This window comes from Salvia splendens, chromosome 19, assembly GCF_004379255.2.
Source record: "Salvia splendens isolate huo1 chromosome 19, SspV2, whole genome shotgun sequence".
NCBI lineage: Eukaryota > Viridiplantae > Streptophyta > Magnoliopsida > Lamiales > Lamiaceae > Salvia > Salvia splendens.
Window position 1 is genome coordinate 2,670,711 of NC_056050.1, and position 71,035 is coordinate 2,741,745.

Sequence of the window (71,035 nt, forward strand, 5' to 3'; positions counted from 1 at the left end):
TATTTTTCTCAGTATATACTATTGTTGGGGTTTGCTGTGGAGATTTTGCAATTCAAACAAATTAAAGTATATGATCTATTTAGATGATTATTTATACTAAATCTATCGTGCAATATAAAAAAGCTGCATGCTAGAAACATTCACGTAACAGCATATAAAATTCTAAAACATGAATTCAACCGAGACAAATTTATACCTTCAAGATTCTCCAAAGAATCGAGATTGCTCGCTACATCTCCACATGCTGATCATCGTGGTAGAGCTCAAATCAATAAGAAAAATAAGGTGCCATTAGCCAAAGGTAGTTTGCAGCCGACACGATCTCCACGTGACCGTGCTGCTCGAGTAACACCAGTTAAGAGCTCGAAAGGGAAGTCACATGGGAAAGACAGGGGTGTAATGAAACAACTGCGTGAGGCTGACAAGAAGAAGCCTACGGTAATAAAAGACCATGAGAAGATGCAGGATCAAGACTCATGGATAAGGAGGAGGAAACTCGCCCGAGGAGATTCACGCACGAAGACTGCCTATGTTGCTGTCAAGAAGGAGGAGCCTGACCATCATGTGGAAACTCGTCCGCCCTGAAAAGGAATCTATAGGCAAGTTAGATGATTGACCATCACTCAAGATATCAGGATGATTGAGTTACGAAAAAACTTGCATCTTTTAATAAATTAAAGTAGTCCATAATCAATAACGTATATTCAATGTTGAATATATTGATTGAGAAATCATAATCACTGAGACTTTGTCTTTTCTGTAAATAGCAAGAAATACTTATCTCACTGTTAGATGTGTTTAGTGTTATACTATACTAGTGTCGTTTATTTCCTAAGGTACGGAAACATGCGTGATACTGCAACCTTTCACGATAGGTAGCTCAGTCTATCTAGGTTGTGAAATACTCTCTCTGTCTGCAAATAGGAGTCCCGTTTTTTCGCTGTATCCGCAAATAGGAATCCCGGTGTTTTACTAGTATAAATTATTAGAGATCCCACATTCAACTAACTCATCACCTATATTTCATTTAAAACTAATATACATTAGACTCATACTCTACTAACATTTCTGAAAACCCATGTAAAAAATGAGACTCTTGATGGTTGACGGGGAGAATACTATTTAGCTTTTGCAAAGAACTTACTATGTTAGCTCTTGAGAACAACGCTTACAACCAGTCTAGTAAACAAAAAAATTAGACTTATTTGTCTCTTATACTTAGAAGGTAGAAAACAGCATCTTATCTTATATATGTTTAAAAATTTTAAGATTTTTTATTAGAAACATGGATAAAATGGAGAAAGTATAATTGCAAATTAAAGAAATAACTACAAACATAAATCTATAATTGGGTATTATTCAGGTACCCGAAATTCAAAAATCCCTACACCAATTACTTAAATTTGTATCCGAACTAGTAATTTTGAATTCCGAGCACCCAAAATTGACTGGGTATCGAGTCGGGATCAGGTATATTCGAAACCAAGGAACTAAATTTGCAACCCTGCCTATAAAAAAAATGAGATATGTAAATTTCATGAAGAAATTTTGCTTCACCAAAAACAATGAGAAAAATATGTGTAGTTAATGTAATTAATGTTATCATATAGAGTATATCATCTTGTATTAAAGTAGCATAGTACTACTAACTTATTTGAAAACCATATCATCTTTACCAAATCACAATCATTTCTATATTTTTAAATTGAATAAATTTCTTTTACTACTATAATAGAAGTAAAATGATGCGATGAGTATAAAATTGAAAATTAAAATTTTGTGATTTGATAAAAAGATTGTGAAAAGGGAAGAGTAAAACCCCACGAGAAATTTAAGCTTGAGGGATGAAGATGACTTGGAAGAAAAACGTTAATGACACCAAGAACAAGACCAGAAAACGCCCAATTTCTTCTAACCCTAACCTTCCATTTGAAGATGTTAATTCCACCTCCGACGCCAATTCTGCTCCAGAGCCGCTGATTGAAGCCGAATTGCCCGGAAAAGACACCCTACCTGAAAAGAACATCACGGTTAGAGATGAGGAAGCAGAGGAAAGGTGGAATCTTGCTGGAAAATTTGAAGCACAAGGAAATGATCTTGCTGAGGTAAATTCAATTTCCATTATTTTTATTTGGGGCTATTGTGCATAAAGGGTTTTATATGTTTATATAGTCATATACTGCTTTTGTGAAGTCAGAATTGTTGAATTCAGAAATTTTTTATGTGTGAGGATTAATTCATATATATATGTGTATTTCATTGATGCTATTAATGAAAATTCAATTGGTTGATGCATAAAATTGGAATGAGTAATAATAATCTGAGAACTTACTGTAACACATTAGAATTCTGATGATGGCCATTGTGATGTTGCGCTTTCGGAAGGGATCGTCCAGATGCCGGATACCAGTAAATTGGTTTAACGATGGCCTGCTGGACCTTGTAGCGGAAGAATTTGATAAAGACTACATTTGATGTTATGCCTCTTGAACCCTAATTTATCGAATATATATAGCCACATTCCTACTTTATTACGTTTTGCCATCAATACGCGCTTTGTAGTACACGTGTTGTAGTAGCGTTAGTTTTACGCAGAATAAATGATGCGTTTTCTAGAAATTTATGAGTAAGTTCATAGCTGTCACAATAAAATCCCGTGCTTTCTCGTTTGGACTACATTTCCCCTTATGCGATGAGGTTCGCATAGTATGCCAGGATAGCTCTAAAAGGAGTTGGCCTTTTTTACATAAGAAGCGAATTATTTCTCACACCCTTAATGTCATTGAATTAGCCAGTGGCACTAAGAAGATCGGTTAAGAAGTTGGATGTGGTGACTAGTGGAGGGGGCGTCAGCTTATACATGACTAGCTATGACTTGTAAAAAGTTGCCTCCCACTAATAAAAGGGCTTAACGGTTAACGTCACTCGGAACAGCTTTTCTCTCAGGAACGAGAGAAAAGAGTTAATATTGTTGTGACTGAGTTCTCTGGTTTAATTGTTTTTTTCCTTAGGTGTTCTTGGAAAAAGTTTAATGATACTTGAGTGGAATGAGAAATTTTGTGGAAGTCTTAGTTTGTAATTTCTTGAATAGGTTAATTCAGTTAACCATTTCACTGCTTTTTTTTGTGCGATGCTTTGTTCTTTTGTTTCAACCATATTTGCTCTTGCTCCGTCAATTGTATGACTAGAGGAAGAATGCTTTGCAGATTTAGACAAATGTACCGTTGCAGTATATTTTTCGTACATCATGTTGCTTTTTAACATTTCTAGGTGATTATTTGGCTTAGTTGCTCATTGAATTCCATTCTCTCACTTTCCTTTTCTCTAGGAGGGAAAATACCGTGAATCACTTGTAAAGTGGGAAGCTGCGATAACATTGGTGCCCGAGAAAGCTATATTGCACGAACAGAAAGCTCAGGTTCTACTTGAACTTGGAGAAGCATGGAATGCTTTGAAGGCTGCAACTCGTGCGTCCTCTTTCACACCCTTGCACATATACGTCTTGTTTCTTTGTTCCATCATTAACCAGAGTCTATTCCGTCACATAGATATTTGGCATCCTCTTTTGGTAAAATTCACTTAGCATTATAGGATACATCAGTTAAAACCTGTTTCTCCTTTTACTTTCAATCATCTTATACTAAATCCATTTTATGTCTCCTCATTTTAACTCATGCTCTGCCCATGGTTATAGGAGCTATGAAATTGGATCCCGGATGGGCTGAGGTAAAGTTTCTGCTTTATAGATCTACTTTTGTATGTATTTTGCTGTGATCGGTCTCACCAAGACGATAGTGTGTAACAACTTGTGAGAGTCGGACGTCCATGAGTAACTTATTTTTTCAATGATGATTTTGCAAAAATAGGAACAAAATCTCTTGATACTATGTTAGTGATTATAGGGCAATTATTTCCTATTCTAAAATGATTTACTGAAGAGGTCTCGTTCTTGTTTTCCTTTATTCTTGATAGGCGTGGATTACTCTCGGAAGAGCCCAGCTAAATTTTGGAGAGCCTGATCTCGCCATTGAATCGTTTGACAAAGCTTTGGCTATTAAGGTACACTTTAGAAACTTCCTATCACTACCTTAAGTTCTTCATTGTCTTCGTATAATCATGGATCTTGGATTCTTGATGATTTCTGTACTGTTCTTTACATGGAGTTTACTTTGAGATGAGATGGATTGAAAACACATAGGATTGAGTATTTGAAAGATAAGATGATCCATCAAGCTCAAAATTACTAATGATGGGGTTAGTTGTGTGCGTGTGTTGGCCTAGTGGTAGAATGGTTAATATTCGAGGCCAAATATCTCAGGTTCGAGTCTACCGTAATATGCCCTTCAAATTTTTGTTTATTTATCTATAAAAAACAGTGGATTAGCTGAGATTAGGTTTTTTTTTTATCAATCCATCCTATTATTCAAAGTAAAGCCCTCCTTAATGTATTGGATTAGGGTGCTCACATAAGTATCAATCACATTTACAACAAACCAAGTCCTTGATTCTCTTTCTCTTCGCCCAGTGAAGTTTTCTCTGTAAATGCAGCCCGATTCCATGGAGGCAAAAGAGGACAGGCTAGCTGCATCGCATCATGTGCAGAAGAGAAAACAGCTTCATTCAACAGGTTTGAGCTCATCTGAAAATCGTTTCCTCGTTGGAGATGAAGGCTGAAAGCACTCAGCTTCGATGTACATGTAAATGTGTTCAGATTTATGCTGAAAACTACGCCGGACTAAACCGTGTTTGTGTGGCTTGGTTTGGTTTTAATGTTTGGTTATGTTTTCACCAAACAGAAATCATTATAATGAATTCATTTTGGATCTAATCTGGTTGCTTTAGATCTTAGTAATGCCAGTGTTGCATTTTATGTTATTTCAGTTCAGTGATTTTGGTGGAACTGATTTAATTCCCTTTTAATTTATTTTTTTTATGAAAGTGATATAGCCCAATTAACACACTCCACATTAATATATAAAATTTTAATCCAAAGGGGTGTGGTGAATACTTTTCCATCCTTAATAAAATGATTAGGATAGGATGGATGTAACAGTTTTAAATCCTTGGGTCAATTGTGTCATTTTTTGAGGTGCTTACGATATAATATAAGAAATAATATAAAAATATAGTACAGTATGAAACTTTTATTTACATTTACTTTAATATTAATATTGCTAAAAGTTTTTGTGTGAATTAAAATAAATCTAAAGTATATAAAGCTCAAATTGGCTGTTATATACTCCTATCTCTCTAACAAAACACCAAAACCTTCATATATTAACCTTCATATATTATTTTAACATTCACGAAAAATGAAATATTACCTTGGTTTCTTAAAAATAGAATCTATTTCCATATTGGTCTTCCCCTCTTGAGTAATTTTGTATTATAACCCGTGTTATTTTATAAATTTCTATTTTTCAAAGACGGTGGCAGTATAACAAATTGTTACATTGGATGTTTATCAAAGATATGTTTTTCTTAAAACATATTATCACACTCTACTTTGTATTTTAATTTTAAACATTATATTATGAATGTTTTTCTTAGAACATTCATATTTTTTTAAATGAACCCGAATTTGTCTGAATTATTCATTTGATAACAGTATCTTTCAAGTAAAAACAACGGCTGGTTACCATCATTCATTTAAAATATAGTGAGCTACTCAAATTGATTATCCATAATTTAAAGTCAAACACCTATGTCACTATATGAATGATTAAATCCAACTATTGGTACATAATATAACCAACCACTCAAGTTAAAATTCCCATCACATTCATTAGTGATAATGTAATAATAATAATGATTATTATTAATCGACTTAGAGATAAGATTCCCTAATAATAATTTCATTAAAGAAAATCCAAAATTTTGCTTATATACCCTCTCCGATTCCAACAAAAGTCGCTTAATCCTTTCAACCAAAAGCGTCTTTTAATATAATTAGATACCAATATAAAATGCTCTCGAAAAGAAACAAAAAAAAGGTTCTCTTAAATTAACTGAAACACACACACACACACACACACACACACACACACAATGCGGCGGAACAACCAGTGGAGGCGGCGGTCCTCCTTCGATTCCGACGTGGATTTCGACGACGAAGAGGACGAAGATGAGGACGAGGACGAGGACGAGGACGCGTCTTTCTCGGCGGCGGCCCGGCGGCGAGTGAGGATGAAGTGCCTGTCGTGCAAGGAGGACTACGGCAATCGCAGCGCCGGCACTTGCCGCGAGTGCTACGAGGAGGCCGGCGAGACGGAGGAGGAGCTCAAGCGAGAGATCGACGAGCTCAAGTCCAAGGTCAATTTCCTCCGCCTCCTCTGTTCCAGCCCTAACTCCGTTGCTAGGGTCAACACCCCCTGCTTCTCCGACGTCGTTCTGGTCGCCTGCCCCTCGCCGGATTCCTCTGATATCCCCTGCAACTCCCTCTCCATCCCCGCACATCGCGCTGTTTTGGTACACCACAATCTCTCCTACATTTTGCCCTATGATTTCAATTTTCAAATTCAGCAAGTTCTCGTACTTAATCGATTCTACATTAGGTCAATTTCAAAACCTATTTCAGTACTTATTCCGATCAATCCTTCAGGCCACATCAATTAATTCATTAATTTGATAACTGCTTGTTCCTAGTATCATGATTTACTTAATCAATTCTAAATTAGGTTAATTTCAAATCCTATTTTAGTACTTATTCCGATCAATCCGTCATGCTACAGCAATTAATCGTTCATTAATTCGACAACTGCTTATTCCTAGTGTCATGATTTGCTACGCAGACGAGCCGATCGCCGGTTTTTAGGGCAATGCTGGAGAACGAGATGGAGGAGAGCCTGAGCGGGACGATCAAGATGAACGACGTGTCGTACGATGCCCTCCGAGCGTTCGTGAACTATCTCTACACTGCAGAAGCGGGCCTCGACGAGCACATGGCCTGCGATCTCTTGGTGTTGGCTGAGAAATACCAAGTGAAGCATCTCAAGACCTACTGCGAGAGATACCTCATGTCCAGACTCAACTGGGAGAACTCCCTCCCTTACTACGCCTTTGCCCACCAGCACGGCGCCAAGACCTTGCTCGAGGCCGCCCTCTCCCTCATCCTCGACCACATGGACAAGGTCACCAAGCGGGAGGAGTACGCTGAGCTGGTCGACAAGGATCCCCGCGTCGTCGTTGACATCTACGAAGCCTACCTCTCCAAGCAGGTCAACACTGCCGCAACCAAAGATTCAACACCACCCAAGCCCCCTTCATAAGACTGGGGATGATTCTTGATCCATGGCTGTGAGTTGTTGCTCTTTTGATTTCGAATGAATTGCAATAACAATTGGGAAATTTCCTTTTTGTATTTTGGTACCAACAATCTAAGAGTATTTATGTGAGAAAGAGAACATACAATTTAGGTATATATGATATTTATGCATATTCCCTTGCCAAAAAAATTGTGTACTACATCTTACAATCGTTTCTCACGAAGGGCACCCATCCTACTGCCTTTGCAATTTCTTCGAGCTGTGCAATTACATCGGTTGTGTGGCGTATGTAAACGTGCCCACCTGGTCTGAGGATCCGGTCCATCTCCAACATTATGTTGGTTATGTTACATCTAGAGGGAGACAGATACATTAGTGTGCATTACATTGAGAGCTAAAAATTCAACTGTGTGAAAATTTCTTACCTCCTCTGTTCTACAGAGAAGAGGCCTACTGCATTCAGCAAATCGTATGTTCTTGGATACGTGTTGAATGGCTCACACCTGCGGAGACGTTCTACATGAAAATCGTGTATAGAATGCAGTAGATTTATCTAATGTACGTGTGTTTTACGTACCAGTCGTGCATAACGCCTATAAAACCACGGTCGTATATCACAGGCAGTGTGTTGGGGCCGCTTACTGGGACGACGTTCATAACCCAGCTGTTGAACTGGAAATCAACCAAAGCTGCTGCATATCTACATTGAACAACAATGTCATATCAAGTTGAGATAGAACCCTAGTTCTAGAAATTATGAGTGAGAGAGAGAGAGAGAGATGATTACCCTCCATATCCAGCTTTCATGTCCATGACATTCCTCAGATTCATCTGATTGAGGTGGAAAGCGCCAACATATCCTCTTACCATATCATTGCTATATCTTGAATCTGCTTTGTACAATTCCTTCCTAGATTTCTCTGCATCCATTTCTATTGTGAATAGCCTGTCTGGTGGGCTGTGAAGGCGGGCAGGCCAGTCGGTAGTGTTAGTTCCGTACCCATTTTCAGGCAAATGTGTGATGCAAGCCTTCACGTCAGCGTACCTGAGATGCAAAAACATGTCCCTCAATACTACTGATTAATCAAACTAGGAGAGAAATTTGCAGCTAGAAAATACCATATGTTGTCTGGATTGTCGTCTGTGTTGCATAACGATGGCTGTACGTTCGGATCGCGACCGAGATAGCAACTATTGTTTACTGGCTTCTGCCAAATGGCAATATACTCTTCCTTATTGACTAGCTCCCAACAAATGTTGCTAGTGAGATCCTCCATTGCTGTCAAAAGAAAAGATTTTTAATCTTGGAAGGCATAGGAAAATACTTAATGTAAGTGATTGACAAGTTAGAATCAGGAATGTCTACCTCTAGTCTCCATTGCTCACCAAGTTCGTTATCGTATTTGTAAACGGGCTCCGCTTCCCACACGAAGTATCCTCCACCTCTAAGCAGGCGATTCGCCTCAAGAAGCAAAATCCCACCTTAACCAGACCAAAAAATAACATCATATTCTGATAAAGATAAACGCACAACGTCACTTTCACTCTTTTACTAAAATCTCACTCAAAATTTTGTTGAATAACAAACAGCAAAGATAACAGAACCAAAGAGAGAAGCATACCATCCACAGTCCAATTAACTCCACACCTAGAGCAATGAATAAGATCAAATGCTTGGCTAGGGTAAGGCAGCCGGCGCCTTCCGAATGTAGCTATCATGGCAGGTAAGCCTCTCTCTAGGGCAAGTTCGATCTGGTTAGGATGAACATCACTTGTAGCTATTGACAGAGTTGTTACATTCCGTTCGAGTAGGTAGGCACCGAAATTTGCAGGCCCGGAGCTGATATCTAAAGCAACTCGAGTATGACGGCCAAATGCAATCTCAGGAACCATCTACATCACATTCTCCAGAGATCAGTCCAAAGCAAACAGAACCAAAACCTAAAGGGAATAAAGACAGAAGCAAACCTTGGATATCTGATCCAAGTATTTATCCGTGCCACTGATAAATTGAGGCCCGTCTCCTGAAAATACAAGCTTGTCGCCTTTTCTTGATACTGCACCTCCGTTTTCCCTATCCAAGCGCGTGTGAGGCACATTATCGAACCAGACCTGCACCAACATTACATTAGGATCAAATTCTGCTTCTTCCCACCCCATTGCTCACTAGCTACAAATCACTTATCCAACATTTCTTCATTTATTGAACAAGAATCTCACACACTATAGTTCTTACGATTACTTATAAATTCGTTCGATGCTGTGATCCTACTCTAGCAGAAGTTTTTGCCTTCATCTACTCATTCACATTGCACACACACTATCATCACCAATCTACATAAAACTCAAAAACCATCTCTACCATTACACAGTCAAATCCCAGAAACCAATTCAAAGCCAAATCCCCCAAAAATCTGAAACCAACAAAACTGAAAAAATGAAATCAAGAAAGCTGTACCTCATTTCTGCTTTTGGGCCATGGAATGTGAAGCTTGTACTGATTAGGCCTCGGCACCAAACAATCCAATCCTTCCCCTTTCACTGTCAAATTATCCAAAGAAGGAACATAATCACTCAAATTCATTTCACAAATCCTAAATTTCTCAACTTTAACCACTTTCCTCTCCACAATTTCCCTCTCATCACTAGTGTTGGCCATCGCCACTATGCTCTCGATAAGCCCTTCATCGATTTCCCCAACTACGAAATCATCCGTCATGATTCCCAGCTCATTTATGATCCCTGTCCTCTCCAGCAGCGGCCTCACCACAGCCGCCGCCGCCGCAGGCGACGGCGGCGCGGAAGGGGTGGCTGTGGCGCGAGTGGTGTTGAAGAAAGAGAGGTGCTGATTCTGGATTGTGGGAGTGGTGAATGAGGAGAGATATTTGAAGATGAAGAAGAGGGAGAGGGAGAGGAGTGAGAAATATACGATCTTTGAGGTCGTGATCATGGCTTCGAGCGTGTGTGTGTGTGGATTTTGTTGATGCAGAAAAAATGGCGGAATGAGAAAGCGATTGATTAGATTGGGAGAGAGAGAGAGAGAGAGAGAGAGAGAAGAAAGGGTTTTGATATTCTTTGCTGAATTACACGTAGAGGCTGAAAAGTGAAAAGCGATGATACCTAAACCCAAATTGATTTTATTTGTCGGAAACTGCTTTGGAAAGTTTATATCTTTGCAAAAGATGTGATCGAATTTTATTGTTAAATTACTTACCTAATTTTATGACTTTATATGGGTTAAGTTATAAATTCGAATCAGAAGAAGTAAGTACTACTTACTTACTAGGAGCACAAAATATTTGAATTTAAATTACAATTTCATAATTTAAACATTAATTGAATTCACAATAGTTATAAATTATACCACTATACATAAAATGCACACACTGCAACATTTACAAACACATGCATACATGCAAAACCACACTACGTGCGTGTGCTTACAATATATATTATTATGTGTGTAGTGTGTGCACAAAATATTTAAATTCAATTTCATTATCAATTACTTCATATGTCCCTTAAAACTTGTTACGTGTTGACTCGACACGGATTTTAAGAAATATAATTGAAAATGAGTTGAACAAATTAGTAGAACGTAGATTTAATTCTTTTATATTAGTTTTATAATAAAATGTTAATGAGAATGCGAATGAGTTAGTGGAATGTAGAGGAAGGGAGTACTTTATTACTCACTCCCTCCCCCAAATTTTGTCACAGATTGACCGAAAACTGATTTTATGAAATGTGGTGGAAAGTGAATTGAAAAATTGGAAGGATGTGGATCCTACTTTTAAAGTATTAGTTTTATAATAAAATGTGAGTGATAATAAGTTAGTGGAATATGAGGTCCAATACCAAAAATGATAAAACGTGAAATGAGACAAATTTTATGGGACGGATAGAAATAGAAAAATGTGATAAAATTTCAGGAATCATATAGTACTATAATTTAAAAAAAATAATTAGACTGATCATGTACACTCATTATACTATTATTTTAACATGATTGACAGTTGACAATAGTGGAAGACCTTATAAAAGTACTCATTTGTCACAAGCCACACACATGATTTGATAATAATATAATACGAGAATTAAAATGTAAGGAAAAATGGGCAAAATTAACAAAATCATTCAACTATCGATACTTTAATTCTCTCATAAGAAGAATGCAAGAATACTATATATATAATGAATTATGTCGTTGCATTCAATGAAAATGATTGTCAATTTTTTTATAAAAAAAATAGAAATTTCATGCCCCACGAGATTCAGATTGGACTCTTCATTACCAAGAACTAAGATACATATTCATTTCAATTCTTAGACATTGAAGTTCTAAAATAATTTCCATTCTCACAATAATTAAGGATTTGAACTTTGAACCCTTAAACCATAAAATTATACTACAAAGAACAAATGTTACTAAAATTTAATAATTAACTCGATAGCAATCAAGGAAAGGAGTCTTGAAAAAAAAAAGAGCAAAGTTCTAATAAGATTCCAAGGAATCCATGGACATCATTTCCTTAAACTCCTCGAAATCTAGCAATCCATCGGAATTAGTGTCGTAGACGCCAATCATTTGCATACAATCTAGGCCACAACTCTTCTCATCCCATAATCCTAACCTACCTAATGCAATCCGCAGCTCCTCCCCGGAGATGAATCCGTCGTTTAGATCAAAAACCCTAGCTGCACGCCTTCCTAAGATCGGCCTGTGGAAATTCGAGGTCATCCTCCTTAATTTGGTCCCGATTTTCTTCAACAATGACATTGTTCAATGTTTGGTAGAAGAAGAGGAAATCGAAAAAGTTTAGGGCCTTGTCATCGCCCACTAGAATCTCAAGCTCTGCTCGTTTAGCATGCAGGCCGAGCCTAGTGAGGAGGGTCACGAGCTCGTCGATGCTCACTAGGTCGTCCTTGTTCCGGTCTAGCTCGTTGAAGATTTGGTGCAAGTGATATGTGGTGAGGGGATACATATTGTTATAATATAATGTTATGTTTGTGTAGAAAGGAAAAATAGAATTAATTTAGTGTGTGTAAATAAATAGAGGGTATATTTGGATAAGTTGTAATGTGTATGGTAGGGGAGTGTTATATTGCTAACTCAATACTTAATTGCTAACTATAACTAAATAATAGACATTAGATATTCAAATTAAGGGTCTAGGTCATCAACCCTGAAATGTCAATACGATCAACAAAAAACATTAATAAGTATATTAAGGCTAATTTACAACAAATTAGTTGTAACTAACTTTTGAAAAATATCTCATAATTTTAAAATGCATATAACTTTCTCGATTTAAATTATTTTTTCGCACAATATATATCAAATTAAAGATAATTTCATAAGGATTCTGACGAGATCTCACTTGCATATGTTCCGACGTCAAAATTTGAAATTTTTTTTTTAATTTTTTCGTACAGCACAAATGTCAACATAGTATATAAAATATGTCAATATAATACATGTAGAATGTCAATGTAAGCAATGTGTTAACATTATCAAAGCATTGTGTTGATATTCTCAAAGCATTGTGTTGATATTTTCGAAACACTATATTAACATTTTCATCAAAAACCCTAATTTGGTAGTTTTTTTTTATCTTTTTTGATTTAATTAACAAACACGAAAATTACACGTGGCAAATTGTAGATCACAAGTTTTCTAAAATCATATGATCTTAAATTAGTTGTAGTTCGCAATTAAATGATGAGTTGGCAATTAATCACTCCCCATACATATTATATATAGAGAGGTTTCATTAAATAATACTACACGCTTTCGATGTTGTACTAACACGGATTATATTGATTAACACAAATTTTTCATGATTTATTCACAAATGCACGCTTGCATGAATTTCGAGGAAAGAGAGTGGCAAAAACAAACCAAAGTTTGGAAGATTCGGCAATTATCTTTAATTTTTTAGTTTCACCTATGCAGAGGGTGTATATTATAGGTCAAATTATCAGATAATGAAATTTGAACAAATATTAGTTGGTTTTTAATTTTCAAAATCAGTAGAAAAAATTATGAAATTTGAAATTGGTAGTATCAATTATTTATCATGAAATTGTATCTGATATGGTAAACAAGAAATCATACGTGGAAGTTATCATAAATAATGCCATTCATTCAGGTCATTGTCTTTGTATATATATATCCTATATATATATATATATATATATATATATATATATATATATTAATGTTTAATTTATTTATGTTTTTTTGAAGGAAGCACCTCTTACGTGGGTTTATAAATTTTCTTTCAAGAACTTCTGTTGTGAGTGGGTTTGCTTTCCTTTTTTTCCTTTCTTTTTTGGTTGTTGGGGGATGACGTTAATTTCAGTGGAGAAATGACCAAGAAAGGTGATAAATTGGACGGCTGAAAAAGAAAATTATGATACACTTTTTGTAATGCTATCAGATACGCGACTCAATCTTGTTATCACAACGAGATCGATTCCGGAACGAGAAGAACGAATACTTGATATGAAAATGAATAAGCAAAAAAACAATTCTTGGAGAGTCAATGGAAATCTTGTGTTTTATTTGTGTGGAAGATTACAAAACTCTTGGATGAAAAAATTCTCTTTTCTTTTTCCACAGCTCGGCTCTATTTAACTAACACTTATCTAACAACTAGTTCAACCTAACGGCTTTCATTTAAAGCTAACTAACTAGTCGCATCCGACGACGTGCATCAGTTAATAACAACTGTCAACTCCGAACTCGTTTAAGTTCGGCCAACACCGAGCACCAACACCGAGCACTGAGCACCGAGCTCAACACCGAACATTGAGCTCGGTTAATCCCTGAGCACGACTACAAACTCGACCAATCACCGAGCATGATTGCAGTTCGTCAGATCACTGAACAGCATATCGGTCCCTAATCGCCGAACAGTATATTGGTAACCGAACTGAACTGATTGTGCAGTTTTGCCCCAATCCTCATAACAAATCTCCACCTTGGGACATAACTGGACAATCCATAGATTTCATCCATCTTCCACAATCACTCCAGCTGAATCAGATTCACCAAATCCATGCAATACTTCAACTTAAGTCCGGGCAACACCTTTGTTAGCATATCAGCTGCATTGTGCTCAGTAGCTACCTTTTCAATCTTCACTGAGCCCATTTCAACTTCATCCCTCACAAAATGAAGCTTAACATCCACATGCTTGCTCCTCTCATGGAATGTCTGATGTTTTGACAAACATATGGCACTATTTGAATCACATAATACAGTCACAGCTCCTTGATCAACTCCAAAATCCGAGCAGATTCCTTTCAGCCACATGCTCTCCTTTACGGCCTCAGCCATGGAAATATATTCTGCCTCAGTTGTTGAGAGTGCCACCACAGATTGCAAACTCGACTTCCAACTTACAGCAGCTCCATACATGCAGAAAACATAGCCGGATTGGGACTTCCTTGTGTCAATGTTAGTAGCAAAATCAGAATCACAATATCCCAATAGAGGCTGTGCATCAAAATTCTTACTTCCATCAAACAGTATGCCATAATCCTGAGTACCATTCAGATACCTTAGTATCCATTTTAAAGCATGCCAATGCTCCATACCTGGATCTGCCATGTATCTGCTCACAACACTTATGGCTTGGCTGATGTCTGGCCTTGTACACACCATGGTGTACATGATGCTTCCCACTATGTTTGCATATGGGATTTTATCCATCTCTCTTCTCTGACTATCATCTTTAGGGCACTGATTTACACTGAGCTTAAACTGCTGGCTCAGGGGCACACTCACTGGTTTGCTTTTATCCATCTGAAATTTCTTGATCACATTCCTGATGTAATCTTTCTGAGTTAGCCATATCCTTTTCTTGTCTCTATCCCTTATGATCTCCATTCCAAGGATCTTCTTTGCATCTCCAAGATCCTTCATATCAAATTCAGATTTCAGATCACCTTTCACTAACTCCACCTCTTCCTTATGCTCTGCAGAGATCAGCATATCATCTACATACAATAGTAGATATGCCACAGCAACTCCACCTCTTCTCTTGATGAAGACACAATGATCATACAAAGACTTCTCAAAACCGATCTTATGCATGAACTCATTGAACCTGAGATACCACTGTCTTGAACTTTGTTTTAGACCATACAAGCTTCTTTTCAGCAAACACACCTTTCCTTCATTTCCTGGTTGGACAAAACCAGGAGGCTGCTCCATGTAAATTTTCTCTTCGAGCTCTCCATGAAGAAAGGCTGTTTTGACATCGAGTTGCTGCAATTCCCAATTTCTCTGAGCAACAATGGCAAGTAGAATCCTGATGGAGCTATGCTTTACCACAGGGGAGAATATTTCATTATAATCTACTCCCTCCTTTTGTGTAAAGCCTTTGGCCACCAACCTGGCTTTAAATCTGATTTGATTGTTGTTGAAGGCCTCAATTTTCTTCTTAAAAATCCATTTACAACCAACTGTTTTCTGATCAGTTGGCCTCAACACCAAAATCCATGTGTGATTTTTGTACAAGCTATCAATCTCCTCCTGCATGGCTAATAGCCACTGATCCTTCTCCGGACTCCTTATTGCTTCCTTGTAATTTGAAGGCTCATGATAGTCCATCTCCTCAGCTATGGCCAGTGCATAGTGCATCATATCAAAATCCTGAAATCTGGAAGGGAGCTTGATCCTTCTTCTGGTTCTGTCTCTTGCAACCAGTCTCTGTGGAGTCTTGATGTTACTTTCATGTTCAGAGGATCCACCAACACTGGTTTCTTGTGAATTTCTCACAGTATCTGGTGGACTTCTTACAGCATCAGATGAGGATTCCCTCTGACCCTCCACCTCAAACTCAACAGTCTGAACTTGCTTCATGAAGAAAGGCATTTCAGATTCCCTGAAAATAACATCCCTACTGATGACAACCTTCTTATTCCCTTCCTCACAGCACCATAATCTGTAACCTTTAACTCCAACCTGATAGCCTATCATCACACATCTGAGAGCCCTTGGTTCCAGCTTTCCTTGTTTGATGTGAGCATATGCTCTACACCCAAATGGTCTTAATTTTGAATAGTCTCCATAAGATCCATACCATCTACTATCCGGAGTCTGATTTTCAATGGCAGCAGAGGGGCATTTGTTGATTAAAACAACAGCTGTGGAGGCTGCTTCTGCCCAAAATGGTTTTGACATTCCAGATGCTATCAACATGCATCTTACCCTTTCAAGAATGGTTCTATTTATTCTCTCGGCGACCCCATTTTGTTGTGGGTTGTGAGGCACCGTTCTATGCCTTTTAATTCCTTTTCTCTTGCAAAACTCATCAAACTCATGGGACAAAAATTCCAGCCCATTGTCAGTTCTTAGGCATCTCAAAGGCTTCCCCTTTTCTAGCTCAACTGCAGTACACCACTCCTGAAATTTCTTGAAGGTCTCTGACTTTTCTTTCATGATCATTATCCAAACCTTTCTTGAAAAATCATCAACAAATGATAAGAAATACCTGCCTCCTCCAATGCTATTTACTGGTGTAGGGCCCCATATGTCACTGTGAACATATTGGAGAGGTTGTGTTGAGTTATGTTTGCCCACTCCATATGGCAGCTTCTTGTTTTTGCCAAGAATGCATTCTTCACACGATCCAATGGCTCTTTGTATCTCTGAATCAGCCATCTGAATAATGCCTTGCTTTACCAGCTGCATCAGCCCAGTGTCCCCCACATGGCCCAGCCTAGCATGCCAATTGATGGTCTTTTGTGTGTTGTTAGCTGTTCCAGCAACTGCCTCAGCTTTCAGATAATAGAGCACATTGTTTCTGACAGCCTTCATGATCATTTGGCCATCCTTTTTGACAAGCATCTCTCCACCAAAGAGAGTCAATTCATAGCCATTCTTCTCAAGAAGACCCAAGGATATAAGATTCCTTTTAATGGATGGGATGTATCTCACATCAGTGAGAGTTCTGAAAATTCCATTGTCCATCCTCAAACATATGCTCCCAACACCCCTTACATCACACACATGGTCATCTCCCAGCAACACCGAGCCTTCAGATTCCTTTAAATCTTGGAACCAGTCGAGATTGGAGGACATATGGAAACTGCAGCCTGAGTCCATGATCCATAGCCTTGATAATGGGCTATCCTCCACCACATTGAGAGCTCTTGCCTCTTCAATTTCCTCAGTGATAGCTGCTGTACCATCTCCTTTGTGATTTTCAGATTGCTTTTTCTTCCAAGCAAAACAATTTTGCTTGATGTGTCCTGGTTTCTTACACCAGAAGCAGCTTCTAGATTCCTTTTGATCTCCTTCCTTAGATGATCTTGGCTTCCACTTGTCAGATGGGGGTTTCTTGAATTTGAATTGTTTCTTTGAAGTTGCCTTCACATTGAGGCTTTCAGCAGCTTGATCGATTGGCTTGCTGACACATTTCTGCATTGCCTTCAGCTTTAATGCAGAAAATACCTCCTCCAAAGTCACTTTCGAATCCCTTCCAAGAAGTATTGAGTCTTTGAATTGCTCAAAACTCTGAGGCAGAGCATTCAATAACATCAAAGCTTTATCCTCATCTTTCATGGGATCATCCACACCCTCAAGATCATCTATATACTTTCGAAAATCTTCCAGCTGATCCGCCAGATTCTTGGAGTCAGAAAATCTAAAGTTGAACAATCTTTGCTTGAGATGCAACCTATTTGAGATTGACTTCTCCATATATATTTTCTCCAATTTCTCCCACACTCCCGCGGCATCATCCTCTTTCTGAACCTCCCTCAAGACTCTATCGCTGAGGCACAAGACAATCGAGCTATACGCCTTGTATTCCAGTTCTTGACATTTCGCCGCATCCATCCCTTGAATCTCTTTCTTGTCCGTCTTGGATTTCACATAATCCCAGACGCCTTGCTGCATCAGAACAGCTCTCATCTTCAATCTCCACAGGCCGAAATCATTTTCGCCGGTGAATTTCTCAACGTCGAACTTTGCGGTAGACATTGTTGAATTCGTCGTCCTTCTTCGATTCCCACAGACGGCGCCAATTTGTAATGCTATCAGATACGCGACTCAATCTTGTTATCACAACGAGATCGATTCCGGAACGAGAAGAACGAATACTTGATATGAAAATGAATAAGCAAAAAAACAATTCTTGGAGAGTCAATGGAAATCTTGTGTTTTATTTGTGTGGAAGATTACAAAACTCTTGGATGAAAAAAATTCTCTTTTCTTTTTCCACAGCTCGGCTCTATTTAACTAACACTTATCTAACAACTAGTTCAACCTAACGGCTTTCATTTAAAGCTAACTAACTAGTCGCATCCGACGACGTGCATCAGTTAATAACAACTGTCAACTCCGAACTCGTTTAAGTTCGGCCAACACCGAGCACCAACACCGAGCACTGAGCACCGAGCTCAACACCGAACATTGAGCTCGGTTAATCCCTGAGCACGACTACAAACTAGACCAATCACCGAGCATGATTGCAGTTCGTCAGATCACTGAACAGCATATCGGTCCCTAATCGCCGAACAGTATATTGGTAACCGAACTGAACTGATTGTGCAGTTTTGCCCCAATCCTCATAACACTTTTTATGGATGGATATAGTATATACTTTTCTTATATAAATAAAAGAGAAAATATATTAGAATAAAAAGCATTAAACTCAAACGCAATTAGTTATATTTTCTGCACCACACGCCTTCCTCACTTGTTGGGGAACATCTAGGAAATTTCCTCTTACTTGTACATGATAGTAGAAATGTAGAATACTTATATGTAACAAATGAATGTGATACTTTTCAGCCCACCATTTCTTATTATTGCAGCGTCAAAATTATGTCTAGTGAATTATTCTAACGTATTTATGATTTTGAAAATGTACTAAATAAAAGTACATTATTTTCATACAAATCCTAATACACCAAAGAAAATTTTGGAGGTGAATAAGAACAATAAATTTATGATGCCATCTACTATAATCAAATCACATGATAGCTGCCGAATTAATTATATTAGTTCATTTGTTGAGGAATTAATGTGTATAAATAAATAGAATCATGTACATCGAATACTCCGTAAATAGCCGACGATCGGACCCAACACATCTAAAAAATATCGATTTTTTTTTATAAAATGTTGCTATATACTATGAAGTTTTATATATGAGGTCTATAAAAGGACATAAATTAATAATTCGAACCGGCCATATATATGAAAACGTTTAGTGAAGTATTTGAAAATATAAAGAGGCAAACTTTTAACGTATAGCTTATTATTTTTTCAATTTATGTATATTAAAATATCAGGGTCAAACATTAAAGTATTGGCATAGCTACTAGATTTGTCAAAATTCAAAATTGTAACCACTAAGATATAGTTATGAATGGTCCATGTAGGACAACAAATCAACAATCAGGTCAACTCATTACTCCAATCAAACAACATCACACGTAAAAAAACAAAAACATTCGAAATTTATCGCTACACACTCGTATATTTAACAAAATTATTCAATTGGTCGATAATTTCTCTCTGAGATTCATATCCAACTTAATGACGTCACACACTTATGTATATATATATAATTTATATTAGTTCTTTGGTACTATATTAATATCAGTTTGCATTATAAAATATACAGTACATGATATTGAATAAGAAATTGATATTTATGAATCAACAAACTCATATTGAGTCAACAACTGAGATATTTAGTGATGTCAATTGATATAAATGTATTTACGAACTGTATGTAATTTTGTATTCCGACTTTAAGAAAAGTTGTGTCATGATCCATCTCCTAAGAGTTCGTTACGGTAAAAAAAAAAAAACACACCTCACTAGATTTAAGACTCTGGTTCTGCATTCATTCAACCAATAAAAGAGGTACTTCGACATTGAGAAGGGTCAAAATAATTTCTAATAATTAAATCTAGCTAACTCAAATTTTAATGACTAGCTCCGTAGATCAGAGGTTTAAGTTCCCCTTAATGTGTGTAAGCCATTTTCTGTTTCTTAAAAAAAAAAGCAACCAAAAACCATTAAGAATAAATCAAACTATATACATATATAGCCGCATACGTTACACAATGTTTTTTCTTTGGAAGATACTACAAAGTCACGATGAAAATTCCTTCCAAGGAAAAAATCTAAGTAGGAAAAAAAAAAAGCAAAGTTCTAACAAGATTCCAAGGAATCCATGGACATCATTTCCTTAAACTCCTCGAAATCTAGCAATCCATCGGAATTAGTGTCGTAGATGCCAATCATTTGCATACAATCTTGGCCACAACTCTTCTCATCCCATAATCCTAACCTACCTAATGCAATCCGCAGCTCCTCCCTGGAGATGAATCCGTCGTTGTTTAGATCAAAAACCCCGAACGCCTTCCTAAGATCGTCGTCCGGGAATTCAAGGTCATCCTCCTTGATTTGGTCCCGATTTTCTTGAACAATGATTTTGTTCAAGGATTGGTAGAAGAAGAGGAAATTGAAAAAGTCGAGGGCTTTGTCATCGCCCACTAGAAGCTCAAGCTCGGCCTGTTTAGCATGCAGGCCGAGCCTGGTGAGGAGCGACATGAGCTCGTCGATGCTCACTAGGCCGTCCTTGTTCCGGTCTAGCTCGTTGAAGATTTGGTGCAAGTGATATGTGGTGAGAGGATACATATTTTTATGTTTATGTAGAAATTAAGGGGAAAATAGAATTTATTTAGTTCATATAAATAAAGAGAGGGGAATGCTATGTATATATAGAGAGAAGTGGAATGGCCTTTTGAATTCATCAAATAATGACGCGTTTTTTTATGTTGTACAAACGTACGGATGTATATATTGATTAACACAATATTTCCATGATATTCACAAATACACGATTGCAAGAAATTTCGAGGAAAGATAGTGGCAAAAACAAATTGAAGTTAGGAAGATTCGGTAATCGATTTTGTTTGTTTAATCCAAGTAAGAGCATATACTAATATTAGACAAATTATTAGATAAATAATGAAATTTGATTAATGATGGATCCGCGAATTTTTGATGTTAGTAAATGCTGGTAGAGAATAAAGACTACGACACAAAGAATTTACGTGGTTCGATTTACTGAAGTAAATCTACGTCTACGGGAAGAAGGGAGGGCAAGATTGTATTGCTTGATCTGGGATTACAGCTTACAACACAGACTTGCTATATAATTTTATCTCTAGAGAGCTTAACCTTTTTCTATCTGATCTAAGTTCTATTTATACATTGAACTAGGATCGTGGTTTGCAGCCCCACTAACAAGATCGTGGGTGAGCAATAACTGCTCAATAACTGCTTCGTACCACTAAATAGATCGTGGGTATAGTGGAGGTCGTGGAGGCCTTTCATGAGTCCACTAACTCCTAGTTCGGTCGAATGCTGAGACCGAACTGCTGGACTTCACCGATCAGCTCTTGCCGATCTGAGAGGAGAGCTTGACTGGTCGGCTTTTACCGAGCTGTAGGCTGAGTCCGAACTCTTTGGTCGTGCCGAACTCTTTGGTGCCGAACAGATACTCTTTCTTGGGCTCTGGGCTGATGGGCCGTCACTGTTATTGGGCTTGCCATTAGGGTTTAGTTCGTACCCCATCACTACCCCCCCCGAAAAGCGAAGTGAATCACTTCGGCGAGGTGAGTCACTTCGGCATTCTGGATAACGGTAAGGGGGAGGCTGACGTCAGGGGACGTGCCTTGCGCGTGCCTGCATTAAATGCGACAGTAAAATCCGGCCGTTGAATCCTGAAAAGGTGGGATTCGAAACATCGCAACGATTTCGAAATCTTTCCCGAATCTGATAAATATGCTCTTTCTTCCTCATTTGAACACTTTTGCTGTTGCGTCTTCTATACTCTCTCTTTCTCGAGAAATTTTCTTCCGCTTTCAAGAGCTTCTTCAGACTTTCTTCACGTTCAAAAAGTAAGAAAAATGTCTTCTTCTTCTTCTTCGGAGTCGGGTAGCGGTAGGAAAGGCGGTAAGGGGTCTTCTGGCCGGAAAGAGTCCGGGGAGAAGACCGTAGAGTATTTCCATAGTATTTTGAGTAAGGATACTGTGATATCCCTACCCGAAAAATACTTTTTTCCTGGGGGGAAGGCGGTGGTACCTGACGGTGATCATAGGGCTGACTCCCCGCCGGAGGGTTACGCCACCGTGTACGAGGCCAGCTTAGAATGCGGGCTTCGTTTCCCCCTCCCTTCTGCCTTTATAGATTTACTAGATTTTTTTCAGCTTCCTTTAGGCCAGGTGACTCCGAACTCTTGGAGGCACTTGTCGGCCTTCGCTGCCGAACTCCGTAAGTTAGGAAGGGATTTGTCTTTGAAGGCGATCCTTAAATTCTTTCAATTTAAGAGGAAGGGGTCTTGGTTTTACTTGATCCCTGTACAGCCCTTTAGGGCCTTTTGTAAAACGAAGTGGCCGAAGTGGCAAAACCGCTTCTTCTACTATGATAGGACCGCGGCTCCTAGTTTTCCCTGGAGAGGGCCGAAGTCCGTTATCCGTCATCCTCGGCCTGAACCGTTGGACGAGCTCGATGGCGAGCTCAACAAGATTCCCATAGTTAGGAAACAATACACGGAGTCTGAGCTCGTCAAGGGCGACGTCGTGTTCGACATCTCGTCTTCGGACGAAGAGGCCGAGGGTGAGGATTTCTCTTTATCTTTATGCTCTACTGCTTTAACGAAGAAAATCTGACTTTGCTTTCTTGCTTTTTGGCAGTGTACATGCTGAATAAGGCTATCCGAAAGTCCTCCGAGATTGTGGAGCCGGAGAGGCAGAGAGCCCCTCGCTCGGCGTCTGAAGCCGAGAAGAATCCGAAGAGGCAAAAAACCTCTTCTTCGGATCCGAAAGTGCCGGAGTCGTGTTCGGCTAAAGGGAAGGGGAAATTTCATGAGTCCCCAAGAGTGCCGGGGAAAGACCTGGTCATCTCCGAGGTGGTTGCAGACATCCCGGAACACGTCCCTGAGCCTTTTCAATGGCCGACGAATTTTGTGGAGGTAAGCTTTCTGACTTGGCTTCTTTTCCACATTTTTTGATGGCCATTCTGTTGAGTTTTTTCCTTGTTCATCTTCAGAGAGCCAAGCTCGTCTCCGTGGAGCTCTCCAAAGCATCCCACGACTACGAGGAGATGCAGAAGAAGTTGCATCTTGCTCGTAGTCTGGCCGAACAGGCTGAGGCCAAATTTGAGAGGGCCCGAGCTGCTAGGATCTCGGCTCAGGATGAAGCCCGGTCAGCCAAAAACCAGCTCATCATCCTGCAAGAGCAGACGAAGCACCGGGAGGCTCAGAAGGAGGCTGCCGCCGTGGCTGCCCAGGGGGAGGCTCTCCGTGTTTACACGGAGAAACTCTTTTTGAGCAGCCAGTTCTCGGCCTTTGTCGGTAGTCTGGTAAGGCTAATTACCGATAAGGGCGAGCAGGGGGCCGACGTCGTGCTGCCTCTGTACAGCCGAGAGATAGCAGCTCGGCTTCAGAAGCTGCCGCTCCTTGAGGAGCTCGCTTCATCCTCGGTCCTGCTTTCTGCAGACCGAGTCCGGAGTTGTCGAGCTGATCGGGACGAGAACCTGGAGGCTATCTTTGCCTCCGTGGGACCCGTTTCTCCCGCTTCGACTTACAACGGAGAGGGTGAGGCCGAGCCGTTGGAGCTGGAGGCCGAAGTCGAGCGGGCCGGGCATCCGGAGAAGGAAGCTGATCGCTGATCAGGAGGCGGAGGCGAGGCCGGCAGGATGCGAGGCCGAGGCTGAGGTAGCTCAGGAGAAAGAAGCTGAACCAGACTCAGGAGCCGGAGACGAAGCTGGCGGAGTATGATTTCGTCTCCCTTCTCTTAGTCTAGTTTCTTCCTTGTAAAATGGCCTTGAAGCCCTCCTAGTGTAAAAATTTTTCCTTGTGAATGAAAAATTCTCCACACTTGTCTTCGTATAGCTTTTCGTACTCGCCTTTATTCCTGTTGTATTTTACTATCTGCCCGGTACAGCTGCCGAACTAATATAGCTGCTTTGTACTCAAGGAGATGGAGATACTTCACTGGAAACGGCTGTACTCTTCGGCTTTAGACGAAGCTGAGAAAAGAACTATAGCCGATCAGACGAAGAATGACGAGCTTCTGGCTCGTTTAGTGAAGCTGGAGGCCGATAATAAGGACTTAGAGTCCGATAAGAAGGATCTGGAGGCCGAGCTGAATACGACCATTGCTGAGAGGACTGCGTACGAGGATTACATCCGTGTGCGCGGGGGAGTGACCATATCAGATGTTCAGAGTCGAGTTGACGAACTGTGGGAGGAATATCATGTACTCCGGAGGAACAATGCGCTGGAGAGCTCGGCTTGCCAACAAGTTGTGAAATCATTACGGCGCTGGGCTTCTCGGTACGACATCATTCTTTCCCGGCGTCCCTCAATCGAGAGATTCCTTAGGCATTTCCCGCCAACAGATGCTCGCACTCCAGATCAAGCCTCTGGTTCCCTTGTTCAAAATCCTACTCCAAGTCAACAACGAACTCCGGAACAGCCGGAAACGTCAAGACGAGAACGGGCTCAGGAGCAACCGGAATCGTCAAGACAGGGACGGACTGAAATTCGCCGAGGAGTTGTGACTATGAGCGAGCAAGATCAGCAGATGCTTATTGCAGAGACTCTTCATCGCCGAGGGGTTAGAGCTTCTGGGGCTCGCGGAAGAGGTGTTGGGTCGAGGATAGCATCTCGTCGACCTGCTTATTCTTCATCTGCTCGGAACAACCGAACTCGGCTTCCAGAGGATTTTGCAGATAGGTGGCTTAACTTTAGCAACCGAGGACAGTAGAATAGTCCTTTGTAATGGCGTAATGCCTTCTCGTAGGGGAGCTGAATTGTCTGCCGAACGAGATTTAATAAATGAAATTTTTTCCTTTCGCTTTTATCACTGCTTACTTACAGCTCTGCGAAACAATTTCATCGTGCTCGTCATCGGTCTTATGAAGTGAGCTTCTTTGATCGGACTCGTATTTGGACTTTGAAGTAAGCTTCTTTGACCGGACTCGTCTTTGATCTTATGAAGGAAACTTCTTTGACCGGACTTGGTTTGTGTTCTAATTTGGGGATTTTTGTCGCCGGGATCGAACTTTCCCTTGTCCTAATTCGGCGAGTTTTATCGCGTGGATCGGACTTTCCCAGTTAACCGAAGTGGTCTTATGCAGTAAACCTCTTTGACTAGACATGGTCGTCCTCGGTCTTATGAGGTAAACTTCTTTGACCGAACTTGGTCGTCCTAATTCGGCGAGGTTTATCGCGTGGATCGGACTTTCCCTTATTGCAGTTCGTTTCAGACGAAGTGCTTATTTCTTAAGCCGAATTGTGGTCTTGTATCTTCCTGAGAAGCTTGGACTCACCATCGTTGGCTTATTGCAGTTCGTTTCAGACGAAGTGCTTGTTAAGCTGAATTGCGGTCTTGTATCCTCCTTGGAAGCTTGGACTCACAATCGTTGGCTTATTGCAGTTCGTTTCAGACGGACTGCTTGTTAAGCTGAATTGTGGTCTTATATCCTCCTTAGAAGCTTGGACTCACAATAGTCTTTAATAATCGATCTAAAAAGGGGATCAGTCTTTAAAGAACGATATACCTTGGTACCATTTGTAAGAGACGACAAGCACATAGAGACAAAACACATAGAGAAAAAATGAAAAAGATGAAAGAAAAAAAAACTTTAAACTTTTTATAAAACGACAAGTAAAAGGTACAAGTAAAAAACAAACAAATAAAAACATGTACCCCTATGACCGAACTAGACACAAGACAGACTGACCGGACTTTGTCTCTTACAAGTGGAACTTCTTGAGGTTGGAGACGTGCCATGATCGGGGTACTTGTTCTCCTGACATGTGAGTCAATTTATAAGACCCTTTGCCGAGGACTTCTGACACCCGATATGGACCCTCCCATGTGGGTTCAAGTTTGCCCAGCTTTTCTGCTCGGCTTACTTCGTTGTTTCTCAAGACGAGATCTCCCACTTGAAATTGAAGCTTTTTCACCCTTTGGTTATAATACCGGGCTACTTGCTCCTTATACTTGGCTGCTTTTATGCACGCCAATTCTCTTCTTTCTTCGGCGAGATCTAGTTCTGCTCTCAGTCCGTCGTCATTCATTTCTGAGGAGAAATTTAGAGTTCGGGGACTGGGTACGCCGATCTCCACCGGAATTACGGCTTCAGTGCCGTACACCAGACTATACGGAGTTTCACCGTTGGAGGTTTTGGGTGTAGTTCGGTAGGACCATAGGACTTGAGGGAGATTTTCTACCCATTGTCCTTTGGCTTGTTCTAACCGAGCTTTTAACCCTTTCACCAGAATCCGGTTCGTTACTTCCGTTTGTCCGTTTGCTTGGGGATGGGAGACCGAAGTGAACCGCTGTTGAATGTTCAGCTCTTGGCACCAATTCTTGAACGTCTTGTCGGTGAACTGAGTCCCATTATCCGAGATGAGGATGTGGGGTATGCCAAATCGGCACACTATGTTCTTCCAGACGAAGTCCAATGCCTTTGAGCTCGTTATCGTAGCTAATGGTTCAGCCTCCACCCACTTCGTGAAGTAGTCCACGGCAACGATAAGGAATTTCATTTGCCGAGGAGCTTGAGGAAGTGGTCCCACTATGTCTATGCCCCATTGCATGAAAGGCCAAGGGCTTTGCATAGTGTATAGATCGGTCTGCGGCATCCTTGGGACATTTGCATGAATTTGGCACTTCGTACACTTCTTGACGAGCTGCACTGCCTCTTGTACCATGGTTGGCCAATAATATCCCCATCTCAGAACTTTTTTAGCTAAAGCTCTGGCTCCGATGTGGCTACCGCACGATCCTTCATGAACTTCTCTGAGGATGTAGTCCGTCTCTTCTGGTCCTACGCACCGCAATAACGGCTGGAGGTAAGACTTTCTAAAGAGGATTCCTTCATGAAGTTCGTACCGAAGTGCTCGGCACGTGATCTTCCGAGCTTCTCTCTTATCCTCGGGCAATAGTCCTTGATCCAGATACTGCAAGATCGGCGTCATCCAGTTCGGCGAGCTGGATACTGAATGTACCTCGGCTTCATCAATGCTTCGATGCATTAATTCTTCCGCCTTTGAGCTCGGATCTGAGGCCAACTTACTTAAGGTATCTGCTCGGCTATTTTCCGCTCTGGGAATGCGGATTATCCGAAAATAGGAGAAACTTCGGCTGATGCTTTGCGCTTTGTCCAAATACTTCTTCATTCTCTCGTCACGAGCTTCACTTGTACCCCACATGTGATTTACTATGACTTGTGAATCACAATGGACTTTGAGAGATTTGACGAGCAGACTTTGCGCTAACTGGAGTCCGGCCAGGAGGGCTTCGTACTCGGCTTCATTATTAGTAGTGGGGAATAGGAACCGAAGTGAGTAGGTTACCTCGTGTCCGTCGGGAGCGACAAGTAAAATACCAGCTCCACTTCCCATCTTGTTTGAAGCTCCATCTACGAATCCGCTCCAGCAGTCCGGCGGCTCTACTTCGGATTCCAAGGGCTGTGCTAGTTCGGCATTGGCAGAATTCTTCTGTTCGGCTATAACAGGAATTGCTTGATCGAACTTCGCTTCTGCAAGAAAATCTGCCAAGGCTTGTCCCTTGATGGCTTTCCGAGGTAGATATTCAATTGTGTGCTCTCCCAACTCTATAGCCCACTTGGCGATTCTGCCTGATGCTTCTGGTTTGGTCAACACTTGCCGAAGTGGCAGATCAGTTAAGACGCATACCTTGTGAGCATAGAAGTATGGCCGCAGTCTCCTTGCTGCATTTACTAATGCCAGAGCAATCTTTTCCAGAGGTTGATACCTGGTTTCTGGACCTCTTAATGCTCGGCTTGTAAAGTAGATGGGAAGCTGCTTTAGGCCTTCTTCTCGTACAAGCACCGCGCTGATGGTTTGATCCGATGCCGCTAAGTATAAGAATATTACTTCGGCTTCGGTTGGAGCAGAGAGAATAGGAAGCTCGGCTAGATAACTTTTGAGCTCGTCAAAGGCCTTTTTCTGCTCGGCTCCCCACTCGAACTTTGGTGCCTTTTTCAACACCGTGAAGAACGGCAGTTGCTTTTCGGCTGCTTGAGAAAGGAATCGATTCAGTGCGACTAGACATCCGGTTAGCCTTTGCACGTCATGTATGGACTTCGGCATCGCCATGTTTTGAACAACTTGAACTTTTGAGGGGTTTGCCTTGAGTCCGTCCTTTGAAACCCAACAACCCAGAAACTTTCCCGAATCTACCAAAAAGGTACACTTTTGGGGATTAAGTTTGAGGTTGGCTTTCTTGAGCACGTTGAGAGTGGACTTGAGGTTGTGCTCGTACTCCGAAGTGCTTTTGCTTTTGACGACTATATCGTCAACATACACTTCGACCTCCTTTCCAATCAGGTGCCGAAAAAGCTTGTCTACCATCCTTTGATAAGTGGCTCCGGCATTCTTTAAACCGAATGGCATCTTTTTATAAGCGAAAATGCCGAAATCAGTAATGAAGGCCGTTTTTGAAGCGTCAATCTCATCCATTAAAACTTGATGGTATCCTTTGTACAGATCAAGAAAACAAAAAATTTCAAAGCCTATCAAAGCTTCTACTTTTTTATCTATGTTCGGAAGGGGATAGCAATCTTTGGGACAGTGCTTATTTAGATCGGTGAAATCTATGCACATCCGCCATCCTCCTTCCTTTTTCTTGATCATGACAGGATTGGCCACCCACGAAGGATACTTCACTTCGAATAACACATCCGCCTTCAATAATTGACGGACTTCGTCATGGATGACTTGACTTCGTTCTGCCGCAAAGAGTCTTTGCTTCTGTTTTATCGGCCGGACCGAAGGATCAATATTTAACCGATGAGTGATTACCTCGGGGGGCACTCCGGTCATGTCCAACGGAGACCATGCAAAGACGTCTTTATACTCCTTGAGGAGCTGGATGGTTTTTTCCCGAAGTAGAGGCGTTCCCGCGAAGCCGATCTTAACCGTTCTGGATGGATCGTCTTCGTACAGCTGAACTGTCATCGAGTTCGGCTCCGGTATGACTTCGGTCATCGCCTCTGACTCCGGCTGCTGTGATTGCTATGCTTGGTGGTGCCGATCTGACTGCTCGGCACTTCTAAGCGCAATTTGCAGACATTCCTTTGCTCTCTTTTGGTCACCTCGGATGACCGCTATCCCTCCTTTAGTAGGGATCTTGATGGTGAGGTGATAAGTGGAGCAAACGGCCCGAACTGTGTTGAGCCAGTCTCTTCCCAGGATGATGTTGTACGGGGACCGAGCTTTCACCACGAAAAACTCAATCATCGTACTGGAGCTAGTAGGCGCTTTTCCCACCGTGATCGGAAGGCTGATAATACCTTCAGGGCGGGTGTCCTCCTGGGCGAAGCTCTTTAGGGGAAGCGGAGCCGGACTGAGCCGAGCTGGGTCCACTTCTAGTTTGTCAAAGCACTCTTTAAAAAGAATGCTAACCGACGCTCCTGTATCCACAAACACCCTGTGGATCAGTTTGTTTGCCACTCCGGCTTGGATGACAATGGCGTCTTGGTGAGGAGAGATGGTCGGGACGGGATCAGCAGCCGAGAACGTAATCACTTCGTCCTGCTTCAGCCTTTTATGCGTTGGCTCCTCTCGATTGGAGCCTCTGCGCTCTGACTTTAGGGACGACTTGGTCTTCCCGGCAGGGAGCGCGTCAATAGTCTGGATTACTCCATCATATTGCGGCTCGTCATCGTCTTCGGGATCCGGCTGCCTTTTCGGATCCTGAGGAGCGCAGTTCGCACCACTCTGCTTTTTATTCTTCTTTGGCTGCTTGCTTTGGTATTTTTTCAATGTCCCTGCCTTCACAAGAACATCGATACCTGCAGCCAAGTTTCTGCACTCCTCAGTATCGTGACCGTGGTCTTGATGGTAGGAGCAGTAGCTATCCTGTGGTCGGCGCGCGGCTGATTTCGTCATCCGCTTTGGCTTTTCGAATAGGTCAGAGTGCAGTTCGAAAATTTCCGCTCTCGGCTTGTTCAGCGGTACGAACTGAGCGGGCGGCTTCTCGGGATTGAGACGGGGTCCCAATCTGTCTTGCACCGGAGCCCTTTGAATTCTTTCAAATGGAGTCCGGCGAGGATGCCCCTGATCGCTATGATCGGGCTTCCTTCTGTCTCCTCGGGACGATGAGCTGTCTAACGACCGTTTGCGACGGTCTGCCTCATCGGCCCGGGAGTACTGGTCCGCAATGTCCCACATTTCCTGAGCTGTCTGCGGACCGCACTCAACGAGCTTCCTGTAGAGAGCTCCGGGCAGGATTCCATTTTGGAATGCCGAGATGACAAGCAGATCGTTGAGATCGTCTACTTGCAGGCATTCCTTGTGGAATCTTGTCATAAAGTCGCTGATTTTTTCGTCGCGACCTTGACGAATGGAAAGCAGCTGAGCCGAAGTGATTCGGGCTTCCGCTTTCTGAAAGAACCTCCTGTGGAAGGCATCCATTAGATCTCGGTAAGATCTGATGCTGCCCTGGGGGAGGCTATCGAACCACCTTCTCGCGTTCCCGATGAGCAGCTCGGGAAACAGCTTGCACATGTGGACCTCGTTGAGACCCTGGTTCGCCATGTTATATTGATAGCGCCCCAAGAAATCGTGAGGGTCCACGAGCCCGTCGTAAGTCATCGACGGAGTTCGGTAGTTCTGTGGTAGGGGAGTTCGGGTGATGTCGTCCGAGAACGGAGTCTTCAGTGCTCCGTACACGGCGAATCCGATATCTCGTCGGTATGGAGGAGATTGAGTTCTCCTGTGATTCCGGTACCGAGGAGGAACTGGAACATGTTGGGGACGGGGATTCTTTCTCCTGGGAGATGCGACACTACTGCGGTAGTGACTTTCTTGTGCGGAGGGAGAAGGAGAATCCGCCGTTTTCGTCTCCGGCTGCTTTTGGCTTTTTTGCAGGAAGGTTAAGAATTCCTCCTGCTTCGCCGCCAAAAACTGCTTGACAGCCTCATTCAAATCGGGCTGCTGGGAAGACTCAGTGGGACGATTTTTGGAGCGGCTTGTTCCTTCGCCATGAGAACTGGTGGTGGATTTATCCCTAGGCTGTTTTCCAGACCTATGGGATGGATTGGCTTCCTCCTGGTTCTCACGGGCAGGAATACGGGTACTCTGCGATCTGGTATGCATTTTTTGGGTGGAAAAAATGGATCAAAAATTCGCTTTATCACAAATTTTGTTCTCTGTTTCCCACAGACGGCGCCAGTGATGGATCCGCGAATTTTTGATGTTAGTAAATGCTGGTAGAGAATAAAGACTACGACACAAAGAATTTACGTGGTTCGATTTACTGAAGTAAATCTACGTCCACGGGAAGAAGGGAGGGCAAGATTGTATTGCTTGATCTGGGATTACAGCTTACAACACAGACTTGCTATATAATTTTATCTCTAGAGAGCTTAACCTTTTTCTATCTGATCTAAGTTCTATTTATACATTGAACTAGGATCGTGGTTTGCAGCCCCACTAACAAGATCGTGGGTGAGCAATAACTGCTCAATAACTGCTTCGTACCACTAAATAGATCGTGGGTATAGTGGAGGTCGTGGAGGCCTTTCATGAGTCCACTAACTCCTAGTTCGGTCGAATGCTGAGACCGAACTGCTGGACTTCACCGATCAGCTCTTGCCGATCTGAGAGGAGAGCTTGACTGGTCGGCTTTTACCGAGCTGTAGGCTGAGTCCGAACTCTTTGGTCGTGCCGAACTCTTTGGTGCCGAACAGATACTCTTTCTTGGGCTCTGGGCTGATGGGCCGTCACTGTTATTGGGCTTGCCATTAGGGTTTAGTTCGTACCCCATCAATTAATTCCTCAATTATCATAAGATGAATTCTTTTTTTTAAGAAAATTGGGAATATCTTATATGATAACATCATTTAATTAAAAAGTAAATTCTGAAATGGAAGCCACTACCAATGAACTATAGTAAATGATATTGTCTATTCATAAGGAAAACAACGTTGTTTAGTTGAAAAGTATCAACAATACAAGATGTCAAATTTTTCATGATGATATAAATGTAAATAAATTCAAATTTTATAATTTTTCCCTGGCCTTTCATTAAATATTATTTTGTGAACTTTTAAGAGCTCTTTTTCCTTCTCGGTTGTTGTGATGACATATGGAAGCATTGGTCATGCATGTAGAAGAATAAAATTAACATCAAGTGGAATTTTTTAACGTAGAAATTGACTATAAAAAAGTGAAAAATGGAAGTGTGGTACATGGACGAGTATATATATTCCTTTTTAAAAAAATTAAACAAAATATATTAGAATCAAAAGACTAAAACACCCAAATGCATTGGTTGTATTTTTTCACCACTCGCCTTCATTGATGTGGTGAAACAGTTAGGAAATTTCCTCTGGTTTTTATTTTTCTTAGGAGTAATAACTCAAATATAACAAATTAATGTGGCTAGTAGTTTTAGCCCACCATTTCTTATTAATTATTACAGCAATTAAATCATGATTAATGAATTCATTTATGATTTTGAAAATGTGCTAGTTGATAGCTTCTTTCCATAAAAATCCCAAATAAACTTTTGGAGGAGAATAAGAACACGAGGTGCCTCCAACGACTTTTAATCGATGGTAGACATCGATTAATTTCTCAATTATATTTATGATGCCATATTTCTTTAATTAGTTTTTTCTAGCCATGCTTCGTTTTGCTGTTTTTCAGTTGTATCTTTTTGGGATATGTGTTTGTGTAGTTTTTGAATTGATGTAGTTTTTTAATTAATCGTGGACGGATAGAGTAATAGAACATAAAGGTACTGATACAAATACAATAATATCCGATAAGTTAGGATAGACTTTGTATATGATTAAATTAGTTATATAGGTACGATGTGATGGATAATAATAAGATATATTGCAATATTTGCACCGGGTAGATGGGTGGAAGATCCATGTTTTTAAAATAATAAGAACTGAACAAGAGATAAGAATAAACACGGTTTCTACTCTCGTTATAGGCAATAGTGAGAATCGAATTAGATTCGAATTATACGGAGTAATACGTAAATATAACAAGGAATTTTGTAAGGTCAACCATTATTCTATCAAATAAAAGTACATGAACTTATAATCAAGAAGGGCTGGCTTGCCAAAATTACCCAGAAATTACATGAGTTGAATTATTCGAATATATAGAACGATGCGTAACAAGAAATTATTAATCAAACTATAATTATTTCCATGTGTCAGCAGTGCTATAAATTATTGAATTATTGAGGTAGAGCTGCAAACGTGGGAAGGTGTGTTCCTATTTATTAGGGACATATGACTCATTGCTCTTTGAAAGGTTATTATTTGCACAAATCCTACAAACGTGGAAACCGGTAATTAAATCATCATAAATAATTATTTAAATAGTAGTACTACGAAATAATCAATTCTTCCAAGAAAAAATAGACCAATTCAGCTGGTATTATATATGATTATATGTCAATTTTAACTTAATAATTAATCATTAGTCCAACGTGGAGTAAATGACACCTTAAATGCCGTTATAGAGTTATAGTGTGTGTTTGGTGGAGTTTTCATTGTTTGGTAGAGTTGAAATTACTACTATTAAAGAACCATTACAAAGCTATATCATTAGGCTAAGCATGTGTGCATTCACTTTAATTATACAAGAAATAGTGTTGTTTTCATCCACCACCAATTAGTTATCTGGGATGGTAATGAAATCAGTCTTAGCTAGATGAAGAAAATATTTACTTTTTGAAAAACAGGTACATAACAGATTAAATCTTTGTTGGAGTGGTTCTATTTTTATGGTTCCGTCAAAAAACAAACGGTCACGCCACTGTGCAGTTGCGTTGACCGTTAGTTTTTTGACGGAATCGTTAATAAGGACTACTTCGTCGACATTTTCATTTGTTATGGATCTGTTTTTCAAAAAGTAAATATTTTGAGCCAAATTCATATTTTGATTATATATTTAGTACGTATTCTAATTATATTGTCAAAAATGCGGTTCTATTTAATAATTTCCTATATACATTCATGTAAATGCATGTGTCACAGTTGACTAAAGTAGGACAACAAAAACAAACAATAAAAGTTGAATTAGTAATCTAAACACTGCCAAAAAAAAGTAACACAATTCCGCCGACTATTAACTAATCAAACCAATGCTCCAAACAAATTGAATCTAAGAAAAATCGGAAAATTCTATTAAATTCGGTCAACTAAGGCCTTGTCTGCCTCATGTCTGACCACACGAGTTTCATTTCCTGAATCCGCGACAGACATCATATTCTTAAACTCGTGAAAATCCAAAACGCCGTCGGAGTTGTCGTCGTAGACGCCGATCATGCACTTGCAATCGTCGGCGCCACCGCGCTTCTCGTCGAGCAGGCCTAATCGGGAGAGCACGCTCCGCAGCTCCTCCGACGAGATGTAGCCGTCGCCGTTCAAGTCGAAGACCTCGAACGCCCTGCGAAGATCTTGCTCGTGCTTGTGTTCGTGTTCTGGTTTCGAGGCCTTGACCATGGCCTCGTAGAAGAAGAGGAACTCGAAGTAGTCGAGGGTGGTGCGCCCCACGAACTTCTCGAGCTCCTCGGGGGTCCTGTGGACCCCGATTTGGCCGAGGAGGCCGTGCAGCTCAGCAATGCAGACTGCGCCTTTGTTTTTCTTGTCCAAGTTTTTGAAGATTCGGTGGAGATCGTCTGCATGGATCATCGGAGACATTACTCGTAAACGATGAAGAAGAAGATGAAGATGAATTTCTTGTTTGATTTGGGAGGGATTAATGTGTGATAAATGGTTTTTATAAGGGGAGGGAAAAATGAAAATGTGTTTTATTTCAATGATTGGAATGCGTGTGTAACGGTCATTTGAAGAATATTTTTTATGGGAAAAATCGAAGAAGGAATAAAAAGGGATTTTAGTTATAGAGAAATTTCTGTAGTTGTTTCATTCTACTTTTTGTTTGTTGCCATGTTTTTTCTAGTTCGGAATAATCAAGTCAAGTGATCCTTCAAGAGCTTTCAAAATTTGAGATGTGATAGAATAAATTGGTGGAATGCAAGTTTTGCTTAGTAAATATTGTAGTAGTAATAGATAAATAAGACGTGTAATAACTAATACATCGAAAAGAAATACATGGGACACATATTCATGGGAAGAACTAGTATTTTAAATAGAATTTTTCTAATGTTTCAATAACTTTTTCTTCTCTCTATATCCTAATGTGTCAATATTTCTGCGGTTCCAAAAATGTATATATATTTCTTAACTTTTTCTTTCTCTCTATATCCTAATGTGTCAATTTTTCTGCGGTTCCAAAAATGTATATATATTTCTTTAGGACGGAGAAAGTAATATTTTTTTTTTCATTTTGATGCTTAGGAAAAACAATACTGTACTTCAATTCGTTCACCAAAATTAGTCCATATTCATTAGTCTACGGAAAAAAATAGTGTATATTGTTTAGTTTTTAATTCACCAAAATTAGTCCCTGCTATTTATGACTAATAAATTCGTTTTGATTATTTCACCATATTATAAATTCTCCAAAATATAATTTCGATAGCTCCAATTCAATCTTACAGACAGCAGATTTTTATATTAGTAACTCTAATATAATCTGTTATTTTTAATATATACACTTTGAATTTCATTTTTTGTTACATTTTCTCTTTCTAGTATAAGTTCTACTATCCAAATATTTTCACGACTTATAGTTTCATTTTATAAATTTGTATACATTTCATTAGGATTCATTATAAGTTTCTATACAAATCATTAGGATTCATTATAAGTTTCTATACAAATCATTAGGATTCAAAAGCTTATAAACTTTTTTAACAAATACGGAACAAAATAAGATTATGTTTACAATTTCTAAAATGTGTTAACTATGTCAAATTAGGCTTCCTAAAGAAAGGTGTATTAAATTAGGCAAGAATGAAAAAAAAATGAATTTGTTAAGTGGGTGGCACGCCGTCAAATAAGTACGGTATAAAATTATAAAAGGTTACTAGCTCCGTCCCACATTAAGTATCCACATTTGCCATTTTAGTCTGTCCCATAATAAGAGTCTACTTTCACTTTTACTATAAATGGTAAGTAAACCTCACATTCCACTAACTCATTTCACACACATTTCATTATAAAACTAATATATAAAGTGAGACCATTTACTCCACTAACTTTTTCAATCCACTTTCATTTACATTTCTTAAAACTCGTGCCGAATCACACTTAGACGGAGGTAGTACAAAATTACTACTCCTACATTGTTTGAGAAATGGAAAGTGCATATGAACTACATAAGTCAACGTGATAAGGATGTACATTTATAATATTGACGTTAGTATTCAATCGTTGTCATTATAGGCGATAAAAATGGACAATAATATATTTATGCCATTTTAATATATCGAACGAATTTATGAGATTTTACATATCATCTCTAGCAATAAGTTCAGCTGTTCAGGGTTCGTTTCTTAAGCTCTTCTAAGAAAGTAATTTGATTTTAAAATTTTAAACTCATATTTATTTGATTTTTTCGTTAATAGGAGTAAGAAAAGTGATAAAAATCTTGTTAACAAGGAAAATAGTGCAAATATAAGTAGAATTCTTGTTTCTTAACTTTGCTGAGATACTCCTTTTCTTAATTATCAAAATAATAGTAATGTTTATTATAATAATATCTAAATCATTTTTATATTGTCAAATAGTAATAACTTATCAAACGAATTTTAATTTGACTTTTAAAATTACTTGGAGAGTTAGATTATGAGTGTTAGTATGCCTAGAATCTGTATAGTTTGCTGCTAGTCAAACGGGGGTCGATGCTATGATATGTTTCTGTTTTAGGCCTTATTTGTTATATTGGGCCTAGCCCGCCGTTTCTGTGCTTATTTATACAGAAGTAGGGCACATAACTCTGTAATGTGAAACAATCTAAATATAATCTGTTCTCTGTTTCCTGTCGTGGACGTAGTCAACACAACATTGGTAAACCACGTAAATTTTGAATTTTGTCTCTTTAAGTTTATACTACAACAGTGAGTATATTTTTATTTCATTGGCAATAATAATTTTTTTATTCTAAAGTTGTCTAAACCACTACAATTTCATCTTCTCATAGTTTATTCTAAAATTACTTGGAGTATAGTTGCAAATAATAATATAATATAATACCCTTCTCCGTCCGCGAATAAGAGTCTCATTTCTCTATTTTAGTCCGTCGGTGAATAGGAGTCCCGGTTCATAATTATCATAAATGGTAAAGAGACCCCACATTCCACTTATACATTTCACTCACATATCATTTGAAACTAATATATACAAATAAGACACATATTCCACTAACTTTCTTCTACTCATTTTTTTTAATATTTCTTAAATTTCGTGCCGTAAAGAAATGAGACTCTTATTCTTATTCTTGGACGGAGGGAGTACAGACCAAGTACTAGTATTAGATATATCTTGTACGATACAAAATGTGTCAAGTCAAGCATATTTTTAGGCATTTAACTTGTAAATATAACACAATTTGAATGTTACACGCTCGAAGGGTGTTTTCCTAACGGTTGCAGGAAAAGAACATTGTCAAAAGTTAACAACACGTTTTTGTAGATTCATAGTTGAATTTCATTGTTCAAACATCAAACTCGTTTAGTGAAAATTGATGAAACAAGATTACAGATTTCCCACATCATGATTTACTTTTCTAGCAAAATTATATTAGTAATATTTAAAAAGCAAATTTAATTTGGATCCAGTTCAAATAAAATTCCAACCCTTGATGCCCCAAAATCAAGACTTTTAGATATTTAAATAGCTAGCATAGTCAATACGATGTGGAATTATAACAAGAAAAATGGGGAGGAAAGAACACAAACACAAAATAAACTTTAATTTCATACAAGTCAATTCTAAAATTAGACTTTTTTAAACAAGTGAAGTAGAAAAATAAGCCACACGAAATTGGAGAAATATCACAGAAATGGGATCCAAACAATTGCAGTCAGCCTAGATAGGGTCTAATTTTCTTCCATTATTCTATATTCAAAAGCATGAATCATCAAAATCCCACCTAACTAACTAACTCTCTGATCAGTTACAGATGCCCCAAGAATTTATTTGATGTATATAATGTTACAAAAATCATACAAAGATTGAATCATGCAAGTAGTTGAAGACAGACCTCTATATTCGATATCCGATATCTGAATCAGATCTCAGGGGCTTAATGAATACTTTCCGGGCTCGTTGTATGTCTTCTCCAACTGCTCCACTTTGATAATTTTGAAACCTCTGATCCTCACTTCTTCGGGCACTGAAGTATCCTTGTAATCGACTTTTTCAATGGCCCATCCGGCGTTGTGCACAGTTGCTCCTACTTTAACCTGTTGTGAAAATGACCAGTGATCAGGTTCAGGTTCCTTGTATCGTCAAAAAGAGCCGTTGTTGGCAATTGTGAGATTTACTGTAACATACCTCAGCATCGTCAACAGCATCGATAACTAGAGCTCCATCCAAGGCAAGATCCTGGAGAAAGATGCTTTGGCCCTTAATGGCAATGGTAGATCTTCCTTCCGGTAATACGAGAATGTAAGCCCCCATTTAGGACTCCATGCAATACGAGGCCATACGTCCACCTCCTGCCCATTGAATACATCTTGAACTGGGTCATTCACCTTGAAACCAGCCTGATAATGCAACAGCATGTTCAGTTGCAAGCTCAAACAACAGATTGGTAATGAGAAGAGCTTTAATTCTTTGGTAAAGCTAAGATACTTATGGGTAATGAACCAAATAGCAATCCAGTTTTGTGAGATATTGTTTTCTCTTATGCATACAAGGAAAAAATCATTGATATCCACAATGAGCAATCACTTGAAGGGTAAATGAAGAACAGAAATATTAATTTATTGGTGGGAAGAATCTAAAAGAACTACATCATTGCAAAACATATTTTTGATTCATGACCATAAAATAATGTTTACGTATAAACCTTTATATGCTTAGGGAAAATGTAAGAAACAATGACCATCTGGTAAAAAAATGATTCATGGTATAATTTGTAGCGGCTAGATTTCGTAAGAGTACGCAGTTTGTTACTCCATGGTAGAGGAAACAAGATTACGGATAAACCTTTATATGTTTAGGAATTTTCAGTATAATACCTCTCTCAAAATAAGGCTGTTTGCCTTATATATAGCCATCTCCCCGGAAGTAGCACTGTGATATGGATTGCCTTTAGGTACCTTACGAGTGAGATCCAAAACATTTTCAAGTTATATCATGCATAAAGCACAAAAGCAGTTTACAAGAGTTTCTGCATGGAAAGATGATTGAGGTTAACTAATAAATAGTAAAGAGAATTTGTGGAACAAATTGTCTATCCTCGCATATTTTCTAGAGTCCCACTGTAGGACAGAATAGTGTAACTTCAATAACTTCAAGTAGGAAGTTCTCATTTTGTCTCATTCAGTCAGCCGAAGGATAAATGAAACAATGGCAAATTTCCGAGTTCATAGAGTGTAAAATGTTGAAACAGGTCATGCTACAGAAGATTTTTGTATACGAGACTGTGTCCTCTTTCGTTTGGTGTTCGAGCAGAAGGTAAGGCATTTGCAGCCAATGAAGTAATACTGGAGAAATCCAAATTTGTATGCAAAGCTCTTATTTCTGAATTTTGTTCCCACTTATGTATATGATCAGAGCATAGGTTATATTTAAATAATTATCTCTAAACAATAAATACACAATTTACTTCTGAAATAATATATCAGATTTCAACATTGTTACCTGATAATGCTAAGATAAATATATAGTCATACCTTAGCCGCATCCTCAGGGTTATTCTTGACAGGTGCATAAGCAAGCCAAGCTTCCATTACCTGAATAGTATAAACCACATATTTGTTATGTCAAAGCCAGAACTTACAGCAGAGGGCATTAGGAACAAAGAAAAAAGATTCTTGAAATTTTAGAATTTAGGGGTTATGCTTACAGTAAATCCAACTCTAGCTTCATACATTCCAGCCGAGTAGATGATTTGAAAGCTGTTTTAGTAGAATCTTTGTATCTGAAGCAGAAAGTAAATTATTAAAATCACAGCAAGTTCACAAGACCCTGGAAGGGCTCCCTTGAAGCAGAGAAGAAATATAAAGGCGATGTAAGAGAGATAGCTCACTTTGGATTAACAAATTCCTTGATAGAACCACCTGTTTTTTGAAAGTTCTTCCAGATAAGGGCCAATTTCAAAAATCAACTACATAAGAAAATGTAAAATAAAATATTCAGAATACTAGATATGCAAATGCATTATTTTGGACGACTTCATGACTCATCACACTAACACTGCTAGATCAACTATAGGCATTATTGAAAACCGCATGATATCATTACTCGTCACACTAACACTGTTAGATTATCTGAAATAGTATAACAAAGGTAAACACAATAGTTTCGGACGATATATATACACTCGTCACACTAACACTGTTAGAATATCCTGTTTCGTTGTTCACATCACCATCAGGATACCCTGACGGATCAAGTTGATTGTATTCCACATTGATCACCATTGACCTCCATGACCAAAATTTATGCTTCAATGTGTCAATAGAATGGTATAAGAGAGTCGCCAAATAATGTTATTATAGCAATCGAAAGCTAGCTTAATTAATGATGAAGACAATCTGGAATAAAATGTCAGGAGCATAAAAGGCAGACTATGTATTCTTCTCTTTTAGGAGGGAATAATGGATGATGTGTTAGATTGCATGGTAACTGTTAAGACTTTGTCTATTCATTAATAGGAAGAAATATCCACAAAAAGAGGCTGCAGAAAAGCTAATTCCCAACGCAAGCATGTGATTTCTACTTAATATATCACCCTTAATGATGAGCATACAATATCAAAATCTTTATGAGTGAGCTTAGTAATTCCTCCAATAGCTTCCTTAGCTTTGCGGGAAACTGCAAGAGAATTAACATGGTACTCTTTGATGGCACTGACACCCAATGCAGATGGAACTGCCTGTAATGGTGGATCAAGAAATGTGAACAAATTAAACATGAAAATAGACATTCATAAAACTATACACAATAACAAGAATAATTAGCTCCAAAAATTAACGTTTCAACCGAACCTTGAATAGAAGACCATTAGTATCTTGGAAAAATAAAACCCATTTGCGTCCAGCAGCGTGCCTGGAATGTAGAACAGAGGATGAATCATAAATAAAGATTTGAACATGATGGAGAAAAAACCACTAGCATCAAAACAAGAAACCATGTTTATACCATTCTTTAAGAAGACCTGTTGAATAGAGAAGTAAATGAACATCACCATGACCATGAGGCTTTGTCTGTAGAAGAGTTGGACAACATTCCAATAACAGTTGCACATCTGAAATAAGCTATTACATTATTTGGTTCATAAGATTGATATGCAAAAGAAAAGACACCTGAATTTGGAACTTATTATTTGGATCCACAGCCAGCCTAGCATCATTATCATCTAAACAAGCAACTTTCTCCTGGAATATCCAAAGGAAGCAATGAAGTTAAAGGTTAAGTTCAAAGCAGTTTAAACTTCACTAAATTATAGGAGTTGATAATTTTGCAGAAAATCACCTGCTTCATCATTTTTACTTGGGAAGGTTTCATCCCAAAATAAGCATTATCCTCTAAGAGCTTTGTGGTACGTGAATGAGTATCATCAGACGTCATAATGACCAAAGGAATTTCGGTTGGTCCTTCACCTAAATTTGTAAGAATACAAATTAATGAAAATGTAGTGCTGTAAGAAACACGTTCCTGTAGTAGATTCTAATGGCAGAGCCACCTGCAAGGGGTAGAATAATTATAAGTCAAATGAACTGAAGTTGATCATTTCCTGTTGTAAGCATATGAAAAGGTTGTCAATGATAGTATTAGATAATACACATAAGCACAGCAATCAATAAAATTTCATAATCAGAACATCAAATAGAATGATTAACACCAGAAACAATTGCATAATTTAATGGAACAATTACACTACTTCCATCAATGTCTTACCTTTATACCATCATAGTAGCCAAGACGCTCACCAAGCCCCCCAGCAACAAGGACAAATGCAGCCTTCCTTGCCTCACGAACACCCGCATTCTCAAATTGAATGAAATTTTCATCACCGAAATTCAAAATTTCTCCTGATGGTACCTATGTTTCCCAAAGTTTCATGCACAACATATGAAAAAAATCAGGTGAAGACAATATTTAGTGAGCACACCCACTCTCAAGATTAAGTGATAAAACAGGTTACGTTGCCAACTGAAGAAGCAAAACTAAATCTACAGTTCAAGGGATTCCTCAAAAAAACCCGGCAGTTTGTTGGAGGGAAGATATTTGAATCCAGTCAAGATCAAGGAGTAATGAAAACACAAAGTTCCTCTTAAATTCCATAGAAAAGAAAGAATCCGCATATGTCAACTCTTTAGCATATCAGTCGAGGAAAATCTAACTTACTGAAGGAGAAAACCCATCAGAGGGGTTCTTTCCAGCCTTTGAGTCCGCCAAAAGTTCCCAAGCAGTTGTGATGTAAGAGGCTAGGCCACCAGGGTAACTTGCATTAAGACGAGAAACCTACAAGATCATCAAAAGACAAAAGACTAAGTGCCAAAAACTTTATCAGAACCAACAAACATGAAAAATCAGCTCTAGTTAAAAAAAAAATCCTCATTTAGCAAAAGGTACAAAATATTAGTAGAAAATGTAAAACTATAGGTGTCCGTTAGAGATCACTTCACTATAAATGTTCAAAACTCATGTGTCAATTTTGTGATCTAAATTTGAAGGATCTCTGCATATTCAATTGTTATACTTAACGCACCAATTTTTTTTCTAATAATACATAAAGAAAGAACTCAAATTGATGAAGTCTGATCTCTGGAATGGAGAATAACCAAAATGCTAAACCCAAACCTAAGTTTCATCCAAAGTTGAAAAGCCAATTCATAATCAATTCAAAGGCAGGTAAAGCAATCACAGCACTGTAGCTAACGACCTGATCAAAAAACGCACGCTTGCCATCATCATCAACACCTCTTCCTTAAATATTTGCTAAGAGATTTGACGGGATGTGAGAGTTGAAGAGTACCTCTTCCTTAACAGATGTAATCTTTGTTTATCCATGAAAATTCCAGAGAGATAACGATCAGTATAGTTCAAATTCAGGTACAACGTGCCCGGTCTGTATTCATGGTTACAAGCATTTTTCCAAGAAATGAATACTTGTATAAACTGGATCAACAAACTTCATTGACATGGTAGGAAATGAAAATGAACTTCAATAAGCCAATCGATGAGAATTGCTCGCATGCTGGCATTGATATCCTTTTGCACTCTCTCCATGAAGCCAGCAGAAGGCCTTTTCTTTGCCTAACAAAATACTAAAATGAATAAGTAACTGTCACTGATTAACAAACTCAAACTACCTCAAGTGCTGCCACCGCATCTCACTTGTATATAACCTCTGCAAAGATAATAGCAGACATGCTTTAAAATTTGCTTCCTCAAAGCATTATAGATCAAGCAAATTCACATACCAAAGCACAAACCTGAAACCTTTCTCTCAATGGAATCCATTGCAGCTAGGTCATTATTATCCACATACTCGGCATCAGGGATTCTCAAAGAATCGCAAGTGGACATGGACTCAACCATTGAAACAACCTTAGGATTTGGCTGAAACAGAATGCTTACAATTTAAGTAGTACATAACACCAACATAAAAGTCAAGATTCAATTGAAAGAAGCCTTGTTCAATAAACGATTACATCTTTCCAGTTTCACAGTCAAAATGCAATTCTAAAAGCATTCAAGAACAGTAATTTTTCGGCAGTCTTAATAAAAGATTTAAATCCTACAAAGCAATAATAGGAGAAACTATAAAGACTAAAGCTGCCATATGTGCTTTTTTGAGAAATTCAGGCCCTTCCACTGAGATGAAGCATAGTTAGTGAACACGCTGCAGCAGCTACACCAAAAATAAGTGCTTTCTTGACAGGTTCATAAGCAAGTCAAGCTTCCATCTGTTATGTCAAAAGTTAATTCGTAAATACAAATGAATTATAAAGTTTTACACATTATGCCAACAAATGAAAATTACCAAAAACATCTGATCAATCAGGTCCAACGCATATCCGCAAATACAGCATACGTTTTGTTACACCTGCACAAGATAATAATGAATGAAATAAACATTCTCAAAGCCAAAAATGTAAATTAAAACTTACGAAGTCTTTGCCTCTCTTTCAACCATGTAATCATCAAAGGCACACACAACCTCCCTAAACAATTCAAGAAGGACTTACATAACACTTTCATGGATGGCCAAATCTATGCTTGTGTCAATCTGCAATCTTATCTGTAACACACATACAAAAATAAATATTCAAATGTTAAACTTTTTTATAGTAGTAATTATGTACAGATATGCAGAATTGTACTCCATCATACATGTTTTATGCAATTTTGCCAAAAACGAAGTTTGTCAATCCCTTCATCGGAGTAAGAACTATTTCCATGATTCAAGACATATATCAACTTTCCATTTCCAGAATCATTAACTCGTTGCATCCAACCAGAGGTAAAAAAATTAACAAGATTTAACTTTATGCATTCATTATTGCATATCATGCGGTTAACAGTCCTCATAAAATTTATCGTGTCCCACGTATCCCAGAATATAGCCAAATTCAGGAGCCAAGTTCCTAGCTTTCAAAATATATTATGTTTTGGACTTCCTAATACACAATCATAAATGGACTTTTATTTATGCTACGCATGGCAACTACTTTTCTTTTCAATATACCATATAATAATTCTTGTAATTAATCAATGATGTGCAACAATAAAATAAAATAAGAGCTAAACTATAAAATTATTCATATAATTATTGTGCTAATTAATTTAGGTTATGATTGTGTTTGATGATTTTTTTATACATAAAAAATATATAATGAAAATGAAGGTGACAAATTTAAGTTAAATATCATACTATTATATCTATTTTTCAGCATATTTAATAAGAAAAATATAAGCAATGCCATTAAATTGAAAAGATGATTACAGATAAAAAATACGTAGAAAAATTATAGGAATATACTAGTACACTACGAGTTTATAATTATGTATAGGATTTCCAATTTTTTGGATAGTTTCCATATTTGAGGATATAATTTTTTCATAAAAAATTTAATGTGTTTAATTTGCATATCTTGTTGGAAATAAGATTCTTTATAATGCCATTTGTCTATTAATTGTTAGTACGACATACCACATCATCATGTGAACTTGGTATGCCTAGTCCACTAAATTTTTACTCGGGACGGAGGGGTATGTTTTTAGCTTCTCCGGTGAAATAGGCTGTATTTTGTGGGCCAATAATTTCAAACTACATGTTATTTAGTACTAGTGTTAATTTTCAATAATTAAAAATAACTTTATAAATTCAGATAATATGTAATAATATAACATTTAATTTCTACAACTTGGGTTCTAGCTCATCGGTGAAATGGGCCAGATTTTGAAATATTAAAATAACTATGGAACAAATATTAATATTACCAGTGATCTAGTTGCAAAAAGCATAACTTCTCACAATCTTCCACAAATTTTGGAATGGAGTAAGGAGGAGTTTTCTGTAAGAACGGATACGATAGCACCCATCTTATTAACTCATTCAGGTCGCTGATGATGTCTTGAGTCCGCTTTTCTCTACTAGAACTGTTTCCCGAATCACTTGTCATATTAAACAAGATTCCCTTCAGAGTATTGTCTTGTGTCTTTTTGATTGCTACTCCATTTAACAGATTTCCGTGAGATTTTTCCTTAGCGTGGAGTGCTCTAAGACCACGAACAATGGGGCCAACAATAGATTTAAAGTCATCCTTGATTGTGTTCCACCAAATGCTGGAATCATTTGAATCACAGTAATATTTAACTGCACTCTTCTTCCATTTCTTTGCATCACCCTGACCCGATTTATCCTCCAACAATTTCATCTTGAGTCAATCATTCAAACTCAAATCAATTTTTTCTGTGATGATAATCGAATTCTCTTGGTCAAAGTTTATGACCTCCACGGTGTTTTCAAATTCTCTGAATCTCCGTTGTCTCATATACCAATCATAGTCATTTTGAAAGCCGGTGTACGACACAAAATCATTAACATTTTTATTGTTTGATGACATGTTGGTTGAGACTTTCATGTAGGACTTTCCGAGACCATCATCATTCCCTACTCTATAAGACACACCTAAGATCAAGACTGGCCGTTTTATATCAAAATGATGATCTTGCTGTTCAATCTTCCTTGGGGTCTGATCAATAAAGTAAACCAAAAACTTCTTTTAGAAAAGAGCTTATCTAACTCAGTAAAAATTGGAAATGCAGATGTCTTAATAATGTTAGTCATTCATGTACTTTTGTTTGGGTTTGGATAATTATTGGGTTGGATAGCCATACAAACTCCTAATCAATTACTATATTTTAAACAACAAAATCACCTCACTTCTCAACATATTGTTCGGCGGAGCCAACAAGGCTCCACCCCAAGCCTAGCCACCAACTAATTAAACCCCACAACTTGCTCATATAAACAACATGCTCAATGTCATGACTATCATTTGGGTCATGATAGGAAAACAACAAAAATGTGCACATATAAACAATTATATATTAATGGTATTTATACAGTTATGTGTTTATATATATTTTTGTATAATTGAATACATAATTATATATTGGTCAACATGTATGTTTCTTTTATTAATTTGTTACTAAAATACAGTAATAGGTTGAAAGTGCATGATTCTTATAGGTTTGAGAAATACCTTTCTGGCCATGAGAATAAACAATTTAGTATACTTCTATCTTGTGCGGATGATGTTTTTGTGATGAACCTGCACAAAACAAATTATCTTACTATGTCAATGTTGACACATTCTTTCATCGGAAATTGAGAATATATCTTAAAGCTATTTGGAAATTGGATGGTTCTGTATTGTAGCAATATAACATATAAACTATTACATTTATTATCTGCAATATATTTAAACATGGTCATGCTTTATAAAATGAGTAAAATAAGTAAATGTTAACTCAAATAATAGATGACTTATTTAAGCTTTTTAAAATTAAAAGATCTGAAAAATTAACAAAGAGATTAACACATTCTACATTAAAATTAAGTTACCAAGAGAACAATTACTATATAATTCTAAAACCTAAACTGAAAGTGCTATGCTAGTTCAACCCATAAGTCTTTAGTACAATAAGAAGTACAGTAATTAATAATTTATGCATTAACTTTGAACTTAATTTTAAGATCCTTATTCAAAATGCTGAAACATCAATAAATATCTTCATAATTGTACTAGAAGTGAATGGGAGACATATAGGTGGGTGGAGGGGTCGACATACTAGAACTGAATGTTAAATCTTTTTATTCTTTATTTAATTATGCGACTTATGCATGCCTTTCAATGCAAAAAACAAAATACAACAACGAAAAATATAACTATTTTGATAATAAGCTAATAATCATTAAGAATTAAGGTTATAATAAATTCTCCAAAGCTAAAATTTTCCTTCCTTCCTTTTTCAACAAAAATGTGTTAAATTCTTTTATTTCTATCTAATTGTTCGACTTGTGCCTTTCTTTCTATGCTAAAACCAAAATATAACAACGAAAAGTATAACTATTTTGTCATAATTATTTTATTTTTCAAATCTGCAATGTCTAATATTTATCCATATTAAAAATAAAAAAAAGTATGTGTAGCATTTAATTTAACACATATTGACTTTATGAGTTGACTATGTAAAAAGTAAAAATTACTACCCATTTAACTAAAGTACTGAAGCAATCAAATAATATAATTCTAAAGTCATAATAATCAAATAATATGAAAAAATAGTATCATTCTTGGCAATCATCATCCATCATCAAGTATTTTTAAGTGTGCCATACTCTAATTGTTCAGTTTGTGTTTAAATTATCTCTTCGATGGTCGTTAATGTTGTATAGACAGAAAAAATACTTTACACATAAAATGGGTATTAATTGGGTATTCGAATACACCTCCAATACCCGATATTTCAAAATTTATTTTATCCAAACCCATAACCAACCCGGTAAAATCAAATATCGGGTATCCAAACCCAATACCCGATATTTCAAAATTTATTTTATCCAAACCCATAACCAATCCCGTAAAATCAAATATCATATATCCAAACCCAATACCCGATATTTCAAAATTTCTTTTATCCAAACCAGTAAAATCAGATATCGGGAAAGGGCAAACCCAACCCGATATTCGTATTTCCACCCCTTGGTGGGTGGGCCCCATGAGAAAATTATGAAGCAGTTAAATTTTTGTCCCAATAATCATAGTAATGGGCTTTATTTTATGCAAAATATGACAGTACACACTTAACATACCGTGGGCACGGCGCTAGCGACAGAAGCAATTTCAACAGCCTTAGCTCCCTCCCTCACACTCCAAATCCAAAACTGTGACACAAAAACCAACTTTACATAAGAAAATAATGTCATAACCAGATTCCACTATTATTAATCTACGAGTAAAGTTAAAATTTGATACGCCAGAATACAGATATGGTCCAAAAGTTCAAGAAAATAATGTCAAAACCAAATTCCACTATTATTTATCTACAAGTAAAGTTAAAAATTGATACACCAGAATACAGATCTGGTCCAAAAATTCATTTTTATTATTGTAGATTCAGTCCTTTTTTTTGTTGGAACCATCAATTTCTAACGGTCAGCGTCCAATTGTAATATCAATGCTCTAAATTATAATTAGAGTAAAAGGTTAATTTTGGTCCTAATTGTATTTTGAAGAAAATATTTATCGTAATATCAATGCTCTAAATTATAATTAGAGTAAAAGGTTAATTTTGGTCCTAACTATATTATCAAAATACGGATTTACTCCAAAACATTCACTTTTTGAAAAACAGGTCCATAACAAATGGAAAATATCGACGAAGTAGTCCTTCTTTTTTTGGTCACATGTTTATGATCAAAACTGACATTTACTCTTATAATAATAATAATAATAATAATAATAATAATAATAATAATAATAATAATTATGTCGCTGATTGAAAAATTGACATTTTGCATAAAATATGTGTAAAAGACAAAAGAATAAATCTGAAAACATGGAGTATTGTACTATTGTTTAGCATAGAAGGATAAAATTAATTGTCCATAAAATATACTGTATAAAATAATTTTTGTGCAAAACTAGTTACTATATGATATGATAGTATTGCACATGGCTTGACTGATTTTTTAGTAAAATTAATCGTACCGATTTAATTTCTAATTTTAATTCTTTTCTATAATCCATTTGTTTGATTGAAAAAGAGAATTGTATGATTCCAAAAGTCATTTTTTGTAACCCTAGTTTAAGTCCAAAATATACATCAAATCTGCCCTTGTTATTTCACATGTGACACGTTCCTGTAGTAGATTCCATGTAGTCCTGTTCCTGTAAGAAACACATAAGTCAAATGAACTGAAGTTGATCATTTCATGTTGTAAGCATATGAAAAGGTTGTCAATGATAGTATTAGATAATACGCATAAGCAGTGGCGAAGCCAGAATTTTAAAGTTGGGGGCAACTTACTCTTCGTGGTTGTGATATATTTTTTTCTTTCTTCATCAACAAAAAATTAATGCAACCTAAGTGGAGACTTCGAGAAAGATGGATAATATGTGCAAAATAACTTTAAAATTGAAGTTACTGGAGCAAAAACTAAGGATAAGACTAAATAAAAGGAACTTTGTGAAGCTAAAACGAACAAAATATAAAATATCCTAAGCTAAAAATAAACAAAATATAAAAAATCCTGATCATTGTGGCTTATGGGATTCGAACATTGAATCTGATAGAAAAGGGCAAACCCCAATCAACCACTTGAGTTAGGCATCCACCTTTGTCATATTGATATAAGTATATATAATATAGTAAATAATGAAATTGGTGGGGGAGCATGGGCACCTTTGGCCCTCCACATAAGCACAGCAATCAATAAAAGTACATAATCAGAACATCAAATATAATGATCAACTATAATGAGATTTACTGTGAGGTCATATAGGTAAAAGTTAACCAGGCACCAATATTTCGACCCTCGGGCACTTATCAGAGATGAGTTTTTGCAATAAAAGTGGCTATTTTTGCTAAGAAATTGGTCTCAGCAGTAAAAATATGGTCTAAGCTTTTTTTTTAACAGCTTAATTCTGTGAAGAGTTAATTTGAACTGTGTACCTCCAGAGACCATACACTGACTATCTTATCGCCCCCTACACAAAAGACAGAACATACATAAAGAATCAATCTTACACATGCATATGTAGCTAAAATTGAGAAAAACGGGGACCACAAAGACAAATAGTACATGATTCCCTTTAAAGCATATATATGAATAAGCGAACTATTGTCATAGGTGGTCAGAACATCTAGGACTTGTTTATATAATTCAACCATGAAAAAATCTTATTTATCAATTAGTATTGTGTATAATCCAAATCTTCAAAGCATATTCATATGGACTTAGTATCAGCCTTCCCCTTTCAGGTGAGATCAACCCAGCTAGGTAATAAACTCGAAACATATCACCAAATCAAAAGAAACAGACAATGATCAGACCCTATTTATTCACAGTAAGCTATACCCTTTATGAGATTTTCAGGGGTGGGAGCACATGGCAATCAATCCAAATGATATGAATCTAAACATCAATTTGAGAGTGTTCTTTAGTAGTATGTAGATAAACATGTCGTAGCAGGTTGCAATGTGAATTTAAACACCAATTTGATTAGTGATGAAACCAAGATGACCTTTCACTTCTAGACATTTGAAATCACCACGAGTGATCCCATCAACTACATCTCCTTCAACCCTCAATCTCGCATCATCCCTCTCAGCCTCTTCTTCTCCCTTCGAGCCATGGCCCGTTCCATCAACCATGCAGCATACATCACCTAGTACTATATAACCACCCGATTCTTGATTCTTGTTCTCATTTTTCAAGGTGAATCCAATATCACACTGAGGTTTAACAACCAGCCCCCTCAAGCATTTCCATAGCTCAGTTGCAAGAGGCCGATGGCCAGGTTCTAACCCCAGACATCTGCACAAAACATCCAGCAACGAAGCAAAATCCGATCCCAGTCTGCTCTTCAATAACGCAGAAACTTTCCCCATCCAGGCTAGGTACAAACCATCATAATCACAACCCTTTTCGTCTTTAACAGCATTAACCACATAATGCAAGAACGACTCCATTTCTTCCTCAAAAGAGCTTCCAACAAGAACGCAAACCAGCAAAGACGCAAGTGACCAAACATCTGAAACAGGACCGACTTTAGACACATTTCGCGAATCCAACTCAAACCCCGCCTTCACAAATAACTGCAACAACACCTCAGGACAAAGAAACACAGCGTTATGCTCCAAGAACATATCTTTCAAACCAAATTCCACATTCTTGCTCACTCTCCTACCGCTTTTCAAAACCTCGCTTAAGTCTACACACACCCGACCAAAATCATCGAAACCGAGACAATTCAAACTCAGGTAACCAACAGTTAGCCCCTCTAAATGCAAGCGCATCAAAATCTCACATATCTCTACACCAACCACTCCCCAAAACCTAATTTCATCAGCAATGAGCCTCTCCTCTTCATCCTTCCTTCTATTGAAAACACAATCAATAAAGCTAGACGAAGCAAGCTTCTGGCAAACAATGTACACGCTCCTATCCTCCTCATTACACCAAAACCCAAAGGCCTTCCCCAAACTACTCACTCTAAAACAAGCTTTAAAAACAACCCCCAATTTATCCCTCTCATCTTCTCCCATCCCCCACAAAAAAGTCAGAATTCTCGACTCATAGCTTGGCTTGATTATCTCAGAATCATCCTCACCCCCCATAAAAATCCCAACTTTAATCAGACCCACATGATCATTCTCGCTAAAAACACACCCCACCACACGATCACTCTCAAAACACCACAAAACCTTTCCATCCAGAGGCCTCCCACCAATCAAAATACAGTCTTTTGGGAGTATCCATCTCCCCCATTTGCAATAGAACTCGTAAGGCCACGGCTTCAAAACAGATGGAGAATAAACCGATTCTGCGCCTTTAAAATCCGGCGGAATTGGTGTCTTCTCCTCGAGGGGGCGGGTGCGCTGGAGGAGGGAGGAGAAGTAGAGGAGGTCGAGATTCTTGGGGAGCGAAGAGAGGGAATTGGGCAATTTGAGGAGGAGGGTGCAGACGGTGCAGCGGATGGTGTTGGGAAATGGGCGGGGGAGCAGCTTTAGGCAGACTTCGCAGGTTGTGTGGCCGCAGCTGAGGACGCGAGGGATTGCTGCCGTGGCGTCGTATAGCTGCAGGCATACCGGGCACTCCTGCGGCTCCGGCGGCGGATCATTGACTTGCATATTATGCCAAAATAAATATCAGAATATTTTGAAAATTTGATTGAAAAATTAATCTGTTTTTATCGCCCCTATTTACGATTTTGCCCTTGGGATTTACTAAAATATTTATGTTGGTTTCATCTCGTTGTACTTTGTGGCTACCTTTTCCGACAAAATTTTGACCCTTTGTTGATTGTCGATGGTCGGGCAGGAGGCACCAACAAAGTGTGTGTAACGATTTCCGACTCCTTGATCAAATACTTTTTGTTGTCAACTTAGGTCGTAGTGGAAGCCGCCTTCTTCCCGTTCCTTTTTTTGAAGAGGCTTGTTGCAACGAAAGTAATGGTTACATATCGGATAATAAGATGGTGTGTAATCCGTCTCCACGTTCCAACTCCCATAATCATTCAGATCTAAACCCTCGACAATATTGATTGAAACTCCGTTGCCCAATTTGGTACTCGTCCGCAATTAAATTACTTTTATTTTTCTATTCTGATGTATCCACAATTATATTACCAATATATGAGTAATTATTTTCATTTATTGTAAGAGGTCTCCATACTCCAATAACTCGTTACTCTTTGCATTCTATTGTCACGTTCCACTACTTTTTTTTATCCATTTTTTTCACAAAATCAAATAATTTATTAAAACCTGAATCAATTAATCGTGGATGTGTAGAGTATTATTGGAATCATGATTATTGTGATCTAGTGTTTTTGATAATAGAATCTAATGGATGAAATTGAAGGTGAATAATAAGAATATTTATGATTGGAAAAAAAACCCACACCAACCCCTCCCAGAAGTAATCGCGAATCAACGGGATAGGATCCTCTGCTGTGCCAAAGAGCACAACAGGAAATGATGTGGTTAAAACGCATAAAATTGTGCTTGAAACGCAGCAGCAGCCAAGGTATCTTTAGCAAATGTAGTATAAAATGTGAAAGGTGATCCCTTCCGGAGTGACATGTCCATCGAGATGAGAATGATAGAAAGTCAAGAGTGTTTGACTTAACTATCCGATTACTAAACAAGTTATATCCCTCCTTATTAATTGTGTTATTAATTTATTTTGGTAAGTATCAAGATAATTGGATCATTTTTAATAGACTAAAATTTTTCATTCACAGTAATTTCAAGTTGTGAGTGTTGCCAAACTCCCATTGTACTAGTATCTTTTTATCGAACCATAGGCTAAATGTATAAGTAATTTTTTAATTCTAAACTTTCAAAGTCCACTTTTCTCTTAGTTTTCCTGAAAAGGTTTGATGGATAATTGTAAAAAAAATCAAAGAAACGTATTTGCACCAAATCCAATGCATCTTAAAGACTAAAGGCCAAAATTGGTTATGAACATATGATGATTTTATGTTTTTGGTCCTAAACATTATCTTTTGAATTTTGTGGTCCTGAACATATGGAAATTTGATCATTTTGGTCATCCGTCAACATTTCCGTTAAAAACTAACGGTCAACGGGTTTAATCCTGATTTTAACCGAATTAAACTTTTAATTTTAACTTTTTTTACTCCCTAATTATTTTTATAAATATTATTTTAAAATTAGAATTATTCTAATTATTTCCCAAATTAAAATTAGAATTAATTATTACAATTATATATTACAATTATACTCCTACACTAAAACGACAACAAAGAGAAAATTATTTATTATCAATTGAAGATATAAATAACACTCGGTTCTCTAAATTAATATTACAGTTTATAGATTTAACTATAAACGCGTGAGTAATTTTGTAGAGATGAGAAATTATTTATGTGATTTTAATAATAGGAAATATTACGAAGATTAAATTTCCAATTAAGTAAATCTAAGTATAGATTGCATTGTGATAGTTGTTTAGAAATTCAGACTTACAGCATTGAAACATTGTCTAGTTTTGATCTTAACTATGCAAAAACATGGATTTCCAAATGCAATCTGCAACAAAATAATAACCTCTCAGTTACATTACATGACTGAAATGCTTCTTGCTCAATTTGTAATGTGGAGCCATTGCTATCCGGCTGAGTTGATCTCTCTCGCATCCCTATGTTTCGCAATAAGTACAAAGGCAACTCATCAACTTTGCCTCTCTCGAATCCCTATGTAACGTATTAGCAAGCTAAAAAAAACCGTGGTTATCATGCTCTTTAGAACTTCTTCTTCTTCTTCAAGGTACCCAGTGAAAGAAAGTTAAACAAGCTCAATTCGAAAGAAAGCTTTCCAACTGTGCAAATTTCAAGTCATTATGACACAACATTTTTGGCACGTTTTCAGCCATCTATTGTTAGAACTACATGAGAAATAGATGCTTTAGTCTTTTTATCTTCCATATCACACTTGGGAATCTAAGAACAATCTCTGATGATACAAACAAATCTAAGGTATGCAAATATGACATGTTCCGTACAGATTCTCACCTTAGACTCATTCAAACTCAAGTACCTTAAATGAATTAGTTCACCCACCTTGCTTGGTAACTTTTCCCCTTCATATTCACAACCTTCTATTACAAATATCCTCAAGCATTGTGATATCTCAAAGTTTTTGAATCTAGCCTATCTAAACCAGATACACTACCATGTTATAACTTATGGCTAATTTGCTTCAGAAATTACCAATGGATGAAGGTATTGCTAAGCCCACGCCAATCGAACTTGTTAACGTGGAGTATAGGTCACTGTTGCTTCATGCAATTGAACCATACACCTCATAGCAAGTTCAATAAGATATATTTGAGTCACATCTTTAGAGACTGTTAGGTCCTTTATCTTGGTATGCAATGAAGCCTTCCGCCATCTATAATAAACACAGTTTCTCTAAATCAATCTTGTGACCCTCGGGGAAACATGCTAAATAGAGGAAGTATGGTCTTAAGCAATAAGGTAGGGCATCATAGCTCAACGCCTACACCTAATTTACTCCTTTGCATTCTTCAACACCATCTCCACACCTCAAATATGATGTCATGTTCACATTTAACCTTCTCCATTCTGCTAAAGTTCGTTCCCTTTTTGCAAAAAATCCCTCTAATAACCCAAACTGATAGTGGTAACTCTTCACAATTAAAGTAAGCTCGATTCGGAAGCAGCGTGCTAATTTCAAGTATTCCGATAAAGAATACTTTTGGCACATTTTCGGCTGCATTAGAGATGTTTTAGTCTTTTTATCTTCCAACTCACATTTGGCAATCTAAAAACAAACTCTAATCTAAGGTCTATAAGTATGAAATAAATGTTCAATACAAACGTTGGAAGCTCTCTCACTTACACCCTCGACACCAAAAGTTGTATGTTTTCTTCATGCCCACAAAATCATGCTCAACCTCATGAGCATACGTCTGTCTCAGCAAACGTTGTCTCTCATCTTCATGCTCTGAAAGAGATGAGCTTTCTTGTCCCAACTCCAACTCTAACTTGTTAGTGAGGTAAGCCAAGGCTGATATTATGCCACGAGCCACTTTCCTCACAAATGATGCAAATGTACCCTTGAAATTTATCCTTGAGGCTCCTCAGCCCCCTTCGCTTTTGGATTGAACTTCCACCGCATACATTTCAAGCGGATTCTCAGCTTTTTCAGCAAGTTCTTAATCACATAAATAATTTATCCTCTCTATATCTTCAATTGGTAATACGTAATTCTCTCTTTGCTGTCGTTTTAGTGTTGTATAATTGTAATATATGTAATATTTTCTTACATGGTTTTAGTGAATGAGTACATTTTTTACACTCAAAATTTGCCATAATATCAAAAGGCTATTGTAGATCAAAAAATATGCTAAAGGTGTACTCTTTCACCATTTGGGTATTTACCCCCAATCAGGGGTGTACTTTAAAAAAAATTAACTCAAATTAGAATCACATTAACATCCTTCCAACCATATGCTGCCACTTGATACGTATAAACAACAAAACAACATTATTAAGCAACAAAATTAGTGGATGACATGTATGGATTTTCGTTGATTGCATAAAATTAAGACTATTTATGTTGCATTAAATGCAATTTATTTTGCACTGTAGACTAAAGCAAGTAGAATAATATGTCTACAAAATAATAAGATATTTTAATTAAAATAACTCAATTTAGTAAATTTAAAAAAATAATTTTTAACACTCGTCTTTTTCCTACTCTTTGGTACGTTAAGTTTTATTTTGAGAACGAGTGCGTGTCAGACATTAAATAATATTATCTCCATCCCAACCAAAATGATACACTTTCCTTATTCCTTTTCCTTTCGTTTGAGTTTTTGAATTGTTCAGGTACCCTTTCTGTTAATTGCCAAAATCAGATTTGATAAGAGAGAATTAAATTTCCATTCATAAATTGAGTTAAATCTGCATATACTTGTGACCAACCAGGTCTACTATGTATTGAAATCATGAATTGATTATGCCCGGTCAATGGACTTTGACCAATTAATTAATGTGACGAGACATTTGATTTTGTGAAATTAAATGATATAGCGTCGATCTACATTTTACGTAGATAAATGTAGTATATTCACTTTCTCAATTCCGATTTCCAGTGAGTGAGAAATAGTGGATTAAAGTGGGGCATAAATAGCTTTTAATAAAGCTAGGAGTTTAAGCTTAGGGAGTAATTAAACAAGTGTTAATTATCCCACATTGGAGAAGAGACACATCTTTTAATGTGTATAAATTAAGTGACTTTATGTTACTTAATAATTATAGTGGACCAAGATGGGTGAAAGAGCCCACACGCGCGCGCACACGCGCGCCGCCGCCGCCGCCCGCCCGAGCCTGTGCTCGTGCTCGTGGGTGTTGCCTCGGGCCTCGATCTCGATCCCGGTCTTGGACTTGGACTTGGACTTGGACTTGGACTTGGACTTGGCAATTGGTCTTTGGGTGGTCTTTGGGCTTGGTCGTGTGGTTGGGTTCGACCCTAGGCTGGTCTAGTTCTTTTTGGACCACCACCGTTTCCACGTCAGCGAGCCAAGCGGGATGACACCTCGTAAGTATGACGCGGTAAAGCCAACGTGGCTGACACGTGATAGTCCACGTCGTGAATGAACCTAGAAGCTTCTAGATTCAACCTCTCTGCTCCATAACGGCTTGTAACGCCTCGTAACCGACGACCGTTACGGTCTAGCAATGATGACAGCCATTATGGCTGTTGACCCCCTACAGTGGACCGAGCCTATAAATAGGCTAGCCATTCCATGCATTCTACACACTAGAATACACAAGCATACTGCATCATAAGCTTTCTCCCTCTCCTGCATTGCCTTTCTGTCGAAGCTCTGCCCTCTCCTCCATCCAGTTCGTCGGAGCTTTGCTGATAGCGGTGCTGCTTCATCAGAGACGTTGCCGTTTTATCTTTGGGGACGAAACGCCAATCCGAAGAGCACTACCGGGGCGTATCTCGTCTTGCGGAAAGAGGACTCCTCGACTCGGCTAAATACTTTACGGTTTACTATTTTCGAATTTGTTTTGTAATTTCGATTCAGTTAATCTTCTGTATTCCTTCTTTTGGGTTGTATTACGCCGGGCTAGTATCTCTTATATTCCAGAATCTCAACAATTGCAAGACGAGATAGCTTGCCTTTGAAGGGATTGAACCTTAAACTGAACATAAAACTTTCGAAACTTTAATCACTTTGCTGGAGATGTCGACTGAATCCAACTCTGGTGCTGCCACCACTCCGGCCTCAACAACCGCCCCCCTGGCGACCACTGGACCGGTCAAGACGTCGTCAATTCCGACGATGATCCCAACCCCCGGGTTCACCTCCTCATCAACAAACCCTTGGGTGTTCATTAACCCCTTTGGGTCCTCTGGCGGATCCACCTCGGGTGGGTCGGTTGGTTCCACTTTTAGTGGTTCCTAAGGATCCTTCAATGGATCGAGTGTTGAGGCCCTCGGGTCTCACACGGGTGTTGGGGCCTTCGGGTCCAACACGGGTGCCGGTTCCTTCGGGTTCGGTACGACCATGGCGGGCTCTATGCCCAACATGAATGGTGGGGGCTCTATGCCCAACCATACTGTTGGCTCCTTCAGGGGCAACGAAATTGGTTCCTTCAATGGACCAAGTGCGGCACCTTTGGCACCAAGAATGATGCCACCCGCCGAGAAGCCACCAAAATTTAGAGGATCGGACTTCAAAAGGTGGTATCAAAAGATGTTGTTATACTTGACAACATTGGGCGTCGCCAACTTCCTCACGGAGAACGAGCCGCCCGCGCCAAGTGATCAAGAAACAAGGCTCGAGATCTTGGCGGACTATGAAGCATGGCGCAAAGGAGATTATCTTTGTAAAAAATTCATTCTAAGTGCTTTAGATGATAGTTTGCACAATGTATACTCCATTGTAACCACATCCAAAGAAATGTGGGAAAGCCTACAGAAAAAGTACAGTATCGATAATGCTGCAGGTACTGAACATGTTGTAGTATCCAAATTCATGGACTACAAAATGGTCGACTCTAGACCAGTTATGGAACAAGTTCAAGAGTTCAAGATGATCATCCACGGACTCGTAGCTGAAGGGATGAGCTTGCCCGACAACTTTGTACGGTGCATACTCATTGAGAAGCTTCCTCCTAGTTGGAGGGACTTCAAGCACTACCTCAAACACAAGCGAAAGAAGATGAGTCTTGAAGATTTGATCGTGAAGCTGCGCATTGAAGCGGATGTGCGCAAGAGTGATCAGAAGGCTAAGGGCTTTAACCCCCTTGATGCAAAAGCCAACCTGTTGGAGCGGGGAGGTCCCTCCAACAAACGCCCTCGCCCCAGCCGTCAAAATGACAAAGGGAAGGGCAAGCAGCCTACAAAGAAATTTGAAGGCGAATGCTACAGGTGTGGCAAAACTGGCCACTTTGCCAAAGACTGCCGAAGCAAGAAGAAGAAGCCGGCAGCCCACGTCGTTGAGAAGGAGTTCAATGACTGGGATGAAAGCGACCTCATTGATGTGGTCACTGAAGAAGTCAACATTGTTGACAACAAGGGCGGCTGGTACGTTGACACCGGCGCTACTGCTCATGTCTGCTCAGAAAGAAGCAAGTTTGCCTCCTACACTACTGTTGAAGGGAGGAAGATCAACATGGGGAATCAAACATCCTCTGAAGTCCTTGGCATCGGAAATGTGATCCTCATGATGACGTCTGTCGTCACGATTACGCTGAATGATGTACTGCATGTCCCGGACATCCGCAAGAACCTTGTGTCAGGATCAATACTAGTTAATAAAGGTTTTAAACTTGTATTCGAGTCTGATAGGTTTGCATTGTATAAGTTTGGGAAGTCCCTCGGAAAAGGTTATGTAACCGATGGACTTTTCAAGCTTAGTGTGGCAACTCGAAGTGTCACGAAGCCATTGGCTAATAATAATAAAGCATCTGCTTCCTCTTATTTGACCGAGTGTTCAAATTTATGGCATTGTAGATTGGGACATGTGAATTCAAAAGCCGTCAAAAGATTAGTAAACTTAGATTTACTAAAGGCGATTGAAGCAGGTAGCCAAGACAAATGTGAAATATGTCTTGAGGCTAAAATGACTAAGTTACCGTTTCACTCAGTTGAACGGAAAATGAAACCCCTTGAATTAATTCACACGGATGTATGTGATTTAAAAATGGTGCAAACTAGAGGCGGTAAAAAATACCTTATCACCTTTATAGATGATTGCACGAGATATTGCTACATTTATCTTTTAAGAAGTAAAGATGAAGCAATAGAAGCGTTCAAAAATTATAAGAACGAAGCTGAGAATCAACTTGGTTGTAAAATCAAAGCAATTCGAAGTGATAGAGGAGGAGAGTATGTAGCCCCGTTTGAGGAGTTATGCAACGCAAGTGGTATAATTCATCAAACAATTGCTCCATATTCACCACAATCTAATGGTGTAGCAGAACGCAAAAATCGAACTCTAAAGGAGATGATGAATGCGTTGCTACTAAGTTCAGGACTACCACATAACATGTGGGGGGAGGCTATCTTGACAGCCAACTATATCCTAAACAAAATTCCACGCAAAGGTAAGGACACCACTCCTTATGAGTTGTGGAAAGGAAGAAAACCATCCTACAAATACCTCAAGGTGTGGGGGTGTTTGGCGAAAGTAACGGTTCCACCGCCCAAAGAAGTTACAATTGGACCTAAAACAGTCGATTGTATCTTCATTGGATATGCACTAAACAGTAGTGCATATAGATTCGTTGTTCACAAGTCTGAAATATCGACTATAACAGTATGAACAACAATCGAGTCAAGGAATGCCGTATTTCTAGAAAATACATTTCCTTGCAAAGGCCAAGAAGAGGTCACAACCAATTCTGAGAAAAGAATTGAAGATGAGGCCACTAGTTCTAAATCAATGGATGGAGAGCCTGAATCGAGTAAGCGTGCAAGGCCTGATCCAAGTGATGCAGTTCTAAGACGTGGTAGTAGAGTCAGAACACCAAAAACATTTGGTCCTGACTACATTGCTCTTATGTTGGATGAAGAACCAACGTCAATAAAAGTAGCATTCGATGGCCCAGACGGGTTACATTAGAAAGAAGCTGTTCAAAGCGAAATTGATTCAATTTTGCTAAACCACACTTGGGTGCTGGTTGATTTGCCCGAAGGTGCAAAACCTTTAGGGTGCAAATGGGTGCTTAAAAATGAAATTTAAGGCCGATGGAACAGTGGATAAATTTAATGCCCGATTGGTTGTAAAGGGTTTTAAACAAAAGGAAGGACATGACTTCTTCGATACCTACTCACCTGTAACGAGGATTACATCTATCCGAGTGCTTCTCGCGATTGCTGCCTTGCACAATCTTGAGATTCACCAAATGGATGTTAAGACAGCGTTTCTAAATGGTGAATTAGAGAATGAAATCTATATGGAACAACCCGAAGGGTTTGTAGTACCTGGACAAGAGAAGAAGGTGTGCAAACTAATCAAGTCCCTATATGGATTGAAACAAGCGCTATTGCAATGGCACTTGAAATTTGATAATGTGATGTTATCAAATGGGTTTAAAATCAACGAGTGTGACAAATGTATCTATATTAAGAACACTGATAACGGATATGTTATAGTGTGTCTCTACGTTGATGATATGTTAATCATGGGTAGCAATACTCAAGTGATTAACGAAACAAAAGTCATGTTGAAGAGAAACTTTGACATGAAAGACATGGGTCTAGCAGATGTAATTCTTGGAATGAAAATTCTAAGAACATCTGATGGAATCATCTTAACCCAATCTCATTATGTTGAGAAGATTTTGAAGAAATTCAAAGCCTATGATGGCGCGCCGGTTAAGACTCCAATTGAACTCGATGTTCACTTGAGCAAAAATAAAGACGAACCCGTTGCACAAGAAGAATATGCACGGGTCATTGGGTGCATTATGTATTTGACTAATTGCACTCGGCCGGACATTGCTTGTGCCGTAAACAAGTTGAGTCGATACACGAGTAATCCAAGCAAAGAGCATTGGAGAGCTCTTGTAAGGGTTTTGAGATATCTAAAACATACTCAAAATCATGGGCTACACTTTTCGAGATACCCCCCGGTACTTGAAGGGTACTGTGATGCCAATTGGATATCCGATAATAAAGATTCACTTTCAACAAGTGGATATGTCTTTACTATTGGGGGTGGTGCTGTCTCGTGGAAATCCACGAAACAGACATGTATAGCCCGTTCAACCATGGAATCGGAATTCATAGCTTTAGATAAAGCCGGTGAAGAAGCCGAATGGCTTAAAAACTTCCTTGAAGATATTCCAGGTTGGTATAAGCCAGTGCCACTAGTGTTGATTCACTGTGATAGCCAAGCGGCTATCGGAAGAGCAAACAATGGCTTCTATAACGGTAAGTCTCGACATATTCGTCGACGACATAATACCGTGAGGCATTTGATCACAACAGGCGTGATTACAATTGACTATGTAAAGTCAATAGATAATCTAGCGGATCTGCTAACCAAATGGTTAAACCGTGATCAAATGAATAAGTTGCTAGAGGGAATGAGTTTGAAATCCACAAACTAAAGAACTGTCATAGTGGTAACCCAACCATGATGACTGGAGATCCCAAGAACTTGGTTCAAAGGGACAACTAAGCTATGAGAGTTCGTGTAAAACACTCATTTACATCTATTCCCTAGAGAGCAATAGAGTGTTGGAAAACTTGCCTTGTGGTGAGGCTAAGTCCATGACTTTTAATGACTCCTAAGGATCTCAAGGAGATTGAGTTCTCAAGGAGACCGAGTAGGGCAAGATACTCGAGTAGGAATCACCTATGTAAGTGTGAAATGTGGCCGCTTCAAATTACACACTTATGAATCCAAAGTGGTTTCCAAGGCCGCAAAGGACACAAAACGTGAGAACGGATGAGGTTGAGGTGTTTAAGTGTTAACACCATTGTCTCGGTGCACGCCGTGGGGGACTAGTTCAAAGCATCACGCTACTAGGCCGCCTGTGTATCCGATGGCGTTGACTATGGAAGGTTCAAAACTAAAAGTTACCTATCTTTATGCTTATATACCTCGTGAGGGTTGAACTTGTGTCTGCACGCATATGCATTTGGCAATTTCCACTCATGTGGGGGATTATTGAAATCATGAGTTGATTATGCCCGGTCAATGGACTTTGACCAATTAATTAATGTGACGAGACATTTGATTTTGTGAAATTAAATGATATAGCGTCGATCTACATTTTACGTAGATAAATGTAGTATATTCACTTTCTCAATTCCAATTTCCGGTGAGTGAGAAATAGTGGATTAAAGTGGGGCATAAATAGCTTTTAATAAAGCTAGGAGTTTAAGCTTAGGGAGTAATTAAACAAGTGTTAATTATCCCACATTGGAGAAGAGACACATCTTTTAATGTGTATAAATTAAGTGACTTTATGTTACTTAATAATTATAGTGGACCAAGATGGGTGAAAGAGCCCACACGCGCGAGCCCGAGCCCGTGCTCGTGGGCGTGGGCGCGGGGCTTGAGCTCGATCTCGATCTCGATCCCAATCTTGATCTTGGACTTTGATCTTGGCAATTGGTATTTGGGTGGTCTTTGGACTGTTCTTTGGGCTTGGTCGTGTGGCTCGGTGGTTGGGTTCGACCCTAGACTGGTCTAGTTCTTTTTGGACCACCACCGTTTCCACGTCAGCGAGCCAAGCTGGATGACACCTCGTAAGTATGACGCGGTAAAGCCAACGTGGCTGACACGTGATAGTCCACGTCGTGAATGAACCTAGAAGCTTCTAGATTCAACCTCTCTGCTCCATAACGGCTTGTAACGCCTCGTAACCGACGACCGTTACGGTCTAGCAATGATGACAGCCATTATGGCTGCCACTTTTCTTAAAATTTCTTAAAACTTCTTAAAACTCGTGCCGCCCATGAATGGGACTCCTAATGACGGACGGAGGGAGTATTAGTTTTATAATAAAATGTGAGTAGGAATGAGTTAGTGGAATATGAGGTCCACTACCATAAATGGTAAAAAGTGAAATGAGACAAATTTTGTGGGACGGACGGAAATAGAAAAATGGGACAATCTTTGTGTGACGGAGGGAGTATTAAGTTTTGTGTATAGATCTTTAATAGATTTACTTGTCAAAAAATCATTGATTGGCACACAAAATCATATATTAGTGAATAATTTCATCATAAGTTCAAATTATGTGGTGCAATTAACAATTGTTCCCGCATTGGATTATCAATTAGAAATCTAAATTTTTTTTTGGATTCAACTTCCGTTTCATATCATTAGATGATGACACATCATTTGTTTATGCATCCTATATTGATTGTGGATGATTATGTTCTGTAATTGGGATGAGATTGAGATTTACAAAACTGAAATTAGATTTCGCTACTTACGAATTTTGATTTGAAGTTGGATACAACACATGAATCTTGGGAAGAAGATGAAATTAGGTTTTTAATATCAGTTGATTGAAATGCTTCGACCAATTTTCGAATGGGATTCCAAACAAAATTCAAGAACTTCAAATTTTAGAAATCATCCATTGCCGTTGATCATATGCTTGAGCATCCAACCGTCCATGTTGATAAGCATGGGGTTTAATTAGAAGTTGAAATATTTCTTTTAGCTATAAAGAAATGCATGGACCGAAAATATAATTTTTAGAATTATGGATTTATGACTTTAATTGTTCAAGATATAAGTGGAAATAAGTTACTACCTCCGTCCCGCATTAATTGTCACATTTGCCTTTTTATAGTACTAGTTTCACATCGGTGCGAAGCACGGTCCATTTTATTTTATTCGCTTGTTTAGTGTTAAATTGTGTTTATTTGTTTCATTACTATCATTTTTACATATTCTATGATATTTTTGAAACTCTCGTGAACTATTTTAATTTATTTTATATTACAGGAATATTATAATAATATATCATTGAATATTTCAATATGTATAAAATAAAATTTACGAACTCAGTACAATAAAAGTTAGAACATTGTTAGATCTCTATTATAAATAAAGTTATCATTTATAAACAAATATATATTTTTTATTTTAATAATTATAATTAAATTATGTTAACAAAGTTAACATACACTTTGAACATATTTAGTTCGATAGCAAAATAGAACATCAAGATATAAAAAATATAATTGCTGAGCTCCTAAGTTTAATTGAAGGAGCCCCTAAGTTTAATTGTAGGAGCCCCTAAGTTTTATTTTACACATATTGAAATATTCAATGATATATATAATAATATTCCTGTATTACAAAACAAATTAAAATGGGTAATGAGAGTTCCAAAAAATTCATAGAATATGTAAAAATGATAGTAATGAAACAACTGAACACAATTAAACACTGAACAGGAAAATTGGTTATTTACTTTAAAATTACTTTGTTTCGTAAGCTCCTTATTAGTATAAAAAAATAGTTAATTAGTAAAAATTCCAAGCGAACTTCAAGCTAAGAATACAAAATCAATGAAATCAAAGTTGAAATTAACATGCCAAACTTAATTTAGTGACAAATGTTAAAATAGTAAAAAAAAAATCACAAATTAATATTATAAAAAATCAATAGGAATATAATAATATTTTATATCAATGCATATTGTTAAAGATAAAAATATACTATAACCTTACACTACACTTAAGTCAAGAAATATAAACTAATACTAATAAACTAAATGTTTTGTGCTATATTTTTGTTTTTCCTATATCTACGCTTGTTTTTCTTCATCGACAACATGTTAGATTTTTTTGCGCATCTTCAAATCTTTAGTATACCATTTTTTGGAGGTGTGATTTTTGTTCCTGAAATAGGGGAGAGTTATAAAAATTACATAACATCCAATGATATTTTACACCATAACCCACCGATAAAACTTACATACATAAAAAATCTTTCAATTTCTTGTAAGATAAAACATAGTAATAGTTCTGCGATTGTCAAGGAAAATAGAAAGAAGGAACTCATGGTCTATATCAAATATAATCTACGAAAATTAGTAGGTTTAAAAGATATTAAAAAAAAAATCAAATTCCTCAAAATGAGTAGATTTAAAGATATAAGATCAAAATTATCAGCAACATCAAACAAATACATTATTAAAAAAATAAAATAAAAAATGCATAAATTCATGGGAAATTAAAGGCAATGTGACATTGTGAATTTAGAATAAAATAATTCATATTAATAAAAAAAAGAAAAAAAAATCCAATCAAAGCGTTCAACAAAGAATATTATGAAAAAGATAGGAATATCAGAATTAAAATCTAGCTAACAACATATTTATAGTAAAAAATAGATGCCTCTCCATAACTTTTCACTTCCTCCATTTATAATGAAAAATGTTTTTACCTTCCAAATTTAAAACTTATAAGCGTCCCCTTTAAATATGATAAATAAGTTAGAGAACTGAAAATTAAATATAAAAATTGATTAGTGGTCAAAGCTATAATGACACGTTTTTTTATTATAATGTAGATAGGGTAATATTAATTGTGGGTTTTAAATTTTGAATCACAAAAGACGTTTTTTTTCCCTTCTTATAATGATACATTGATTATGCACTCTTATAAATATTCAAAAAGGTGTCCACAGTTTATAAATATTTCAAAAAATAGTCCAAAGGTAGCCTTAGTAGTACTATATTGGTATTGATGGAGGGCAGCTTTTCTTAGCCACAATTTTGTACTGTTACACAAAAACAACAATTGTTAAAACCATCTATCATTTGATACAATCATCAAACATCAAGAAACTTGCTCACCTTATGCTGGCTATACTTCTCCCTAATTGAACATGCACTCTCTCCATGAAGCCTGAAGAGGACCAAAGTCAATGCTGACAACAACTACACCAAGAACGGGGGCGATTCCTTCGACTAAAACAATACTATGGAGAAGAGTTTTCGCACACAAAATCAAATAGGAGGCCAAAAAGTTTCCAAGAGAAAGGCCAAGGGGAAGAAGGGCATCTCTGCAAGTGGTGCGACCGAGCCAACCCAAACAGAGGGCATGGATCCCAACCAACATAACTACATATACACTAATAATTCATCATCCAAAAGGTGATAAGTGACAGCTAGGGAAACGTCAAAAATAAATCTCCTTCATACATAACTACATATATAGTTATATTAATAATATACTAGTTCCCAGCAGGCTTTCATTCACTTCTCATCACCTTCTCTTTCCCTCTCTCCTCCAACAATGCATCTCTCTTAGAGCTGGAGCTGGTTGTGCTTGCCTCCAACATGTCCTCCTCTGCATCTCTCTTAGAGCTGGTTGTGCTTGCCTCCAACATGTCCTCCTCTGCATCTCTCTTAGAGCTGGTTGTGCTTGCCTCCAACATGTCCTCCTCTGCATCTCTCTTAGAGCTTGCAATACTGCATACAAAAACAAGCATTTCAATATAAAGAAATTTCAAAATTAAATCAAAATACAATGCCTCACATGTAGATGTCGGAATAGGGAGAGATTCCCAAGACACCGTTCATGTGAACTGTAGCATACAAATCCCCGTCCTTGCGTTGGACTACTTCGACCTTGGCATATTGAACACCACGAAACTGGTGTTTAATCACATTAGGCATGAATACGTAGAAGAACCAACTAGTACTTTTAACATCAGTCTTGCCGCCAACATAGAAAGCATCAATAACCCTCGCACCCGAAATCTTCGCACCCGGAAGCTTCACACTCACGTTTCCCACCACCTTCCTCGAGGACAGATCGTAGACCAACCAACTATATGAATAGTCGATACTGAATAGAAGGTCTCCACCCACATAGATGAGGTTCCTCTTATTCATTTCATCTATTGGGGGAGGGATGTTATCTGCAAAGACTATCCACTTGTCTGTAACCAAGTTGTACTGGAGGAGTGTGGGTTGATGTCCTTCGATGTCGCAGGACATGGGGTGTTCGTCTTTGAATTCTAGTTCGGTGTAAACCCATCTATCATAGTATATCATAACCAGTTCTTTGGTCCACTGAAAGCAAGATCTTGCTATAGGAATACGCTTGATGTGGGCAGGCAATTTCCTAGGGAGGAACTGGCCTGTCTTGGGGTCGTAGATCTCAACCCAACTACTTCTTATAGGAGTGCCCCCGCAGATGAATATCCTGCCATCGTGTAATGGGGCTACCATGGGGCCGGCTCGGGCTAAATCCATACTAGTGGGGCTACGAGTCCAAGTCACAGGTGATGAACCAACAACAGGTAGTGGCGCAGTTGACAAGTAGTTTGTTGGAGATATCTGTTTGAAAAAAGTGGGATGTGGGACGTCGTAGAAGACACCTCCGGCCATGAACAAGGCATCACCGATACAAACAAATCCAGGGTAAGCCGGAATGTCTTTATGCAGACAATTTCCTTGAAATTCTAATTCTACTAGATTAATTTCAGCGCCATCCTTCAAATCCACCTCGTCAAAACAATAGTAGTTGATACACTTAGGTAAGTACTTCAAAATCATGAACCGTAGATCGCCCCCCATATATATATATATGCTGTTCTGTTCAATGAGAATTAGTTAATTAAAATAACAATATATGGATTAATAAATTTCAAGTTCATAAATGAAATTAGCCCTAAGAACATAAACGAGGGTTGAGCCGGTGGGAAAAAGTAGAGGCACCATGAAATCAGCTATAAGAACAGCATGAATCCTGAATCTATCCTATTTATGAGCCGGACAATTGAATATATAATCTATTCTATTGATGAGCCAGAAAAGTAGTGTTAATAAGAATAAGAAAACCCTATGCATGAAGATGAGAAACAAGCGTTACGTACCTTTCTTTGTGTCGGCGCAAAAGACGATCTGCTAAGGAAGATAGGGTTTTTGGTTTTTGAAGAAGAAAATTCAGTTTACAGTATTGACATTAGTATTCAATCGTTGTCATTATAGGCGATAAAAATGGACAATAATATATTTATGCCATTTTAATATATTGAACGAATTTATGAGATTTTACATATCATCTCCAGCAATAAGTTAAGGGTTCGTTTATGTTCTAAGAAAGTAATCTATTTTTAAAATTTTAAACTAATATTTATTTGATTTTTTATTTAATAAGAAAGTGATAAAAATCTTGTTAACAAGGAAAATAACGCAAATTTATAACTAGAATTCTTGTTTCTTCTTAATTATCAAAATAATAGTAATGTTTATTATAATAATATCTAAATTATTTTTATATCGTAAATTAGTATAACTTATCAAACGGATCCTAATTTGACTTAAAATTACTTGGAGAGTAGAGTGTGAGTCTATTTTTATTTCATTGACAATAATATTTTTTTATTCTCACAGTTTATTCTAAAATTACTTTGGAGTATGTGTTGCAATTTGAAAATAATAATATAGTACCAACCAAGTACTAGTATAAGATTGATATCTTGTACGATATAAAATATGTTGAAGTCAAGCATATTATTAGGCCTTAACTTATTAATATAACACATTTTGAATGTTGAACAGCTTGAACTTCCTAACCATTGCAGGAAAAGAAAATTGTCAAAAGGTAACAACACGTTTTTGTAGATTCATAGTTGAATTTCATTCTTCAAACATCAAACTCGTTTAGTGAAAATTGATGAAACAAGATTACAAATTTATTTACTTTTCTAGCAAAATTAGTATTTATATTGAAAAAGCAAAATTAATTTGGTTCCAGTTCAAATAAGATTCCAACCCTTGATGCCCCAAAATCAAGACTTTTAGATATTTAAATAGCTAGCAACGTCAATACGATGTGGAATTATAACAAGAAAAATAAGGGAGGAAAGAACACAAACACAAAATAAACTTTAATTTCATACGAGTCAATTGTAAAATTAGACTTTTTTAAACAAGTGAAGTAGAAATATAAGCCACATGAAATTGGAGAAATATCACAGAAATGGGATCCAAACAATTGCAGTCAGCCTAGATAGGGTCTAATTTTCTTCCATTATTCTATATTCAAAAGCATGAATCATCAAAATCCCACCTAACTAACTAACTCTCTTATCAGTTGCAGAAGCCCCAAGAATTTATTTGATGTATATAATGTTACAAAAATCATACAAAGATTGAATCATGCAAGTAGTTGAAGACAGACCTCTATATTCGATATCCGATATCTGAATCAGATCTCAGGGGCTTAATGAATACTTTCCGGGCTCGTTGTATGTCTTCTCCAACTGCTCCACTTTGATAATTTTGAAACCTCTGATCCTCACTTCTTCAGGCACTGAAGTATCCTTGTAATCGACTTTTTCAATGGCCCATCCGGCGTTGTGCACAGTTCCTCCTACTTTAACCTGTTGAGAAAATGACCAGTGATCAGGTTCAGGTTCCTTGTATCGTCAAAAAGAGCTGTTGTTGGCAATTGAGAGATTTACTGTAACATACCTCAGCATCGATAACTAGAGCTCCATCCAAGGCAAGATCCTGGAGAAAGATGCTTTGGCCCTTAATGGCAATGGTAGATCTTCCTTCCGGTAATACGAGAATGTAAGCCCCCATTTAGGACTCCATGCAATACGAGGCCATACGTCCACCTCCTGCCCATTGAATACATCTTGAACTGGGTCATTCACCTTGAAACCAGCCTGATAATGCAACAGCATGTTCAGTTGCAAGCTCAAACAACAGATTGGTAATGAGAAGAGCTTTAATTCTTTGGTAAAGCTAAGATACTTATGAGTAATGAACCAAATAGCAATCAGTTTTGTGAGATATTGTTTTCTCTTATGCATACAAGG

The 71,035-nt window shown here is 38.0% G+C and overlaps 8 protein-coding genes, 1 long non-coding RNA gene and 3 pseudogenes across 12 annotated transcripts in view; 2 read left to right on the top strand and 10 right to left on the bottom strand.

Annotated features, from left to right (window-relative positions):
• Positions 1-571, bottom strand: part of LOC121779527 — a 6,492-nt gene extending 5,921 nt beyond the window's left edge. The window contains exon 1 of the mRNA XM_042176859.1: positions 197-571. The gene's annotated coding sequence lies outside the window, so the exon portion shown is untranslated. The remainder of the gene's footprint in view (positions 1-196) is intronic.
• A 1,181-nt stretch (positions 572-1,752) lies between these two features.
• LOC121778274 (tetratricopeptide repeat protein 33-like) lies at positions 1,753-4,828 on the top strand. Of its 2 annotated transcripts, none has more exons than XM_042175593.1 (5): positions 1,753-2,105; positions 3,329-3,467; positions 3,695-3,726; positions 3,973-4,059; positions 4,526-4,611. In XM_042175593.1, exons 1-5 carry the CDS (start codon positions 1,845-1,847, stop codon positions 4,526-4,528), a joined length of 522 nt encoding a protein of 173 aa, XP_042031527.1. In that variant the 5' UTR covers positions 1,753-1,844; the 3' UTR covers positions 4,529-4,611. The 2 variants fall into 2 exon arrangements, with proteins under 2 accessions (XP_042031527.1, XP_042031526.1); XM_042175592.1 differs by having other exon boundaries at positions 1,755-2,105; positions 4,549-4,828.
• A 1,142-nt stretch (positions 4,829-5,970) lies between these two features.
• Positions 5,971-7,435, top strand: LOC121780275 (BTB/POZ domain-containing protein At4g08455-like). Its single transcript, XM_042177814.1, has 2 exons — positions 5,971-6,468; positions 6,792-7,435. The coding sequence occupies exons 1-2, from the start codon at positions 6,049-6,051 to the stop codon at positions 7,266-7,268; spliced, it is 897 nt and encodes a 298-aa protein (XP_042033748.1). The 5' UTR covers positions 5,971-6,048; the 3' UTR covers positions 7,269-7,435.
• LOC121780276 (probable methyltransferase PMT10) lies at positions 7,411-10,385 on the bottom strand. The gene is made up of 9 exons (XM_042177815.1): positions 9,724-10,385; positions 9,234-9,377; positions 8,888-9,158; positions 8,632-8,747; positions 8,385-8,536; positions 8,053-8,310; positions 7,843-7,965; positions 7,691-7,768; positions 7,411-7,618 (listed from the first exon to the last, which is right to left on the bottom strand). Exons 1-9 carry the CDS (start codon positions 10,213-10,215, stop codon positions 7,462-7,464), a joined length of 1,791 nt encoding a protein of 596 aa, XP_042033749.1. The 5' UTR covers positions 10,216-10,385; the 3' UTR covers positions 7,411-7,461.
• Positions 10,386-11,760: 1,375 nt separating this feature from the next.
• Positions 11,761-12,250, bottom strand: LOC121780143 (annotated as a pseudogene).
• An 8,065-nt stretch (positions 12,251-20,315) lies between these two features.
• On the bottom strand, positions 20,316-20,998 carry LOC121778780 (probable calcium-binding protein CML44). Its single transcript, XM_042176183.1, has one exon. The coding sequence runs from the start codon at positions 20,938-20,940 to the stop codon at positions 20,452-20,454; it is 489 nt and encodes a 162-aa protein (XP_042032117.1). The 5' UTR covers positions 20,941-20,998; the 3' UTR covers positions 20,316-20,451.
• Positions 20,999-34,373: 13,375 nt separating this feature from the next.
• Positions 34,374-35,112, bottom strand: LOC121779410 (probable calcium-binding protein CML44). Its single transcript, XM_042176747.1, has one exon. The coding sequence runs from the start codon at positions 35,017-35,019 to the stop codon at positions 34,504-34,506; it is 516 nt and encodes a 171-aa protein (XP_042032681.1). The 5' UTR covers positions 35,020-35,112; the 3' UTR covers positions 34,374-34,503.
• A 3,156-nt stretch (positions 35,113-38,268) lies between these two features.
• On the bottom strand, positions 38,269-46,346 carry LOC121780144 (annotated as a pseudogene).
• A 3,462-nt stretch (positions 46,347-49,808) lies between these two features.
• On the bottom strand, positions 49,809-52,833 carry LOC121780146. The gene is made up of 2 exons (XM_042177664.1): positions 51,225-52,833; positions 49,809-49,868 (listed from the first exon to the last, which is right to left on the bottom strand). Exons 1-2 carry the CDS (start codon positions 52,831-52,833, stop codon positions 49,819-49,821), a joined length of 1,659 nt encoding a protein of 552 aa, XP_042033598.1. The 3' UTR covers positions 49,809-49,818.
• Positions 52,834-66,859: 14,026 nt separating this feature from the next.
• On the bottom strand, positions 66,860-67,321 carry LOC121778202. Its single transcript, XR_006045636.1, has 2 exons — positions 67,050-67,321; positions 66,860-66,973 (listed from the first exon to the last, which is right to left on the bottom strand). It is a non-coding gene; the product is annotated as an uncharacterized LOC121778202 (long non-coding RNA).
• A 13-nt stretch (positions 67,322-67,334) lies between these two features.
• Positions 67,335-71,035, bottom strand: part of LOC121778198 — a 4,174-nt gene continuing 473 nt past the window's right edge. The window contains exons 2-5 of one of the 3 annotated variants that reach the window (XM_042175508.1): positions 70,683-70,882; positions 70,390-70,591; positions 67,735-68,798; positions 67,335-67,667 (exon numbers count right to left, since the gene is read on the bottom strand). In XM_042175508.1, the coding sequence (XP_042031442.1) occupies positions 67,448-67,667; positions 67,735-68,780 (1,266 nt within the window). In that variant the 5' untranslated portion in view covers positions 68,781-68,798; positions 70,390-70,591; positions 70,683-70,882 and the 3' untranslated portion in view covers positions 67,335-67,447. Of the gene's footprint in view, positions 67,668-67,734; positions 69,355-70,389; positions 70,592-70,682; positions 70,883-71,035 lie in introns of those variants that run through there. The other 2 variants (XM_042175510.1, XM_042175509.1) reach the window with 2 other exon arrangements.
• Positions 70,424-71,035, bottom strand: part of LOC121780147 — a 6,354-nt pseudogene continuing 5,742 nt past the window's right edge.

Excerpts from the sequence above, each read along its gene's own strand:
- LOC121778274 (XM_042175592.1), top strand. The coding sequence starts at position 1,845 with ATGAAGATGACTTGGAAGAAAAACGTTAATGACACCAAGAACAAGACC. Across the intron at positions 2,106-3,328 it reads AAGGAAATGATCTTGCTGAG|GAGGGAAAATACCGTGAATC; the intron begins GTAAATTCAATT and ends CCTTTTCTCTAG. Across the intron at positions 3,727-3,972 it reads TGGATCCCGGATGGGCTGAG|GCGTGGATTACTCTCGGAAG; the intron begins GTAAAGTTTCTG and ends TATTCTTGATAG.
- LOC121780275 (XM_042177814.1), top strand. The coding sequence starts at position 6,049 with ATGCGGCGGAACAACCAGTGGAGGCGGCGGTCCTCCTTCGATTCCGAC. Across the intron at positions 6,469-6,791 it reads CCGCACATCGCGCTGTTTTG|ACGAGCCGATCGCCGGTTTT; the intron begins GTACACCACAAT and ends TTTGCTACGCAG.
- LOC121780276 (XM_042177815.1), bottom strand. The coding sequence starts at position 10,215 with ATGATCACGACCTCAAAGATCGTATATTTCTCACTCCTCTCCCTCTCC. Across the intron at positions 8,537-8,631 it reads GTGAGCAATGGAGACTAGAG|GATCTCACTAGCAACATTTG; the intron begins GTAGACATTCCT and ends ACAGCAATGGAG. Across the intron at positions 7,619-7,690 it reads TTCTCTGTAGAACAGAGGAG|ATGTAACATAACCAACATAA; the intron begins GTAAGAAATTTT and ends GTCTCCCTCTAG.
- LOC121778780 (XM_042176183.1), bottom strand. The coding sequence starts at position 20,940 with ATGTATCCTCTCACCACATATCACTTGCACCAAATCTTCAACGAGCTA.
- LOC121779410 (XM_042176747.1), bottom strand. The coding sequence starts at position 35,019 with ATGTCTCCGATGATCCATGCAGACGATCTCCACCGAATCTTCAAAAAC.
- LOC121780146 (XM_042177664.1), bottom strand. The coding sequence starts at position 52,833 with ATGCAAGTCAATGATCCGCCGCCGGAGCCGCAGGAGTGCCCGGTATGC. Across the intron at positions 49,869-51,224 it reads CAAATGTCTAGAAGTGAAAG|GAACAGGACTACATGGAATC; the intron begins GTCATCTTGGTT and ends TGTTTCTTACAG.